The following is a 72,089-nucleotide window of genomic DNA, read 5'->3' as shown; positions in this document are numbered from 1 at the left end:
AAAATTCTCACCCATTTCCACGAAGCTTCTTTCTTCAGAAAAACCCAAACTTTCTTTTCAAATATCTTTAATCTTTTGCTTTTGTTTCATTTCATCTTCCTTATAGGAAACAAAAGGAAGTAAACAGATATACAGTGAGATTAAAACTGAAAGTTCAACGTACGAGGTTTGATTTCAGGGTTTTGGGTTGTTTCGATTATTTTTTATTTTTGCTTTTCTCGGAAGCCAAAGAGGTTGAGTTTGGAAATAATGCAAACGAGGTACGTGGAAGGGTCGAAAAGTATGGCGTCGAGAGAGAAGAGATGTTTGGATTCCCCGAGTTCTGGAGATGAAGGACCTGATAGGAAACGTCCAGCTCTTGCTAGGTGTATCTTTCTCTCTTTCTTTTACTCTCTACATTATATATATATACATGTTTGTGTATATGTCTGTGTGTGTATACATATCACTTCACCAACTATATTATGCCAACAAGATGAAATGTGGCATGGATGTTGGTGCAGTTGCATAGTCTTCGCTGAAAGAACCATACATACTCGTGTGGGGAAGACGATGAGTGTCACTTATAAAACTCTTTTTATTGGGTACTCAGATATCGACTACTGATATACTTGCATGATGTATATTTTTTTATACCCGAAAAAGTTTGTTTTTCTCGTGCTAACGTAAATGCTTTGATGTTGGTGTGCGTGTGCAGTGTGATTGTTGAAGCTTTAAAGGTGGATAGTCTGCAAAAACTGTGTTCATCATTGGAGCCTATTCTTCGTAGAGTTGTAAGATTGTGAATTTTATTTTTTATTTGAAGCTCTTTTACTTGGTTCTTCCTCTCATTTTAAGGGTATTATCGTTACTTATATTGTTCGAACTCTTTATTTTTCGTGAAATATTGATGTTTGACACTTGAATTTGAGTCGAATAACATAAGTTATTATAATCTCATAAACACTCTTCTGGTCTCTGCAATATGACACACAGGTCAGTGAAGAAGTGGAACGTGCTCTAGCAAAACTAGGCCCTCCCAAGCTTAATGCTAAGTATGAACTTTTCTTTGACCATTGCTTAAAAATCTTGTTTTTTTACTTAATAATGTGACTTATCATGACTAAATTTTAAATTTAAACATACAGAAGGGACTAAAACTATAATTGACCTTTGGATTTTTTTTCATCGTTGTTATTGTAACACTAACGCCAGGATGCAGGTCGTCTCTTCCCCTAAACGGATAAAAGGCCATGATGGGAGAAATCTGCAGCTGCAATTTAAATCAAGGTTGTCCCTCCCTCTATTTACAGGAGGGAAAGTGGAAGGAGAACAAGGTGGTGCTATCCACGTTGTCTTGATTGACGCAGACACCGGTCATGTTGTCACTCGTGGTCCAGAGTCCTCTGCCAAACTCGATGTCGTCGTCCTCGAGGGTGATTTCAACAACGAAGACGACGATAACTGGACTCAAGAAGAATTCGACAGCCATGCCGTGAAGGAGCGTGAAGGGAAAAGGCCGCTACTAACCGGTGATCTGCAGGTATGACGTTGGACTCTTGAGTTTTTCGTGTTTGATTTATTCTATTTGATCTTGTACTAATTATATTTTTACGATTACAAATTTCTAACAGGTGATTCTGAAGGATGGTACGGCAACATTGGGAGAGCTTACGTTCACCGATAACTCGAGCTGGATAAGGAGTAGGAAATTCAGACTCGGGTTGAAGGTTGCTTCGGATTCTTGCGATGGTGTCCGTATTCGCGAAGCGAAAACGGATGCCTTCACAGTCAAGGACCACCGAGGAGAATGTATGTTCTTTCAAGTTATTTGATGGTGATAATAGACTTAACTTTTTGGTTACTTGAGAGCCACTAAATCATTTGCCTTTTTCAGTGTACAAGAAACATTATCCACCAGCACTACATGATGAAGTGTGGAGATTGGAGAAGATTGGCAAAGATGGGTCATTTCACAAGAGGCTTAACAAAGCTGGGATTTTCACAGTTGAAGATTTTCTAAGACTTGTGGCTAGGGACTCACAGAGACTGAGAAATGTAAGAATTTTGGTTCTATCGGTAGTCCCTATACTATTCGTAAATTGTAGATTTAGTCATTGTACTCTAGCCAGAAGGGTCAAATGCTACTATTTGGATTAGGATTGAATCGGAATTATGTTTTGTTCTTTCAATGACATGTATATGTGTTTTTTTTACACATTTCTTCATTTCTTGTAGATTCTTGGGAGTGGAATGTCTAACAAGATGTGGGATGTTTTGTTGGAGCATGCAAGGACTTGTGTTCTAAGTGGGAAACTCTATGTTTATTACCCTGATAGTGTGAGGAGTGTTGGCATAGTGTTCAACAATATCCATGAGTTGAGTGGCCTAACTGCAAATGGACAATACTATGCAGCAGATTCACTTTCGGACAATCAGAAGGTCGAACTTCAACTCCACCTGATTAACCCGAACTCAAATCAGATCCATCCCCGATTCGGTTATAAAAAGTCGACAATCGAAATTCAGTTGACCCGAGCTTCCAATGGTTATGTTTTTGCAGGTTTATGTGGATGGCTTGGTAAAGAAGGCATATGAAAATTGGATGCATGTTATAGAGTATGATGGTAAATCTCTACAATACAGTAACGAAGATGATAATGGAGGTGCTTCACAATCTAATGTTTTGATGGATCCGCAAGGTTATCCAAGTTCAATAGACCAGCACCAGGTTCCCCCGAGCCTGTCAGTTCTGGGCCCTTCGGAGTATCCTCTAATGGATTCCGGTCTAAATGTCGGAGGTATGACTTGGTATGTCCAAATTGATAACATCGTTGATTAAAGTGATAATGTGTATTTCTTTTACTGTGTTTATCTCTTTAGATTATGAAGCTTCCATGGTCCATCTCAATGCTCAGACTCAGTTAAATGTTAATGAGCTAGCACGTGGTCCATCTCAGTCATCCATGCCTAGTTTCCATGGTGTCACCAGGCCTAACATTCCAACGTACAAGCCGCCGGCTCTCGATGATTTCTTGTCAGAGGAGGAGATCGGAATGAGAAGTAATGAGATAGTCGAGGAGACGCAGCATCTTCTACGTATCTTTAACATGGGAAACCATGGCCATGCTACATTCAATCCGTCTGAAGATGGTTATCCTTACGCATCGGCACACATGCCGAGCTCGTGTCCGAATTACGGTTTCAACAACGAAGCTTCGAGTTCATCGGGGAAAGCTGTGGTGGGGTGGCTGAAGCTCAAAGCAGCCCTTAGATGGGGAATCTTCACTCGGCAAAAGATGGCCGAAAGGCGGGCACACCTCGTTGAGTTGGATGATCCATAGGCAAGTTGTTTGGATATGGTGTTAGAATCATGTACATCTCGGGGCCTGGTACTAATCTAACCAGATTGAGAATGCACAAAAACTCATTCGGTCAAGCTCGATTCATTTACAGCGTTACGAGCCCTCATAACAACACTGCGACAACATTTCTCGGTACAGTATTCTTCTGCCGTAGCTAGTGTTTCTAGGTGGTGTCGTAACAAAGGAGACGTGAAAAGTAGTAATAGATGTATTTCTATTCCGTCGAGATGTAACATAAAAAAGGGTCGTATTCTGAAGAAAGTCCTTGTACTATGTATTTTCGTGGATTTAGTCCCATTATTGAAGCATTTATTTTCAATCATGAGACCAATTTTCTAACACATCATCGCTGTGTAATCGAATTATTTGATAAAATTAGCCCAAAAAGTCAAAAGATTAAATAATAATGAAGGAACTAAATCCTCTGAAAACACATAATGTAGAGAAGTTCATTACAATTTGCCCTTACAAAAGTTAAGGATAAAGTAATTTGTAGTCCTTAAATTTAGTATTTTTTCAATTTAATCTCTAAACTTAAATTTTTATTCATTTAAATGATATGGTATTCTGAATTGTGCCGTGTGTCAAAATGATTAAAGAAATGGGAACCACTACGAAGTTTAGGGACTAAAATGGACATAAAGTAATTCATGAACCAAATTACAAAGTATTGGATAAACATACTGGAAATGTGTTTTAATTTTAGCGTAGAACGTTTTCTTTGTGTTATAATAATGGCTCAGGGGGGTGAATATGATTGAATTGTCAGTTTCAGGGGCTTACAAGAGAAATAAAGCATTCATGTAGGTGCAATGCATATTATATATGCCGGATATCATATCACAGATAATATGGTACCTGCAGCATGAGGAATCTATTAGTTTCTCTGTTCCATTCCTCGCTCTCTGCTTTTTCCATGAAAAAACACGAGGAGATAATGACTCTCCTTGTCCTGTGGGTTGAAGCCTGAAATCCAACATGTGGATTACATAACTTGATGTTCTTGCCAAAATATCATATATTTTCTTTTAGATTGGAGGGAAAATCAACATAATATAGTTTAACAAAGAATACAACAGTTAGGGAGGGATCAGTCATTCAGTATCTGAAACATCATCTTCATCTTCATCCATTATGTAGACCAAGGCACGCTTCCTTGCAGCAAAAACACAAGCTACACCTCTTGATGCTGTTACAGTAAATCCGCATATAAACGACCAGAAGATATGAGCAGGATAAATATAATATAGGATGGTGGTAGGATGCGTTAATTCGAAAACTTACCGCTAACCGCCAGAGGAGCAACTACAGAGTGTGGGATATTCCGAACCTTTTCATTCTCCGGTTGTAGGTGCATAACCGAGTCCTATAAATGCAAATAGATTAAACTAAAATCAATATGCTCTCACATAAATGACAAGAATGATGGCTGTTATTGATGAAAGAGACGGCGATGAATATGAGGTAATGAAGAAGGTAAGTAAGGTAGTCTTTTAGTTCATAGAGTTAAGACTGAGGTTATCAAAACATGTAAAAGCTACAAATCTATCAGAGTTCGCAATGCAATTGAATAAATTCGTTTGAATAGTCGGGGTAACTACTAACCGGAGTTCACACACATGTAAAAATATGTACCAATTTTGTAGTGATATCGAGCAGCAGAAACAATCAAATTACAGGCCCAACAAAGTGTGGTACGATCTGTCAAAAATAAACAATTTACCTTTAGCTGATCTAGGTTCCAGGTGTTTACACAACTGGATCTTGGAATGGACAGAAATGGGAGTTCATTAGCTTGGACGATCATCATACAAGATTCTCCAGAGCTTTCAGAAGCATCAGTGGTTTCGTTCAATAGCAAAACAATTTGACCATCCTGTATTTGGAAATTTTAAGTAAAAAAAAGGGGGGAAGCGAGATAGAAAACATCCCAAAAGACTTGTTCTAACAAACCCAAAGGTTGAATCACTGAAAAAGATAGTTTAACAGGAAAAACAAATTTCAGTGACATAGAGGTTATAAACTAAAAAGGTAATTTTTCACCTTATATAACGATAGATCTACACAGTGATAACCATCAGGAACTGACAGTAAGATAGCTTCCAAAGATGCAGATTCCTCAATACGATTGCTCAAACTATGCATGAATCCTCTTGATATGCCTATACAATTAGCGATATTTGAGGAAGAGTCACCAGGGATTTGGAAAGAAATATAATCAATAAACCCATGTTCAGGAGTCTGATATGACGAGATAGCAGCGGAGGCATCCTACAGAGAAAAAGAGAAAACATCACAATTCGGACGAATAAGTATTCCAAAAGATAAGAAAACCAGACTTGTACCAATATTAGGGATAACGATATGAAATGTATAGAATTTGCAACATATATAGAAAAAAATAAATGTATGACCACATTTAGAGATTTTAAGAGGACAAAAGGGCAGGCAGGAATTACCTTGTAGTAGGTTACAGACATAGGGACCGTGAAAGATACAGATGCAGGTGAATATGGAAGAGCGAACAGTGGTAGCACATCCTTGCAAAGCATCTTCCTCGAAATTGTAGTAAAAGGCATCAGGAAAGCCTCCTTGAAACTGAAATTGCACAACCATTGATAATGCAAATTACAGTTTGAAGTATAACCGAAAGGCGATACATATGGAATGAAGATGGAAGGACAAACTAATGAAGATGGAAGGACAAACTAATGCATGCCTTTAACAATGATAAAATCTCTGAAAATATAATTTCGCAATTGAAGACAGAGACCGTGGAAAGCAAAAGGAAAGGATACCTAATCTCCATCTGTTTAAATTCTTCAGCTAATGTCCTCCTCAGATATTCACAATCAGAAAATCCTCCAAAATGAACCAATTCTCTAACTCTTTGCACTGTTTCCCTGGAGGATAGAGAGCAGCAGAATCTTTTTAGGATAAACAATGACACTGATGCACACAAAAAAATCTATCAGATAAATAGTACATTTTCATGCATGCCACATATAGATACAATTAAATTCACACTAACACTCATTGAAGGAGAATTATTCCCTGTATGCAACTTGAAGAGTACAAAATTGAAGTTATTTATTTCCATGTTAAAGCCTAAATCAGCAGATTCAGCATCATTACAATTTAACCGATAAAAAGTCTTTTTTTCCCTGTAGGTAAAGATGTGTTCTGACACTATAATTCGTGAACAGATAGATGTATGATATATGAATAGTCACGCTGTGTGACACACTATGTGTATGCTTAATTAAAAAGCAATATGCATTAATCTTGTTTGATGACATACTAAAGCAACATAAACTGAAATGCACCATTAGACCCAATGACGGTTGACAGGATAACTTACATTTCAGTTTCGATATCAGCTTCAGACAGCTCCAGAAAGGGCCTGACAGGATCTTGATCATATAAGAACTTCAAGAATATAACAAGTTCGCTGTCAAAAGAAAAAAATGTGAGACTACAAAATTAAAGATAATCAAGAGAGGCAAATAGAAAGATATTGGAGAAACAAACCTGATATAAGGTAGAAGTTGATCACTTGGCTCTTGCATAAGTAGCTTTATGCACTTCAGCAACCAGTTAAAGAAGTTTGAAAACTGAAAGTATGGACTGATATAAGAACTCAAACAGAAGAAAAACACAATTCTAGGAGACGGAAGAAAATAGACCATTTTCATTCCATTCAGTGTGAGACATGTGGGGGGATTAAGAATGAAGGAAGAAGGACCAAAAGAACTTCAAATATTAAGGTTTACCACCTGCTGTACCACAGAGGAAAGCACCCTCATAAATCTCTCAAGTTGTGATAATAATATTCCAGATTTTTCTGTTGCATTATTGATAAGAGTCTCGTCCAGGCCAATACCCTGAAATCGAGTGCGCCATCTAGAAAGACCTCTAAGTTCTCCCATCCTGAAGCAAATAATTTCTGCAGCAGGCTGGAAAATGTATATTTATTTTCAGCTGGATCACATCAGGACAAGCACTCACAATACAACATTTATTAGCAAGTAAATGAAAAGCAGTACCTAAATCGAGATTCCATTTGTAAAAATGAAACATAGTATATACGCGGTAAAATAAAATGCTACACTCTGGTTTAGTAAAGGAGTACAACAAGGAGCCATCATGTTTAGCGATATATATATTTTAACATATCCTTGCCCTAAAGGAAATCACTAAGCTAATAGTTATTCAACAAAATCACAATTATTCATTAGATTAGGAATGTAGGTAGCAAAACCCCTGAATTAAGCATTTAACCAGAAGGGCTATAAACAAATAGCTTGTGCAACAAAAATGGGAGCTAGAAATAAGAATTCATATGCAAATTACAAATGCCACAGCCTTTGTTGAAAGTCGACTTTCATTTATGCACCCCATGAAATCCACCTAATAACAATAATATGTTCCATGATATGATATTAAATCAGCAAGCAAAAGATTCTTCTGCAAAGTAAATATTGTGTGAATCGCACAGAAAAGTTTAACCAAGCACCTGAAGATGATCAAGGACAACATGCTGCAGCTCTTTTCCAGCACCACAAATGACCATTGACACACGCTTAACTCCCTATTTAGTAAGAAACCCCTTGTATAAATTATGCAAACTAATTTCCTTAGGAAAAGGAGTGAAATGATTAGATAATGCATAGTTACCAATTCACCCAGAGAGTTAACTAGAAACTGATGAACTGGCGGGCTAGTCCGGGCACCACCTAGGAGGCTCAGAAACTCCTCTTGGGGTGATGAATCAAGCCCTATATGCATGTGATAGAAATCAACAAATGGATATGCAGAAAAAATGGAAAATAAAATTATAGTGCTCCAATTAGAAAGTTACCATGGTCCATTATTAACCTAGATAGAGAATCAAACTTCTCATGGAAAGTGAGCATGGCATCTTTCCACTGCTTAGACATTACTGATAATGATGTGCGAATAACTTCAATTAAATCCTCAATGTTAGAAGCTTGTTGGGCAATTTGACGGAGTTCACTTTTCCTTCAATAAGAAAGCAGGTCATGAAAAGGATCAAGGAATAAAGAATATTCATGGTTTATAGATACGAGACCAGTTAAAACTGTGAGCAAATACTACTAAATACCATTGAAAATAGCTTAACTGAAGATAAATATATCACTGCAAAATGTGATACCTAAAAATATACAAACAAACTGCAGGTATTCTAGGTTCTCCAGAAAAATTACCTCTTCCAAAAGATGGAACTATCGAGCAGTAAGCAATGAAAACCATGCATACCCAGCTGTCTCTCGGCTGATTCAACCCCATCATGATTAAGTTCTCCAGAACACATTACTATCAGATGACGAAGGTCTTTTGACAATGCAACCTAACAAAAAAATAGGAACGCCAGATAAGTCTACTACATCTTGACCTGTAAACAAAGCACTAAGCACTGAAATAAACTAAATAGATTTTACTTTCGTATGGGAAATATTCTTTTAATATAAGTTAGCATGAATTACCCAGTTGCATGACCTTTAAACCAGAAAAGCACTACCTTACAAGCTTGTCTAGTTTATAGGCATAAAAGAATAATAAAAAAGGAATGAAGTCTCGGATGTGCATACCTTGGAAATTGAAGCATGTGAAAGTCTGTATGTAGTTGGCTCAGTTGCGAAGGAAATAGGAATAGACAAATTGTGTATGTTCTGGCAAATAATTTCAAGTGCAAAATCATAATCAAAATATAGATTGTGCATGAAATAATATGGCTATCTCTGAACCATGAATAACAATCCAGGATGTCTAATATTTTAGGAGAGAAATATAAGTGATTTTGCAATGTCCATGAAAATATAAGTAAAATAACATAAGGGTATTAATTTGATATATCAAAGCCATAAAATTAACTTTCTGTCAATAATGTAAATCAGTTAATCAATACAATCCATAAAGTAACTTTCAAGATAGAAAAGTAGCTTCCTATTTTCCCTATATGAAATATTCCAAATATACTAAAGCATATGCTTCCATCTTTGTCACCGCTACATAAAATGTTAAACCGTTGGTATGAGGAATTTGAAAGCTCACGAAATGAATCTTCACTATCATCCATGAAGCCGGTATCTCCAGGTGCCAATCCAGGCATCCGAGGAACTCTTGGAGCAGGAGGGAAGAAACAAGATGTGCGGTCCTCATATGATGAACTGTTAACAGAATCATCCTATAACAAAAGCAATTTGTGACTTATCAGGAAGTTAAAATGTCAAATATTTATATGAACCCAAAGAAGGATAACAAACTTGACAGATGTTGAAGAAAAGTTTATCTTGTGCAAGATATTTACAGGTCAAAGTTTTAAAATAGATTTAGATATTTCAACCCAGAAGACAAAGGCATACTTTAATCGCTTGTCCGTCCTCCTCCCAATTAAGGGACACGACAGCAACATTATGAGACTTTAAGCTTCTCAACAACTTTCCATTCTGCAAGAGATGCAAAATATCAGTTAGATGAACAAATTTTGTTGTATAATCATGTGCAACAACAATCTAACCTCAAGAAGATACTAAACATAGATCAGAATTAAGAACAAAATCGATGATTATGATTATCCCCAAGGAAGAGGGAGAAACCAAAACAAGCAAGGGAGCCTAAAATTTAACTAAATAATAAAAAGGCAAACTCACTTCAACATCATGCAATGAAATTGTGCCATCCTCGAGCCCGACTGCTATTGCTTTACCATCCGGACGCCAACATAAGGATGTAATGCACCTTCCTGTAAAGCAACAAATCAATAAATATAATTATTGAAACAATGGAATCACTTGAATCAAATCCAACAGATTATAAAAAATAATTTCCACGAATTACCAGGAAAAATTGTCCAGAGTCTTTGCCAGTTGAAGCGATGCAGCAAAATCTTGGAGTCCTCAGTAACCATAGCCAGTAAATCTTTCTCCGGATTCCATTCCGCAAATTTAATCTAATCAACAAAAAATTGGAAAAGAAAAAGGACACGCGTAATCATGGATATTTAGATAAGATCGAATTAAAGAAAAAGAGACGAAAATGAAATAGTAAAGAGTGATGGAAATAAACCTGAGAGGCAACTGGTTTGTCGAATTGAAGTTGAAAGGGAAGCACGCGCGGCGTTTCATCGGTTTCCATCGCTTAAAATGAATCTTAAGACAGCTTTTCCCACTAAATTTTCTCCAGTGGGCTTAAAATCGCTACGAGGAAGTCACTAACACTGAGAGGCGAGCATGGGGTTTAAGGGTTTTTAGTTGAGGGAAAAAGGGATACAGACAGAAGAAAGCGCAAAACAATTTAAAAATATAAAGCAACGTTACCGAGAATCGAACCCGGGCACCGTGTTCTTACATTAAAATCTAACCATTATACTCCAATGAAGTACATTCGATTAAGTTTTAGTTTTAACTAAATTAATCTATCAAACTAAATTAGTTCGAGAAAATGGTCGATCATCGAATTATATTGATAAAAAAATAGTTAATTTTTTTAATATATTATTAACGATTAATTTAATTTTAAATTAATTAATTTATTTGTTATATATATTAAACATATTTTAAGTTAAAATCCATTAAAATTAAGACTCAATTATTTTTTAATCATATTAAATTCATTAAATTATGAAGACCTAATTAAATTTAAACTCAAATAAAAACAATGTCTCTATCCAACTCAAGTAGGTAAAGAAATTAGGTCTCATATTTGAGCATCAAAAATATCATGGATGTAATGTTTATTGTCAAATGGTTGAGAGCACTGGATGAACATCATGGGGCTAAGAGGAGCCTTGACCCTCGATAATTATTTTTTTAATATTAATTAATATTAAAAAATATGTATTTTTAAAATTAAATAAATAAAATTTTACTAGGCCTCCTTAATTTTAATAAATTAAAATAAATTTAACTTCTCATCAAATCAAATGGTGTTATGTGTCACTAGTATCAAATGTAATGACATGTGTCACTATCTGATTGGATGATTAAATTTATTTTTAATTTAATATATTTTTCTCACCAATAAGAGGATGACAAGTAGCAGGAAAGAAATTTGAACACTTAGGTGGCATTTGGTTCGCAGGAATCCCTTGGAATTAGGGGGAATTGGAATCCAATTCTACTACTTTCCCATATTTGGTTCAAGTTTTCCAAGAGAATTGGAATCCCTCATGACTTCAACTTTCCATCAAATGAGGGAAAATGAATTTCATCCATTCTACGATGGAATTCAATTCCCTTGTTGGATGGAATTGAAATTTGATCATACTACCCTCATCAATCTTTTAGTAACTTATTCATATATTGAATAAAAATATTTTTTATTATTTCGGGTCGGGTTTCTAATTCATATATTCGGGTCAGGTTGGGTGAAACTTTATTTTGGTCGGGTCGGGTCAGTTTTTTTAAGTGTGATATTTGGGTCGAGTTCGGGTTTAGGGTGAAAAATACCCGACCCGACCCAAAAATATATATAATTTTACCTTATATATTTAGGAATAATTACAATAATACCCCTCTATATATAATTTTTTTCAATTATATTGAATAAAAATAATTTTTTTATTATTTTGGGTCGGGTCGGGTTTCTAATTTATATATTCGGGTCGGGTGAAACTTTATTTTGGTCGGGTCGATTTTTTTTAAGTGTGATATTCAGGTCGGGTCGGGTTCGGGTTTAGGGTGAAAAATACCCAACCTGACCCAACCCAAGAAAATATAATTTTACCTTATATATTTAGGAATAATTACAATAATACCTCTCTATATATAATTTTTTTCAATTAAGTCACTGTTTTTATTGAATAAAAATATTTTTTTATTTCGGGTCGGGTTTCTAATTCATATATTCGGGTCGGGTCGGGTGAAACTTTATTTTGGACGGGTCGAGTCTCGGATGGAGGTTCTTTTGTTCTCAGGTCGTGTCGGGTAGACCAAAAATCCAACTCAACCCGACCTATGGCCATCCCTAATTGGGATGATTTTAACTTATGGTTTTATTAGCATGATTTTTTATAATTTATTGAATTGAATAATCAATCAATAAAATTAAAATTTAATATTTTTTAAATTTTTATAATATATTGCTACATGTAATTTATAAAACAAACTAAAATTAAGAAGAAAAAAAACAAGAAGGACAATCATGTCATTTTACATTACTGAAATCAAATTCATCTGACATGTCTGCGAACCAAACAAAATATGAAATTAGATTCCAATTCAATTTTCTGCCAACCAAACAGAATATGAAATTGGATTTCAATTCCTGACATATTCCAATTCTTTCACAGATTCCAATTTCCTCATAAACATTTTACCGAACCAAACATCACCTTAATGATACCCCATGAGAATTGAACCTAGGTTAAAGAAGCAAGGCTCAACCATTTAGCCAAATTGATTAATTCGTTCTGTTTATAGATTTTCCCCCTTTCTGGATCCCTTTCCGGAAAACTACACTTTTTAAGTCCCCTTTACCCCGAGTTTGATTCGGATTATTAAAAAACTTTCGGACTTTTCCGGTTATGGAAAGCAGTTCGTACAGAGTATGCCGTAATTCGTCATTGAAGTTGGACCACGTAAGTGTGAACGAAGAAGAAGATTTAGGGTTTGGGTTCGTTAGATACTCACACGGATTTGGGCGGAAAAGGGTTGGATCTTTGCCTCTCGTTTTTTCGACCAATTCTTCGTTATTAAAAAGGCAATGCAGTGAGAGACGATGACGATCGATGATTATAATCGAAAAGCAGCCATTGAATCACTTCCACAAGATGTTCTCGTAAGCACTGAAAACCCCCAAAGTTTCTGTTTATGGAATCTGGGTTGGTGATTGGAATGAAATTTTAACCTTTTTTTTTGGTTGCAAATTAGGGTTATTTATGGTGTGGATCATGATGATTTGAAGCAACTGTTTAATATCTCTAAATCAATCAGAGAAGCTGTGAGTACATTAATGCATAGTTTAATTCGGATTATACACAATTTTTTGCTTGATTTTGATTTTTGACAATGTTTTGCAGACTGTGATTGCAAAGAAGTTGCATTTCGCCTATAGGACACCAACAAAGGTGAAGCCTTTTAGAACATCGCTCTATTCGGAATTCGACGGCTTGAGTACCGTGGCTTGGTGGGTATTTATACCCACCACTGATGCTATCTGTTCCGCCCTCCACGGGCTATTTCTGGTGATGACGGGGTCGTTCCCGTACCCTTCGGGCCTATCATTGCTTCACGTGGCCGGGAATCCAGGGATGGTGCAGTCCCGGTTTTCCCGGCCGGCCGGTTCTCCTCTTTGACTGGGTAACTCCCCATGCGGCACCTGTTGCTTGAATGTGTAAACCCTAATTTGTAGGGTTTGGGCTGGTTCAGGCCTCAAACATATTGGACCCAAACAGTGGACTTCTCTTAGACCCAATCTTTGGACCTGAACCATAAAACAGAATAAATGAAATTAAATGAATAAAGTGAATAAAATGAAAAGAAATAATAAAAATACTAATAATAATATAGACTATATAATATATATATATCTCAAAAAATATTTTTTAAACTATATATTATATTTAAAAATGTTTTCAAAACTATATACCATATAGTTTTCAAAAATGATTTTAAAAATATTATATGAGTTTTCCAAAATATTTTTAAAACTATATATTATATAAAATTTTCAAAAATGTTTTTTTAAACTATACATTATATTTTCAAAATGATTTCAAAAATATATGTTATATAATTTTCAAAATGTTTTAAAACTTATATATTGTATATAAGTTTTCAAAAACGTTTTTAAAAAAACTATATTATATATATATATTCAGAAACCATTTTTTTGTAAACTATATGTTATATTTTTCAAAAACACTTTCAAAAATTATACTATATTATCGTATATATGCCTATAATAAATAAAAATAAAAAACTCAAATTCGGGTGAAAATGAGTGTCTACAGCTGCTCCTCTTTGTCCTTTTTCGTGGAACGAAAAATAGGACAAAGATAAAAAGACACAAATTTTCGCTCGGTAGAGTTGAAGAATAACTCCCTGTCGAATTGGGTTGCAGATGGCTCCTTCGTCGTGAAGTCGAGTCCACCTTGAAATGATATAGAATTGAAGCCGCAGTTCGGGATTTGAATCGGGATGTGGCTTCTCGTTGTAGTCCGCCTCGGTCTTTTCCTCGGTTTAAAGACTCTGGTTGGAAATTCGACTGGAAAGTAGTTCATTGACTCTATCATGTGGTTGATAGACCCTCAAGCTGAACGAACTCGAACTCGAAAGGTCTTTGTTGACAGATAGCTTTTCTCGACTTAAGCTATACTGCAAATGATGTGCCTTGGAGTTAAGCGTAGTCGAACTCGAAGGTCTTTGGTTGGCAGACAACCCTTCTAGATTCAAGTTGTGCTGCAAATGATATGCCTTGGAGCTGAGCGTAGTCGAACTCGAAGATCTTTTGGTCACATATAACCCTTCTAGCCTTGAGTTATGCTGTAAATGATGTGCCCTCGAAGCTGAGTGTAATCGAACTCGGGGGTCTTTGGCAGATAGCCCTTCTCGACCTAAGCTATACTGCAAATGATGTGCCGTTGAGCTGAGCGTAGTCGAACTCAAAGGTCTTTTGTTGGCAGACAACCCTTCTTTGAGTTGGATATCCTTCGACGCGAGGTTGAAATCCAATCTAAATATGGATGATGCTTGTGTGCACGATTCCCTTCGTCGTGAGATTGAAACCGCGGGTGGCCCCTTCATCGTGAAGTTGAGCCTGGAATTGGATATCCTTCCAAATAAGTAGCATTGTTCCGAGTCCAATTTTCTTCTGTCGTGAAGTTGAAATTAGCTATGGAACCCGGAAATTGTTTGTTGACAATCAGTCGTCCCTTCGTTGTGAAGTTGAACATGCATTGTCTGGAGTCCCATATCCTTCGCTGTGAAGTTGAAATTGGCTCTGAAATTGAGAAGTTGTTTGTTGACAACCAGCGGTCCCTTCGTCGTGAAGTTGAACATGCGTTGTCTGGAGTCCAATACCCTTCGCTGTGAAGTTGAAATTGGCTCTGAAATTGGGAAGTTGTTTATTGACAACCAGCGGTCCCTTCGTCGTGAAGTTGAACTTGCGTTGTCTGGAGTCCAATATCCTTCGTTGTGAAGTTGAAATTGGCTCTAAAATTGAGAAGTTGTTTGTTGACAACCAGCGGTCCCTTCGTCGTGAAGTTGAACATGCGTTGTCTGGAGTCCAATATCCTTCGTTGTGAAGTTGAAATTGGCTCTGAAATTGAGAAGTTGGTTATTGACAACCAACGGTCCCTTCGTCGTGAAGTTGAACTTGCGTTGTATGGAGTCCAATATCCTTCGTTGTGAAGTTGAAATTGGCTCTGAAATTGAGAAGTTGGTTATTGACAACCAGCGGTCCCTTCTTCGTGAAGTTGAACTTGCGTTGTCTGGAGTCCAATATCCTTCGTTGTGAAGTTGAAATTGGCTCTGAAATTGAGAAGTTGTTTATTGACAACCAGCGGTCCCTTCGTCGTGAAGTTGAACTTACGTTGTCTAGAGTCCAATATCCTTCGTTGTGAAGTTGAAATTGGCTCTGAAATTGAGAAGTTGGTTATTGACAACCAGCGGTCCCTTCGTCGTGAAGTTGAACTTGCGTTGTCTGGAGTCCAATATCCTTCGTTGTGAAGTTAAAATTGGCTCTGAAATTGAGAAGTTGGTTATTGACAACCAGCGGTCCCTTCGTCGTGAAGTTGAACTTGCGTTGTCTGGAGTCCAATATCCTTCGTTGTGAAGTTGAAATTGGCTCTGAAATTGAGAAGTTGTTTATTGAAAACCAGCGGTCCCTTCGTCGTGAAGTTGAACTTACGTTGTCTGGAGTCCAATATCCTTCGTTGTGAAGTTGAAATTGGCTCTGAAATTGAGAAGTTGGTTATTGAGAACCAGCGGTCCCTTCGTCGTGAAGTTGAACTTGCGTTGTCTGGAGTCCAATATCCTTCGTTGTGAAGTTAAAATTGGCTCTGAAATTGAGAAGTTGGTTATTGACAACCAGCGGTCCCTTCGTCGTGAAGTTGAACTTGTGTTGTCTGGAGTCCAATATCCTTCGTTGTGAAGTTGAAATTGGCTCTAAAGGCTGTAACAAATCATGTATGCTGAAAATGATGGATGTGATGCACCTAGGTATGTCTAAGATGCATGCAATCATGAATAAATTATGATTTATTTCTTGGATTGAAGTCTCGCGTCTTGCCTGTTAATCTGGTTCATGGAATTGATCGTGCCCCGTTATCTTCTCGAGCTTTGGCTTTACAGACCTTTCAAATCTGAGACTACTCTGTTTGAAAAATGTTTTTCTCTTTTTTCTTGTTTTTAGGAGAAAAAACGTTGTAAAATATTGTTGGCAATTGACTCAAATTGTAAACGTGAGTTCAAAGAATATCAAAGGAATCAAGAGCTTTTTTAATGCTTTTAGAGTCACAGCTCTTTGAAAAATGTTCAAATGGATGAGTTGGCCTTAGGTTGGCCTCCTTTCTAAGGTTTTGGTAACCCAAAATGTCATTTTTTTAAAATATCGAAATATGCTTTGGCATTTCATTTGGGTGCGGACATAATGACGCAACTAGAATGACCAATTACTAGACTTTTTATTTCGGTCCTCTGAAATCTTCCATTTGTTCAAGCTTTGTAGGCTCCTCCAACAAAGGCAGTGCGAAAAAATATCGGTCTAAAAATGAAATTCTTGAGTGCTCGTGTGTAGTCGACTATAACAGGTGTTCCTTAACTCCCTTAGTCCAACATTACCGAAAATTTCTTGCTCAGATAAATTTGATTTAATTTTCCATTGTCTGGCTAGCTGAATCCATAAAGTCGGGGCGTTTAACCAATTACTTTAGAGGGACAGCTTAACATTATAATCACTTTTATCAGGTTTAACTGAAGGGTTCATCTCATCACAAAGTCTTCGGCCTGACAAAAGCAGTGGAGCAAACACCGAATTGCCAAGTGTCCGAGCAATGTCATGGTTTGAATACAATCTATTCATAAAGCCAGGGCTTTCGAGTTTCCTCTGTAACTGATTGCCTTAGTGGAATAGCTCAGTTTTACGGATTTAATTTCTTAAGATTGTCAAGAAGAACCAGTTATAGTCTAGGTGTTTGTCGAAAGTAAAAAATTTCATCTTTAGAGTTCAATTTTCAAGCAACTGACCTAAACTAGATTCACTTACTCGACTATTCCATCTGTGAAGATCATTATCATCACTGAACGTCTTAAATAAAAAGTATAATAATGTCATATGCAAAAGGATGCCCCATGTTGTCCGCACCTTATGAAAGGAAAATGTTATATTGGTTAATTGCAAGGGCAGTGTATGGTGTTTGAGTGTATATTCTGGGTAAGGTCAAAGTCCTTGTTTTAAATCATGTTACTTCGTCAAAGATATGTAACTTTGAACCATTTTAGAGTTTCTTAATTCATATGATATTCAAAGAATTGCAAGTTTGCAAATGTGATTCATTGTTTAACATCTTTAAAGTAACATAAATTTATTTAAAAGTCCTTACAAAAACTTTAGAAAAAAAATGAAAAAACAAATTCAAACAAAATGTCTCAAATGATGAAATGGTCTTCCTCACTTGGATGCCCCCAAGTTGTTGAAGTCGATCCGATTCTTGTTACGTATTTTATGTATGATTCTCTTGATTGTGGAGTAATTCTCGATAGTGCACCCTAGGACTCCGCTATGATTTTCGCAATGAGCGTTCTCATCATACTACCTGGGGTACGAGGCTTCATGGATTTCTCTGGATATGGTGACACCACGTGTGCGTCAAACAACTGTTGGTAAAGCTCCTTATATGTCATAGGATCAAAATGTTCTCCTTTTTTATGAGACATGTGAATGTAAAAAAAGGAAAAAAATACGAATGTAAAGAAAAATAACAAAATGCACAATATGTCTGAATGCATGATGCATGAAATGTTCGAGGCATTGATCCAAAAAATGTACATGCTATTATAAATAATCCTTATTGGGACAAAAATATTATGTCTTAAGAGACAAAAATATTTTAAAGGCATAGACCCCGAACAACTTCTGATAGGTTGATCAGTCTTCTCCCTTCGTCTGTCACTGGTTGAATACCCTGTCAAACCGTTCCAGCTCCTTTGGCTAAAATGTGCAAATAATGAGCTGCTTGCCCCAAAAAAAAGGTCTTGAAGGACTGCATCTCCGACTTTCACTCTCTACCGAGCTTGTTTCTAACAAAAGTGTCATTGGAGCCCTCCATCGAGAGAAACTATCCGAAACTTGCTTCTTGAATTCGCCAGCAATGGCATCCAGCTCAGCTAGGGTTTCACCATCTTGTTCTTGTAGTTTTCGAAAGGAGCGACCGGGTCAGTGACCTTTTCCTCGTATTGCTCCTGCAACTTTACCTTTGAGTATTCTTTGACCATGGTTGTATTTCTGAGTTTTTTATCTCTTTGTATTATAACCCCTTTGTCCGTTAATGCAGATTATTTACGTTTAACAAACACATTTTTTTGGTGGATCAACACCTCTTTTGAATGATGCATATGATGGAAATAAAATAAAAGAGAGGAAAGAAAAAAAATAAAAAGAGTTAGTAAGGTAAAGATAATAATCAAAGCAATCATGAAAATAAAAGTCCTACCCCACATGATATCTACCCCACATGCTTATTATTCCTACCCGGACATGATCTCTATCCCGCAAGTTGATTTTGAACAAGTCCTAACCGCATAAATTTCTAGTTCACATGTTTTGAACAGAAAGTAAAGCAGAAAATAATTTAGGCATCCTAGAGTTTAAAACGAGGTTTTGGGGTGGGCCCTAACTCCTTGTAGTCTCCGGGTTTAGGTTTTAAAAAAGGTACTCGAGTTCTCCTTACCGGTGCCCCCTTGGGCTTACCAGACCCTTAGTCCTAAACCCATCACAGGCTTGTGTGGACTAAGTTAAACTCGAGAGGAAACATTCCCTTATGCCCATACGGAGAATAAATTCACACGAAGGCATAAGGTATATGAATCCCGAAGGTTACTTGCTAGGCCCATACGATGAATAAATTCACACGAAGGCGTCGCTTTCACCCCCACTTAAAACGGGTTCGGAGCTCGGGTATAGAGCCTTTGGATGAAAAATCCTTAAGGGCTAAAATCATTAAAAAAACGGTCAGTACAACTATTTATTTGAAAAATAATCAAAGATAAATAATTAGAATCGAATAAATAAATTAAAATTTAAACTTGTAATTTTCGCTAAAAAATACAACCAGAAATTAATTTCGGCCTGACTCACTTACCTGTCCCCAGCAAAGTCGCCAAGCTGTCGCAGCCATCTTTTGAGTGGGGCCCCGGAATTGGGCTTCGACTTGAATGAATTGGGTTAGAGTCGCCACCGACCATTTTAAAACAAATTTAGGTAGGTCGGACACCATCTTACCTGATCTGCGTTTTACCATAAGTGAATCGGGTTCGGGAGTCGGTTACGGTCAAGGAAGGATTAGCACCCTTGAACCGCCTTTTCGGTACCAATTAATTTGCCGGTTGTCTTTATTTGCGAAAATTTAAATTTAAATTTAAAACATTCGATTCGAGTTATCTACCTTTGATCAATTGGAATTACTCCTAAAAAAGTCAAAAACGTTAGATTATAAAAAATAAAAATAAAAATATAAAAAAGGAATAATAATAAAAATCATTAATATAATAGTAATAAAACAAATGAAAAATAAATAAATAAAAGTAAATGTACATAATAAAATGACAAAAATGAAACATAAACGCACATGTGCTTGCTTTTCATTTTGAATTGTAAAAGCAGTCCGCGCAAATAAATAAAAGTGAGTTGAAATGATATAATGATAAAAAAGATAAAATAAAAAATGAAACATAAATGCCCAGTGGGTTAAATTTCTGCTTGCCTTTCACTTTGAATTAAAATAACAGTCTCGAGCCGCGCTCTTCTGCCACTCTTCTGCCAAGCGTAAGGAAGACCAAGGACGAAAGAGTAGTCGTACGGCTTAATATAAACAACACAGCTGGATCCCACGCGATAGTGTACTTTCTCTACGTGAATAATGTTCAGACTAAGGACGATAACTCCGTTTTCACCTCATTTCCCTTTTATTTTTTTATCTCTTTCGTTTCGCACAGAGAGAATAACAAAAGTGAAACTTTCAGGAGCTTCAACCGAAATGAGTTCCACCATGTCGGCCGTCACAGCCGGTTGCCGAAGGAGAGAGAAAAAAACACGCTTTGACGCGTTTTTTCACACTGATCATGGATATGGGTTCTTCGATCGGTGTTTTTTGTTCCTTTCCGAGCCAACTCTCAAGCCACAACCAACATACAAAGGGTAAACTAACAAACGAAAAGGTAAAAATATACCTTTCTTTTATTTTTTTTTTCCGAAAAGCTCTTACAAAATGCCTCGAATGCTTTGTGTATTTTCGTAGTATATCTCGGATACAATATTGAGCGTATTTGCTTCTGTATTTGCTCGTAATTTCGTGTGTGCCTAATCTCTGGTAAAATCCCCCTTTTAGAAAAAATACAAATGTTTCTTTCTATTTTTCTGAAATTTTCGTGTGATCCCCCCCTCCTTCCTTGAGTACCGTGGCTTGGTGGGTATTTATACCCACCACTGATGCTATCTGTTCCGCCCTCCACGGGCTATTTCTGGTGATGACGAGGTCGTTCCCGTACCCTTCGGGCCTATCATTGCTTCACGTGGCCGGGAATCCAGGGATGGTGCAGTCCCGGTTTTCCCAGCCGGCCGGTTCTCCTCTTTGACTGGGTAACTCCCCATGCGGCACCTGTTGCTTGAATGTGTAAACCCTAATTTGTAGGGTTTGGACTGGTTCAGGCCTCAAACATATTGGACCCGAACAGTGGACTTCTCTTAGACCCAATCTTTGGACCTGGACCATAAAACAGAATAAATGAAATTAAATGAATAAAGTGAATAAAATGAAAAGAAATAATAAAAATACTAATAATAATATAGACTATATAATAATATATATATCTCAAAAAATATTTTTTAAACTATATATTATATTTAAAAATGTTTTCAAAACTATATACCATATAGTTTTCAAAAATAATTTTAAAAATATTATATGAGTTTTCCAAAATATTTTTAAAACTATATATTATATAAAATTTTCAAAAATGTTTTTTTAAACTATACATTATATTTTCAAAATGATTTCAAAAATATATGTTATATAATTTTCAAAATGTTTTAAAACTTATATATTGTATATAAGTTTTCAAAAACGTTTTTAAAAAAACTATATTATATATATATTTTCAGAAACCATTTTTTTGTAAACTATATGTTATATTTTTCAAAAACACTTTCAAAAAATTATACTATATTATCGTATATATGCCTATAATAAATAAAAATAAAAAACTCAAATTCGGGTGAAAATGAGTGTCTACACACCGCATTTATGTTCTGCAAGCTTGGAAAAGATAAAGAGAAGAGAATCCACGCATGGAGAAGATAATTTGTTTTCTCCTAAGTTTTTGGGTCCGTCTTCTTGTTTAGCTTCCAATTCAGTCTCAGCCACACGAACCAATGTCAACCATGTCAGAACCCACAGAGTCGACGAAGAACATAAGCCTAGTCTAAACGAACCAACATTAGCCCAAGCCTACACGTACGCTGGTTTTCCGGCTTTAAGACCACCTATCAATATAATCGTGAATATAAATCGCACTCAAGTGATTTTGTCTTCCGATGCAATTATAAAATGGATATCACCTAAAGTTGATACATCATTTCTAGATTCGTTGATTCGAATAAAGAAGATGAATTTCAATTGATAAATATAAAAAGGCAAGAATGAGTAAAAATTGGTCAATTCTCGTCCAGTGTGGTGAAATGGTGCTAAACAATCCAGTTTATCGTCACCTATGTTAACGGTCATTAAGAATGAGTGATCGATTTTTTATAAATCGATAACGTTGGTGATTAAATCGTCACTTTTAAAGTTTCAGTGAGAAAAATGAAGACTTAAACTTCAGTGACCAGTTATAATAAATATCAACACAAACGTTGATCAAACAATCAACACTAACAACACACATGTATGAACATCACAAATACATAAATGTGTCTTGTATGGATGCTTGCATTGATCACAGCAATTAATTATAAAAAATCCCTTTATCATCAACTTTATTTTGACGTTATCAAGAACGGGATATTCCACTAATGAGAAGAGAAAGTACCTCAAGGCTGCAAATTCATTGCTTGTTCTTCCACATTCAATCATAACCCTGCATTATTTTTTTCTTGGAAGTCAAGCTAGGTAGACCCAAAACTATAGTAAGAGATAAGAGTTAGGTTCCTGAGATTTGAAATTGAAAAGAAAGTAGTTATGAATGATAAATTAATAATATTTTATCGAAATGGATATTTTACACTTAAATGAACTTTTAATCACTAAGAACACAAAATTATCGATATCAATCGAACTAACACTCAATCAATTTAGATAGATAACAATTTTAAGATAATAACATGAAAAATGTTTGATCAAAATCAAAGGGTTGGTTGGATAACTATTTCCCACCAAGTGACTTTTTTTAAGGCAATGCTTTTGGGGATACCTTACTTTTTTAACACATACCACGTGCATGGTAAGCAAAAGAAATGGATGGGGTATTTATCAGTACAGACAGACATCCACGCCTGGTGGTGCTGGTCCAGGTCCAGTTAACTAATGCTTAAAGGGTTAGGTTCTTTTTCAGTTTATAGATATGCAAGGCAAGGGGAAGAAAAAGCCTTGGCTTTTGGTAGATGCTGAAAGCAACAGCTTGGACCATCCCACTCCTTTGTGGTCGCTCAGTCTCATTCTCAATCTTTGGTATAAGCACTATAGTGCAAAGTGTATTCTTATTTTCCGCATAAATATACGTATTTTGATTGTTTTGCAATCATTTTCTTACCATTATCCGTAATATAATTTAATTTCCTTTTCAAATAAAAGAAAAGAAGATTAAGAAAAACAAACATGATGGGAAATGAAAAGCAAAGATGACCAAGAAGGTGAATGAATGAGGGAGAAAAGGAAGAAATAATTGTGGGAACGTATCATAGTCCCCACAAAACCAATATGTTCAACAATTGTTCATATCAGATATATTGTTTTAACTTCTATTAATTTTCTTTCACTACTCATATTTTTAATGTCTCAAAAGAAAATATGCTATGTAGGCATATGAAATATGTCATCAAAATAAAATTATAAAAAAATGAATATATACTAGAAAAAAATACAAATAATTGGTGACTGGCACTAAAACTATGTTGTTTGTAAAATAAAGATAACAATTCGATAGTCTACAACTCAAAACAACTTCCTAAAAGCAGCAACAACTAAAACCTTCCGTTGTACAAACAAATTATCCTAAACAAACACCAACAACAAATGCCTATACAACACCAATACATCAATTATATTTGAGATTGCTATTAAAAAGTGATTTTAAAAAGAAAATATGTCCATTTAATATTGTAATTTAAAATAAAACATTTAAATTATATTTACACTTAGTAATACAATGATATATAAAAAACTATAATAAAAGTATAAAAAATATTTTAAGATAACTCGTTAATAATATTTAAATATAAAAAAATATACTATCAATAATTTTTAACATTTGAATTTTGAAATAATAGTTTAATTATTCCGATTTAATCACAATCACTCATTTAAAATTTAAAATAAATTATTATTATATATGAAATATATTTATTTTTTAACCATTCAAAAATACATTTATTCTATTAACAATTAAAAAATAAAAAAGATTTGTATTATAAATAAATTTTTATATATATGAAATATATCAATTCAAACTATAATAAAAATTTTAAAAATATAAATATATTTTATAATAACTCACTATTAATATTTTAATAAATAAACCATAAATTTTATTTACTTTTAAGTAATTAAAATAAATAATTATGTAATAAATTATTTTCTTAAAGATGTTAATATTAAATTATTTAAATAAAATGTAAATAAATAATTAATAAAATAAATTGAATTTCAAAGTTTTTTCTGATAGCAAATAAGTGGAGACCATATATTACTATATTAGGTAGGGTAAAAATATAGATTTGTTTCTAAAGACAAAATTGGAAATGAAAAAGCTAGAAATCTCAATTTTTGTGGTTGGTTTGAAGCCACGTTTCGCATAACATTTTATTTAATTTTTACCCGTTTACCATTGATTTTACAGTTAAATGAACTTTTTAACTAAAAATACTTTTATACAGCATTATCAAACACACCCTAATCACTCGCGAGAAATCTTACTTAAACACTAAAGATGCAAAGGCCTCGACTAAATCATTAACACCAACAAATATTGGGTAAAATGTACAAATGCTCCCTTGACTATATAGTATTATTTTATTAAGTCCCTCGACTATTAAAAGTTACAAAATGGTCACCGACCATTCATTGTGTTCCAAACTAGTCCTTCTTCGTTAAAAAATTGATAACAATTTGAGTTGGATGTTAATCTATTGACTGAGATATGATAGTCGTTTGAGATTTTGAGATCAAGTTTTGTCGTATCTCAGTCAGCAGATTAAAGTTCAACTCAAACTATCATAATTTTTTTAACAAAAAGGATGAGTTTGAAACATAATGAATAGTTAGGTGATCATTTTGTAACTTTTAATGGTTGGGGACTAAAAAAGAAACATTCTATGGTTATGGACCATTTTATAACTTTTAATAGTTAAAGAACTTAATAAAGCAATATTCTATAGTCTGGGGACCATTTGTGTACTTTACCCAAAAATATTCTACCAAATGTTTCAAATTTAATACTTGTTTATACATGGGAAGACTAAGAGGACTTGGTATTTTACTCATGTTTAATATCTTATTTCACTAATTAAGACCATTAATCATCTTTTAAGATTGATATTAACAAAAACCCATTTATTCAATTATTACAAAATGATCGCTATAATATTATTATTAAGCATGGTCATCTCGGTAATTGCACATTCCCATGAGGATGGTTATGGGTCGGTCGGGTTTGGTCATCCTGATCCAACCCAATATATATATATATATATATCTTCTATCTAAATTTTGATCCGACCTAAATTTACAGATGACTTCATCTGATTCAAACTCAATCTAATTTTTTTGAGATAAAACTAAAACTTGACCTTATCTGAAATAAATATATTAATAAAAATATTATTTTTATTTAATAAAAATAAAATTTTAATTGAAAATTATTATATAAAAAATTATTATTATAATTATTTTTAAATATATAAGTTAAATTTACATTATTTTTCAGGTTGAATTGAATATTTTTCACCCTCAATTCATATCTAACTTAATTTAAACTAAAATTATCTTAAAAATTTAACCCTATCAAATCAAATCAATTAAAACTGGTCGGATTTGGTCTCGCGTCTATTCCTCTTCCCATCAATACTTTCCTCATATTCCAATTCCATGCCTAATTTTCACGCACTCTTCACAAAATAAAAATTGCCCTTTTAAAACCTCCTCTCCATTGAATTTTCTGCAGAAATTTTCATTTTTTTGGAAGAATTTGAGAATGTGAATCCTTGGAGTTGTTTGAAATCCATTGAAATCGTCACAACAATGGTTTATCCAACGAAAACAATCACCAACGATCCACTTTTCTCTTGCATCATCACTCTTTCCATGTTGATTCTTCTTTATTTTCCCCATAGATTCTCCCTCCTTTTCTCTCCGGTCCTCGTCTTGTCAGCTTCTCTCTTGCTTTCCCTACTTCGTTTCGGTGCATCACAGAGAATCCAAACGGAAAAAATAATAAAAGGAAGCGTGGCGAGAGTTGCAGAGCTTGAAGAAGAAGAAGAAGAGTCTGCACCGGTAGAGCTCAAATGGACAACATGCAAAAACGAGCCAAACCTTATAGTGCAGAGCTTCGAAGAAAGGTTCGTCGAATGGGACGTAAGAGCTCCGTTAGAGGTTATATACGAAGAATTCGAAGAAGGAGACGAAGAGGCGAAGGATCCGAATTTGAATTTGGATCCGACGCGTGGCATCGAGAGGTACCCGTCGTTAGCTCTTTACTACCCGGAATCGGATTCGGATAGTTCATCGGGAGAGGAAATGGACTTTCCGGCGATCGGTAAATGGGTTCCGTCGGTGAAGATGGGTTATCGATGGGAAGAGGAAGATAGAGAAGGGTTGATTGAGTTAGAACTCGACGAGAGAGAGGTTGATTTTCGTGGAGAAGATGATAATTTGATAGAGATTGATATTTCTTGAAGGGTTTTAGCTAATGCTAACGTTGCATTAATCAAATTAATCAAAAGGATTAAGCTTCTTTTATTGGAGTTTGGTGTACGATAATCACATAGAGCTTGAAAATATGTGAAATCGAAGCGGTTATTAAACGACGTTGGAGTGTTTAGATGATTACCGTTTTGTGTAATATCGGTGTTAAAGTACAATTAGTCCCTAAACCCGAGAGTTTTGATTGGGTGACATCAAGAGATTATTTATGTGCTCTTATTTTTCCTGTCTTTTCTTTTACAAGTCTTGAAAGTGTACCCAAGGAAATCATGGACATTGAGATGATCAAAAGAAGTAACATGGATTAAGAAAAACATGATGTGAAAACTACCTCTTAGTGTTTATTTAAATAATTAATTTAATTTTCAATATTTTATTTTAAGATAAAATAATTTATATTTAAATAAAATTCATTAATTGATCAATAATGTTAGTAGAGTTTTCTCTAGGTGCATGTTAGTAGAGCTAATTGTCGCCATGAGCTTTGACCTTGTTCGCTTGGATTTTGAGTTGCTGATGGACTGGGTTTTGTTTTGTTGGTGTTTGGGTAGTGTTTTTTTTCTTCTTCTTCTTTTTCTCATGTCTAATTCTTCTTCTAGTGAGCTTGATTGGAGGACGCTTTTCAAGGGCGTGGGGGATAATTTGCTGGATTACTTCCCGTTTGTGCCTTGCGATGGGTCTGTTAAAGTTCATCCCCTATCTGACGTGTTTGAGGAAGATGTTCGGGAATGGGAGCTTTCATTCGTTGGACAGTTGTCATGACAATCTTTTTCGCTCGACGAGGATTTGAGGAGTTTCTTGTTTGACGGAAATTAAAAATGTTTGAAAAAGATTAAACTCGTCATCGACTTTTGGAATTAGATAGGTTGAAAACCCAAGAAATCGCCCTTTTTAAATAATTTTAATAAAAAAATTAAAAAGACGTGAGTTCTGGGTTCGGGAGTCAATTACGTTCGGAAAAGATTAGCACCCCTATAACACTCCAAATCGGTACCGTCAATTATATTGTTGTCCTTATTATTAGAAATTTAAGAATTTGAATTAAATTCCTTTTATTCTTAAAATATTTTAAAAGAATTTTAGCGAAGAAAAAATATTATTATTATTATTATTATTATTTCTAATTAAAGAAGAAAGTAACTCTCTAGTTGTGTTAAGGAAATTATTTCATATTTTCAATCAAAATATTAGAAAAAATTCAGTTTTAAAAGAAGAAGAAAAAAACAAAATGTCTATTATTATTTTTAATTAATGAAGAAATTAACTCCCTAGTTGTGTTAAGGAAATTATTTCTTATGTTCTAATTGAAATAATGTTAGCATTTTTTATATTTTCAAAAATTAAGAAAAATATGAAATAATTTGTTTATTTTTAATTAACGAAGAAAGTAACTCCTAGTTGTGTTAAGGAAATTATTTCTTATGTTCTAATTGAAATAATGTTAGCATTTTCTGTATTTCCAAAAATTAAGAAAAATATGAAACGATTTGTTTATTTTTAATTAACGAAGAAAGTAACTCCCTAGTTGTGTTTAGGGAATCATTTCCCATCATTTTAATTACAAATGTTAAGAAAATGTCATTAAAGTTTTGATAAAAAAATAATAATTTTAGAAAAAAACTAAGAACTAAAAGCTTAATCGAATCACTGAGGAAAAAAGAATTAATAATTATTTTTAATTAATAAGACCTAATTTAACTTTCAGTAACCACTTGAAAAATATTTATTTGTTTACTAATATTAAAATTGAACGTCCATTTATGTTAGGAGCACTCATTTCAATATTAGAAAACAAACAAATATTTTTAATTAATCTCAATTATGCGTTAAAAATGAGTTTCTAATTTTTTAAAAGAAACTAAAAATGTTTAATTATAATCTAACTAGTCTAATTAACTAGATAAAAATAATCTAAATCCTAATGACTCTAATTAAATCTAATAAGTGACTAAAACTAAAGAACCTAAAATCTAAAGGCTTTAGCATATAATTAAACAAATGATCAAAATAGGAATTAAAAAAATAATGTATACATGCAATAAATAAACACATGGAACAATTTGAGGACGGAATTGCACTGAAAGAAAATTTAAAGTACACAAGTTGCAATTTGACGGTGACCGAAATAAAAGAAATGAAATGCCACATATCCAAACCAAAACATGGGTACAATAGGGGATTTATGAAGCAATTTTCCCAAAATTTATTTCTAATATAAAAGCCCAAATTTTAGGACAACACCTCATTTTCACCTAAAATTTTTTCTTCCTCTCCATATTCTCTCAACCGTTCCTCTCTCCTCTCTTCCATGTCATCTTTGTTCATCCTACATTCATACCAAAACTCATCTTATAACCTTGTTTGATCCAATACAAACACTAAGACTACCCCAAAACTTGTTCTTTCAAGACCAAACTCATATTTTTTCAAGAACAACATCCTTGTTCGTCCCCTTTTTCTTTATTTGATCCAAAATCAACATCAAAAAAGAACTCAAACTTGTTTTTTTTAAAAATCTACAACCCAAAATCCCAAAAACACCTCCACAAATCCTAAAGTGTTATTCCTTTATCCTAACACTAAACCATGTTGCAAGAGAAACCACTCATCTTCAACCTCCTAACTACCCGAAACCACCACCAAAATCCAATGTCCACCGACCGTCGACCTTCGACCGACCACCATACCGCCGCCGGCAACCACCAAGCACGACGGTGTTATCTTCAAAATCCTCCTTTTTTTCGAAATAAATAAAAGACCAAAGCAACAAACAAAGCTCACATTCGGTGCAAGCCTTCAAGCAAATCCCGAAGTTTCGACGATACTCCGACAAGGGTATACTTCTTACCCTTCACTTATTTTCCTCTTTTGCTTGAGTGTAGTTTATGCTTTGTTAATCCCTCTTGATTATGGTGTGATTAGTGTTCATTTATACTACCAAATGACCTTGGTTTGTTACTAAACCCACTCAAAGTTTGTTACAACCGTTTCTTCCAACAAACTTCATTTTTGAGATGCTATAAACTTCATTCTCACTTTATCTATTTTTATGATTTTTTGATGATTTTTCCAGTGTGAAATGACAACGACCGGAGCATGGAGGATGGTGAGGTGGCGTGTGATCATTATGAGAAGCTATCGACCACACACCAACAATGTTCCAGCGACGATGAAAGCTTTCTGATGATGATGTGGCACTCCAGTAGCCCTTGGATGTAGTCTTTATCAATGGTTCCAACTTTTTTGTGTTTCTTTCACTTGGATGAATGACATGTCATTTCTAGAAACTTGCACCCCCATAAGTACAATGGGCCCCTCTATTTAATGCATTGTCCTCATTTAAATTGAAAGTAAAAAATTTTCTCCCCTATTTCACACCAAGAAAATTAGGGTTTCTATCATTTTCACACAAAGTGGGCTTAAAACATGGGCTTTTAAATTTTTGTAAACAGGGTACTTGTAAATGGGCAACATATGCAATGTAATGGTTTTCTTTATTTACAAAATTGAGTCTATCATTCTATAAAATGAAAATGGACTAGCCTAGTAAACTTTATTATAGTAGTATATTATATTCTACCATGCAAAGTATATTGTAATTAATATGGATACTACATGCACATAAAAACATATTAACTAATATGTACATCAATATTATATAATATGAAAACCTTATATTTAATATGTAGTTAATGAAACAACTATACACTTAACACAAAAACTATATATCACTATTATATTCACAAAATCTATATACTAAAATTAAAACTATATTTATTCTACGAAAATTATATTAATACTCTATTTGATCAAAAAACTAAAACTATTTTTTTAAAACTATATACTAAATGTATATTTATAAAATCATAAAGCCCCTTAAAAATACCACCACTAACCAGATAAAATGGGTGATGACAACAGTTTATTGGACCTCCACTGAACTTTAGTGCTCTCCAAAAGATTGTAGGTATTATGTGGAGCAAATCGTCGATGACTAAGGTAAGCTTAGCTGGTTCACATTTATACATTTTTTTCTTTTGTTGGTGTTGGGTATTCTGTGGAGAAAATGGTCCCTGACATGTGCATAATAAACCTTTGATTCTTAAGAAATGGGTGTCAAATCTAGCAAAGCTTGATTTTAATCTTTTGAAGCTTCTGATTTGGATTTACCTCTTTAATGTTCCTTTAGAGTTGTTTTCTAGGCGTGGGCTTAATTATATTTCTAATGCTATTAGAGTGCCTCTTTGTATGGATTCTATCACTGAATTTAGACAGATATTAGAGTTTATGAAAGTTTACACAGAGGTGAGTGTTGATACAATGATCCCTAAATTTGTGAAAATGATTCTTTCAGATGGATATTTGGTGAAAAATAAGGTGGATGGAACTTGAAGACCTCCTTGTTGCCTAAGATGTGGGGGTTTTGGCCACTCTAATAGATTATACCCTGCCGCTCCTAAAGTTGATGATAAAGTGAAGTAGGTTTGGTAGGCTAAGGATATTTAGGAGAAGGCGATGGTTAACGAGGGTGTGTCCTCAGTAAACTTTCTTGCTGTGAAGGAAGTTATTCCTGATAGGAGTTTAACTATATTGGATTATGTGGTTATTGGGGATTTGGTGTCGATTGAAAGCGCTTCAGATGGAATTATCGTGGAAAAATCAGCTTTACAGGAGCTTCATTCTACACTAGGGGATGAAATTATTTTAAATTCTAGATCTGTTGTGGTTGATCATTTTATGAACTTGGTGGGTGCTACTGACTTGGGTGATGACTTTTACCCTTGATAGTTTTTGGTTCAATTGTGATATGTAAGCAGAAAATAAACAAGGGTGCAAAGAAGTTTGGTACTTCATCTCCTCTTTGTTCTAAACGATAGTTAATTTTTGGAACGTGGAGGGGTCAAACTATCCTTATAAGTAAAAGAATATGGTTCAAAGACTTACTTCTTTGAGAGTTGATGTTGTTTGTTTGTTTGAAACTAGTGTTAAAGTTCATAAAAGTCATGTTATTATTTCTAAGATGTTTGTTGATTTTGGTTTCTGTAGTAACCATGCTTATGCTGAGAATGGTATGATTTAGGTTTTGGGGAATAATCCCTTTTCTTTCACTATTTTGTTTTCTTCAACTCAAGTTTTCATTTAAAGGTTCCTTCTTGAACCTCAGTTTTGTGATTACTGTGATTTATGTTGATATAAGAGATTTGTGGGATAATTTAAGGAGTGTGGGGTAGGTTGGTAGTGCAATTCCTTGGTTGCTTGGAGAGGATTTAAATGTGATTGCTCACCTTTACAAGACCTCTTATTATGTTGTTAATGGCACTGAATTATAACTGCCATGAGAGCTAGCGGATTAAATGTAGGCTTTGTCTTTGTTTGATCATCTGTTTTTTGGTCATTTGGCTACTTGGTCTAACAAGCAGTCTGCTAATTTTTTGGCGCAAAATTTGGATAAGCATTAATTAATTCTTGTTGGTGTTCTCACTTTGCTGACTCATTTGTGAAGTTTCAAGTACTTGATGACTTGGATCACAATCTTACTACTGTGTGATTGAGGAATGACTCTATAGCTGTTATGACAAAGCCATTTAAATCCTTTAACTTTTGGACCCTGCAACCAAACTTTCTTGAAGTTGTGAAGAAATCTTGGGATCTTTCAATGCATGAAGATCCTAAGTAAATCTTTTTTTTAAACTAAAGAGATTTAAGTGTTGTTTGAAGTAGTTAAATAGTGACGTTTACTCTGATATATCACATAGAGTTTTTATGAAACAAAGGGAGTTAAAGGTGATTAATATTTTAAACCTCTCCCTTGGTGATAATTCTGGTTTTATGTTAAAGGAATGGTTGATTTGGGACTAGTTGGCAGATTTGGAGAAAGTCGAGGCTTTGTTTCTTTAATAGAAGGCCAAGATTAAATGGATTCAGGAGGGGATGTTGTTTCAAAAATTTTCCATTCTTTTGTGGTTGCTAAAAGGAAGAAAAATACTATTAGTACTCTTTTAGATGACCAGGGTATGACGTATGATACGTTTGATGGGATCTCTAGGGTGGTGATTGATTTTTATAGAAGGTCAAGATATATTTGCTGTTGGGGTTGAGGTTGATCGGAGTGTTGTATTGACAACATGAATTTTGTCTGAAATACGTGTTGTAGGTGTTGTTGTTCCTTGGCATAGGCTTATCTAGTTTCCTCTTCATATTCCTCGACATGCTAGCATGACTTGTTATCTTGGGTATGATTTTTACGAGGGATCATTTGTTGCGTTGGGGTATGGTGGTGGATAATGAGTGTGTTTTCTGTGGTTTCCCTGAGTCTCGTGATCATCTGCTTTTCTCTTGTATTTTCTCCTAGAGGATATGGGAGGGGGTGTTGGGGTTGTACAACATCCATCAACAGGTTGGGGATTGGAACTTTGTGTTGGGTTGGACATGCTCGATGTTGAAAGGTAAATCGTTGTTTTCTTACATATTAAAGATAACCTGAAGTACTCACTTATATTTTGTTTAGGTGGAAAGGAACTGCAGGATTTTTCAAGGGTGTGATTGTAACATCCTCACTACCGGGTTAGTGATCAAATTGTAAAGTTTCAGAATTTGGTGACTAGAGTAGAACCATGGATTAGTTCAATGATTTATTTGGAAATAAATCATAAAAGTTATTGGTAATTATTAAATGAAGTAAAGGGTAAAATAGTCAATTGACAAGGAAAGATATTTTCTCCCCTTTATTAGGAGATTAACACGTGGGGGAGAAGAAGATGAAAACTCTCTTCTTCTTCACTTGCTTTCTTCTTCTCCAACGTGCTCAAGCTAGGCAAAGGTGAGTTTCTTTATTTGTTGATTATTAGCTGAAATTTAAGGTTGAGTTTTGATTATTAGGTGATAATTAAGCATAAGAAGAGCTTAAATTATCTTGAAATAATAAGATGAAGAGAATAGATGGGATTAAAGAAAAGAGAGGAATAAGTGAAATCTTGAAAGAGGGTTCTTTAATGAGGTTTTTGAGTGAATTTGACTTGTCATCAATCTAATTAACATGTATGAAGTATTAGAATTGGATTTGTAACATGTTAAAATTTGGGTATGATTCTTGAATTTCTTAAGAAGAATAGGATATGGAGGTTAAAGAAGTGATTATTGAGTAGAAATGAGGGCAAAAATGTATATGTAAGTAAGGAATATGAAAGGGGATGAAATGTGAAGCATTTGAGTTGAATTAAATGGATTTTCGGGCTTAAAATGCAAATTCTGGGCAAAGTGTATTGATGCACATTGAATGTGCATCGATGCACTCTTTAAAGAAGAAACATCGAATGCAAATGGTGCATCGATGCATAAGGAGTGCATCGATGCATCCCTTTAAAATGAAAACATCGAAGGTAATTTGTGTATCGATGTATGGGTAGTGCATCGATGCACATGTTAAAGAATGCATCGATGCACTGTAGAATGCATCGATGCACTTCAAGGGGAAATTGAAATAGACATTTCTTCTGGTCTAAGAAATGATAGATTAGATTATAACAATGGGATACTGATATGTATCAATGTATAATTATGTAGATATCGAACAGGAACAAGTTCCAGGTTGTGTATCAAGTTAAGATTCGATCGGAAGAGAGGAAATCATAAAGTGGATTGAAACTTAGTGAGGCCAAGGTGAGTGCACATTATTTAGTATATGATGTTAAATGAAAAATAAGACTTATGATAAGTCTATTTCCAATAGTAAAATGCATGAATTCATAGAGGTATGTGTTTGTTATGATTTATATGTGAGCATGAGTATATGTGTTATTGATATGATTCTATGATCATAGGATGTAAATTATGTGATAAGTGATAAGTGACTATATGGAATTATATGAGAACAAGAGATGACAATGATTTACATGTCATATGAAAACCAGAGAAGTGTTATAAGCAAAGTGACATATATGTGATAAATGAATGATATGAAAAGTGAGATAAACAAAGTATGGTTGATATAGGGTAATATAAGAATAGCTCATAGGTTATATGATAAAGATGGAACCATATAGGAACATTAATTGAGTACTTGAATGTGACTAAGTGTGAATTGATATAAGTATGTGATATGAAGTTATGGGTATATGTGTTATATGTTACATGATATGACATGCGAGTTACATGAACAAATGAGAAAAGATATAAGTCATATGAAACGATCTACATGAATACATGCACTTGTGATACATGTGATATGATATGAGATATATGGTTACACATACATGTGGTATGTGACAGAAGAGAAATAACAAGTGATATGAAATGTTATAAATGATAATGCCCATGTTATGTGATATGAGAGCTAGGGGTATAGTTGGCATGCCAAGAGTCGAGGGTTTACCTATGTCTTTCGAGACATATGGACAGTTTACCTAGGTTCTTCGGGACCTATGAACAATTTACCTAGGTTCATCGGGACCTATGGACAGTTGCCGAGGTTCTTTATGACCTCTGGATAGTTACCGGGGTCTTTGTGACCTCTGGATAGTTCCTTCGGGACATTTATACGAGCTGTGGTGACATCATAGTGGTGCACAACCTCAATAGACTCACGTATCTACAGTTCCCACATGTGTACCATGGGCTAATAAAGAGATAATATTAATAAACTGGATATGATGATATGTTTATTTCCTTATGAAAGGTTATGTGTGATATATGATGGTACAAATGGTAATTATAAGATTATACGATAAAAGGAATCAATGATAGTGATAAGAATGAAGATGATGATATAATTGCTTGTGTGTTTGATTTACGATAGGATATATGTTTTACATGACATGATATATATATATATATATATATATATATGTTATATGGTATACGTGAGTACCTGTTAAGGTATATGTGAATGAGTATAATTGATTGACATGATGATATAATAACAAGTCTATCAGATATATAATATGGACATAAAAGATCATAGGAACAGGAGATAAGAGATATGAATGATAATAACAGTATATGAGTTGTAAGAAATGATTACTAGTAAATGTTTACATTATATGTTTATTGCCTCACTAAGTCATAAACTTAGCGTGTGATTGTTTCACACGTAGGTTACAGAAGTGAGAAGAGTAAAGAGTAATGTGGAGCAAGACAAGTCAGTTCCTCTTACCGAAGGTCAGATCAGAAGAAAGATGAATAATATGTATGTTAACAACTAAAGTTTTAGTTGGCATGTATTCAAAATAATGTATTGTATAAGCTCTGAATAGTTTTATAAACGTTTTGAATAAGTTATATGTTATAAAAAGTTTTAAATTATTCACTAATTTTGTACAAGCAAAAGTTTTGAAAAGTCAATGTGATACCTCAGACTCGGATTCGGGTCGGATATGAGTTGGGGGTGTTACAATGATAGATCCGTTGAGGTGGTTTTGAGTCAAATTAAAGAAGTGGTTAGTGTTAAGTTTAGTAAGAAGAGCATTGATAATGCTCAATTGTGTGCTGACTGGGGTATTTTGGCTTAGTTTGTAGGGTGAGACTGTCTTGTTATTGAAATCTGGTTGCGTTTTGTTGATTTGTAACAGTCTTAACTACTTTCTTTTGGGTAAAACAAGAAAAATTTATCCAAAAAATAATAATAATGTGATATGTTATATTAATAAAAAAGTTTACAAAAAAAATAATGATGTGGTATGACATATCAAATTAATATATTTATTTAATATTATATAAAAAATATAATATTTATGCTAAAATATAAATTAGGGGTTTTAAATTTTTAAACTATTTTTAAATCTCATCTTTAAAATTTATAACCTTAAACTTTAATATTGGTAAACTTTCTCATTATTGATGACCTTTATCATTGATGTTATTCATGTTGTTCGTTTTTACCCCTCCCTCTGACCTTCAATCAGTGTCAGGGGCATTAATGAAGGCAGGTGAGAGTGTGATTTTGCATACGACGGTGAAATGACAATTGAGAAGTAGAAGGCTACTCAGATTTTAGTTGGTGTCAGAGGTATCAATGGGGCATGCAATGGCACGATGTTGTAGACGACGTTGAAAGCGTTGTCAAGACGAGGCTCAATAGATGGCAACGAGGTTGCTAAGGTTTTTGAACTGATTTTAAGGGGGTGTTTGGATTGGGGGATGTGGGATTTCCATGGGAATGAAATCCACATTCCTCCGTTTGGTTAGCCCGGGAATCCCATTCCCGGTAATATAAGATTATCAATAGTGGATTTTTTGGGGTATATTACCGGGAGTGTCATTACCTCCTTTTTCTTAGGTATTGTTGGATTACAGGTGTTTTGGACTAAAATGTCCTTAATTTTTTTTTCTTTCAAAAATATCATTCTTCTGTCATTGAATAATAAAAATTATATGAAGGTTAAATTATAAATTTATTCTTAAACTATTTTAGATTTACAAAAAAGTCTATAATTAAAATTTTATATGAAGTTCAGGGGTTAAAAAAATTTACCCTTTCATTAAACCTTTTTATATTTTTAATTTTGTAAAAAAATTATATAAATTTTATGAATTTAATTTTTTTAAAGAAAATATATAAATATTTTCCAACTTGTTAAAAAAACAAATATATAATAAGGACAATTTGGTTAAATATACATTCCAATAATCTTTTATTCTTTTAACCAAACATGGTAATCTTACATTGGTGCTTAACCAACCAAACACAAAATACAACATTCCCAATAATCTTATTCCCTGATAATCTTACATTCTCACTGGTAATCTTACATTCCGTGAACCAAACGCACCCTAAGAGTTCGACGACGAGACTGCTTAGATTTTTATCGACAACAAACAATTTACCCTCAATATATATTTTAATATAAGTATTATATTTTGTCATAGAATACTAAATCAGTCGGTTGATAATTCCTAACTTAGATTCGGATTCGATTAATTTTATTTAATTTAATTTATTTCATTCACAATATTAATATTTAAATTCATAGATTTTCTTAAATAATTTAACATCTCATCTTATTATTATTGATATATATATTAAATAAAATATTCATTGCGAATAATAATAATTAATCTCATTATTTCGAGTACTCCTTCAATATACAAACGACTAACCACATAATACAACATATGGCCCAATTCAAATAGTATGATCAACGGGCCTAATAAAAGTACGGCCCAGTGTTGACTAATTCTCTTAACTAAGCCGTGGTCAAAACCAAAATCTCGTCACACGTGTGTCCTTTAGCCTGCTTCCCAAGTTATTGCATGGCAAATAGTAACTGCCAAACAGAAACGATTCCCATTTTCTCTCCTTCGCCAACTCTTCGTTTCCATTGCTGCTGCTGATCTAAGGAACTAAGAAAATGAGAAGCTTCAATTTCTTCGGTAGATTTTATAGCGCTTTCCATGACTATCCTTCTCTTTCCAAAATCATAGCCGTCTCTACAGTCAGGTGCTATGCTGTGCTCAAATCATTTTTACGAATCTGTTGTTTTATTTTATTTTATTTAGTTCTCCGTGTTATTTCTTCGAAGCGCATGCAGCATGCACTCCTTTTTTTGTTTTATTTGAGATTTCTGGAATCCAGTAAGCATTGATTTATTCGTGTTCTCATTGCTTTCATTGTGAGTAAATTCACTCTGCAATTTTCTAACTGGTCTATTATCGGTGAGTAGATTTGATATATTCGTGATTTAAATGCGTGAAAGTTTGGATTTCTTTAAATGCTTCTGTCAAAACTCGTAAAATTGAGCAACTCTACTTGGAGTACTAGGAAATGTCGTTTCTAAATCGTCGTCGTTTGTAGAGTCAGGTCCTCTGCGCTATTCAATCACAATTTCTATATATAATTGTATTTTATGAATATACGTTTTTATTTTATTTGAATTACTTTGTTTTGTTCGTCTTTTTTAAAGATCGTGCAAAGTGCACGTCTTTTCTCTTATTTTGGTTGCAATTCCTTGTATCGTTAAAGCATTGATTTCTTCATGTTCTCATTGCTTTCACTGTGAGTAAATTATCTCATGCATTTTTCTCGGATCTATCTTGATTGCCAGTGAGTTGATTTGATATTCAAGATGAAAATGCATAAAAGTTTGGATTTCCTTAAATGCTCAGTCAAAATAGTTTTAATGATTTGTCGAGAGAGAATTTGTAGTGATTAGTGAATAACATGAACTGAGATCTAAGCTCTTCATTTTTTGCTGAGACTAGTGCTATCGTAATAATCTAAATTAGCAAAATGTAGGTGAGTAGAAAGATGATCTTCATGGTTCTCGTTTTGTCTTTGAGCTAAGCCTGTGTTTCTTGCGTAGTGGCGGGAGCCTTATAGCTTATGCCGAGGCAAACACAAACAATGGCAATAGAGGCCATGTTGCTCATGCTGATGCAATCACATCAAATAGTATTGCCCATGCTGATGCAAACACGTCCAAGAAGAAAAAAGTGGTGGTGCTCGGAACTGGTTGGGCAGGAATAAGTTTCTTGAAGAATCTCAATAACCCTACTTACGAGGTGAAAGTTGTATCTCCTCGTAATTTCTTCGTCTTTACCCCATTGCTACCTAGTGTTACTTGCGGTAAGGTAGAACCTCGAAGCATTGTTGAGCCAATTCGCAACATCATCAGAAAGGTAACACATTGGACTGAAAATAAGATGACCTATAATGTGACATCCATTATAAAATAATGCTGAAGATTGTTTTCTTCTCATGATTGAGCAGAAAAATCTTGACTTCAGTTATTGTGAAGCTGAATGTACTAGGATAGACCCAGCAAATAAGAAAATTTACTGTCGTGCATCTCGTACCTCTATAAATACCAATTCAAAGCAGGGAGAAGAGTTTGCAGTAAGCTACGACTACCTTATTATAGGTGTGGGAGCTCAGGTTAACACCTTCAATACTCCAGGTGTCGAGGGAAATTGTCATTTCTTAAAGGTGAACATTTTTTTTATTGAATTGTATTATGTTCAACTACTCACTCCTGGAGTTTTGTTTTTTTTCCTTCTAAAAATTTTACATCCCACTAGATGCCCCGTCTCTGTATACTTTGGGAAATTGATGCCTGCTTTTGGCAATGGTAAAACATGTCAATACGAACCATTTCCAGTCCCTTATACCCATATTTTTTTCTCTTTTCCTTTCATTGTTGAGCATCATGATTCGTCGAACAGGAAATTGAGGATGCTCAGAAGATTCGAAGGAATGTCATCGAGTCATTTGAGAAGGCAAGCCTACCAAACTTAACTGAGGAGGAGAGAAAGAAAATCCTTCACTTTGTAGTTGTTGGTGGTGGTCCTACAGGTGTGGAATTTTCTGGTGAACTTCATGATTTTGTCAATCAGGATGTGGTCAAACTATATCCAATGGTCCAACACTTGGTGAAAATAACAGTTATTGAGGCCACAGATCATGTTTTGAACATGTAAGAATGCGGATGTTTAAATTCCTCAGTTACGAATAACTAGTACTAAGTTGAGAAGCTTTAGGTTCTGGATTCTTTACATTCAAAGTTTGAGACATTATTGTTTTCAAATTTCAGGTTTGACAAAAGAATCACAAAGTTTGCTGAAAGCAAATTTCTAAGAGATGACATTGATGTGAAACTAGGCTCAATGGTTACAAAAATAAGTGAGAATGAAATTTCTACAAGAGCAAAAGGTAGTGACAAAACAACTTCTATGCCATATGGAATGGTTCTCTGGTCAACTGGAATTGGGCAACGTCCTCTCATAAGGGAATTTATGAAGCAAATTGGTCAGGTGAATTACCTTTGGACCTAGGAACTCATCTCATTAACTGTCTTTTCATTCATGCATGCAAATTAGTTTTCACCCTTCCAATTATATTCATTGAATGGGAACAGGGTAATAGGCGTGCTCTAGCGACTGACGAATGGCTGCGAGTCGAGGGGTGTGATAACATTTATGCACTTGGTGACTGTGCAACTATTAACCAACGGAAAGTCGTGGTAACTATTTGCTAAACTCTGCTATTCATTGTGAACTTTTGTTTACTGCAATTACTTAAACTTCTTCTTTTCCTTCTACAATCCAACACATTTAGGAAGATATAGCTGAAATAATTAAAAGGGCAGACAAAGACAACTCGGGAACACTAAAGGTGAAAGAATTTCGAGATATCATGAAGGATATTATTGCAAGATATCCTCAAGTGAAGCTCTATATGGAGAGCAAACGAGTGCGGGACTTTGTTGATATTTTGACCGAAGCCAAAGGAAATGCTGCAAAAGAAACCATTGAGCTGAGTATAGAAGAATTTAAATCTGCTCTTTCTGTAGCTGATTCTAAGATGAAGAATCTTCCTGCAACTGCGCAGGTAATCATTCTACTTTATTTACAGCGGAGTAGAGCTAATAAGTTATTTTTGTGACCACAACTAATTACACAACAACCCTTTGCCAATGATTCAGGTTGCAAATCAACAAGGTGCCTATCTTGCTAAGTGCTTCAACCGTATGGAAGAGTGTGAAAAGAATCCCGAAGGTCCGCCTAGGTTCAGGGGAACAGGTCGCCATCGTTTCCAGCCCTTTAGGTACAAACTGAACTTCTATCGCTGCTTCTTTCTTTCTTGGTGTTATCAAATTTATGGCTTTAATAATACATTTTCACATTTAATGCTTGTAATTTGATTCAAAAGCATACTATTAGCTTGTTCAGGAACATTTCTAGTGATGAGATCATTCAATCTTCCGTTCGACATACCTAGTGAATAGGGATGTGCATTTTTCGGTTAAAACCGAACTACTCTTACCATAAACACTGGTGGTCTTACAGGTACAGGCACTTGGGACAATTTGCTCCTTTGGGAGGAGAGAAAACAGCTGCACAACTTCCTGGTGATTGGGTCTCTATTGGACACAGCTCTCAGTGGCTCTGGTACTCTATCTATGCGAGGTACTAATCAGTTTCTACACCAACCATTTTCGCTTCCATAGGCCTGAAATTCATTTCTTGCTTAGAAATTGAATTGGTTAGCCAGAACGTATCATAAAAACTTAATTTTAGAGGCTATAAAAAGTCTAAATTTACTTCTTTCCTTTAAATCCAGCAAGCAAGTAAGCTGGCGCACAAGAGCATTGGTGGTCTCGGACTGGATCCGGCGTTTTATTTTTGGGAGAGATGCCAGTGGCATTTAAGGTAACTAACGGGTCTGTCGGTTTAGTATTTGGCGGTGTTGCTACATAAAACATAGTGGAATGAAGCAGAAAACATCGTTTTCTTCCTCACCCTTCCACCAGTTGATTTAATAATCATTGTTCCACTCCAGGGCTCTGGTCCCTTGGCAGTGTTTTTCCAAAACTTGGGAATTAATTGACTCAATCTTTACCTAGGGAAATAATGCAAGTTCTCTCTCGATCGTTTTACTAAGTAATGTACTTATCTGAATTTTTAGATATATCTTTTCCGAGCTTAGTCATTGTGTGTGCATGTTTTAGAATTTCTTAGCCGTTGAAGTAATGGGTATTAGAAAATCCGTGGAACCATCTGACATGTCATCTAAAATAATTCTTTTCAATGTTTATGAATCTTTTTAAAAAAAATTCTATCTTAAATATACCTTTACAAAACACACATCTTCGCACAAACTTTGAGTGCAACTTATAGTGACAAAAATTCAAACCTTAAGGACTTTTCAGTCTAGATTATGTATCATGGTTTGATTGGTCCGGATGTGAGATTATTGATGTACCATCAACTTTTGATCTCAAATATTGTCTCTCAGTTCCAAAGTGGTATTAGATTTAATGGCGGGGTTGAGATTATGAGATTTTGAGGTCTCAAAGTTTAAGATTTGTTGTGTGTATATATTTGTGCGTGTGTGGGTTCAGGACGATCTATATTATTCTAAGATTTAATCCGATTATATTTTAATGATTATTTTTTTGTTATGTATAAATTTGATTCTTATTTAGTATGTTGGAATGATATACTAAATTTTTTAAATAAGATTATATATTCGAATTTTGACGTTATGAATGGAGTAAATTGGATTGAGAGGATTACCCTCATAATGAGTCTCTGTGATGGATGAGTCTATCACATCCGACAAACACCGATAAACATCATTAACGATAAATATTACTAATTTAATTTATAAAATTTTAAAATTATAAAGTATTCAATGTATAATTATAAAATAGTTAAAAATTTAAACGTAAATTATTTAAAATAAAATATTAATTACATTATTTTAAATAATAATTAGATCAATATAAACCCCTTAACTAAAAAATTCTTTTTTTTTTTACTTTGAAATCGTCGCTGCTGCCCCTTTTCTCTGTCTGGTTCTGACATGGCCACACTTTCTTTTTGTTTTTCCTTTGGTTTATTGTTGTTGATGAACTTCTTTGCATGTTGTTGCCACTGTCGTGATTCCTGATTTGTTCTTTTCCTAGACATCATAAAATACCACCACTCTTCATGTTTCGTACGCATTTCTAGAAGTTGTTGCATACCTCGGTCTCTCGTCTGCTACAATCACTTTATCCTTTAAAGTTTACAGACCATAATTAGTTCAAAATTAAGTGAAAGAAGTTTTCCTTTAATTAAGTTAATCATGTAATTAATCCATGGTGGGAAACTCTGAACGTCAGATGCTGAGATGTAAAAGAAAATGGATCCTCTCTCCCACTGATGAAAATGACGAAAACAAAACAACTTTTAGGATTTTTTAATTTAAGGGTTAATATTTCACATCTGCTAACTCAGCAAGAAAGAGAGACAACATAGGAATGATCGATTCTCAAGAACCTAACTCCGTAAAAAACCATTGTATTCAAATCCTAACGAAAACATATCTAAATCTGTTGTTGCATCGAAGTTTGAAGCAATTAATAACCAAAACTATCCATAACAAATAAAAGCTAAAGAAAGAATTGGAATCATCATCATCAAAAGTCCTACAATCACGTTAAAATGTCGATAATTTTCCGGTTATTTTGTCCACCCAAAAACTGCCACGTGTATTCTCCCCACTCAAGTTGGCCTTTGCCATGTTTTTTCCTAGAGTACTAGTAAGTAGCAAGTCTTGCTACGAGAGGGAGAGGGAGAGGGAGAGGGAGAGGGAGAGGGAGAGAAGGTATAAAGATTGGACAATGATGTGATCCGTTTGAAGGAACAAAGGATGGCCTGCAAGAACGTGGGTTTTCTTAATCTTTGGGGGACATAAACGACTCACTGTCTTAATCCCATTCAAAATACATAATAGAAATATTGTAATTTTACGAATTTTTTAATTTATTTATATTAAATTTATTAACCAATTTATTTAAATAAGATATTATAAAATTTATTACGAGAACAGATCTTTTCTAACTTAGTTTACTATATTTCTTTTCTAACTTAGTTTACTATATTTATAGTATCATAATTTAAATCTGTAACTAATTAGACTAATTGATTATTAATAGCAGAAATGACTTATAAATCGGTATTAATATTTCGCACCTATATAAAAAGTTAGCGTTGAAATAAGTGACTTAAAATGTAAATTATCCACTAAATTAATACTGTAAATGAATATTATTTTTAATTTAAGATTTGAACCGTTTATGTGTGTATATTGTTAATAATTAAAAATGATTTTGAATAAATATTATTTTGTAATCATATTAAATTATTAAAAAAAGTGTTCAATATTTTTTTAATAATTAATACAATTAAATTAGTTTGCAAGAAAAAATAAAAACAAAATTATTAATACAAGTTTATTACAGAAACAAAATGACCTCAAACTCCAAAATAAAATAAAAGGGAAAATAGGAGGGGCACTTTGAGTCCAGCTAAACTTGGGTAAGCTAAGACAGAGTATTGAAGTCCAGCTAGCAGCTTAACACAAATTATTAAAATAATAAATGTTTTAATTATTTGGTGATTATCTTTAATCATTGAGATTCGTTTAACAATTAATTACTTCTCACGGATTTGATGCTTTAATTTCTATTAGCACAGCCGCCCACACCCATCGCCTCGTGCGATTCTAGAGGGCGTCACGTGCTCAATCACATGACTACCAGTTGTATTCTTTATTTGCGACTAATTAACCATTTTATTAATTTAATCATTCCATTCATTTCTTTTTTAAACTAGTTTGCTCCAATTATCATGAACCGGGGTAAAACCAAACCCGGTTCGACAATCAGGGTCATTAAAAAAAGAACCTTATTTTCCTTTTAGTATTACGAAAATACCATCCAATCGATACAAGCCTAGAACAAGTTGAGTGCATTTTTAAAATCTATGGTCTCAAACCGGTTCACAGTTCATCATATTTGCTGAACCGACTTACATCTTAAAGGCAAAAAAATTGAAAGCCAAACCGCAAAAGGCCCGGGAGTTTGTGTATTTTATATATTTGTTTTCCCATGTCCCCACTATTACCCTCACTTTTAAGGTCTAGTAGCGGTCACTTAGGGGGCTAATTTGGTAATTAATAACACCAGACGACGCTCTTCGAAGACAAAAGTGACAAGACCTGGAAAATGGTTAATGTCCTTTAGATGAGATGTATCTTCACAATAATACTACTAAAAATTTAGAAATTATTTAATAAAAACTTTTCATTACAAACTTATAGCACATTTTTATTTACGAACCCGATATCAAGCGTAAACTCTCTGGATGTCAAGCGGGGCAAGATCTATCGTATTTCCCCCAAAATCAATTGAGAAAATCCCTATTGTTCAACCCCCTCATGAAGTTTTGGAGGCTGGCTCAGCTGAATGGAAATCTTCCCTCATTGGTCAGATACTAGGTGATGCTCCAAACTTCAACCGTCTCCAAGGTATCATCGAGAACCTTTGGAACCAGCCTTCGAAAGGGGTTAGGGTTCAAGTAAGTCTCGCCGGAAATAACCTGTACGTTTTCAATTTCAACTCTGTTAATGCTCATGACTGGGTTCTGGAAAATGGCCCATGGCATGTTCTTAATGAGCCTTTAATTCTTAGAAAATGGGAACCAAACTTGCAGAAACTTGAGTTTGATTTATCTCGTCTGCCTATTTGGGTCAACTTGTTTAATGTTCCTTTAAAACTTTTCTCTAGAGAAGATTTGAGCTACATTGCTAGTGCCTTAGGAATACCATTGACTATTGACTCTTTTACAGCTAATAAAACTAGACTAAATTTTGCTAAAGTCTGTATAAAGGTTGGTGAAAAGGAATAAATTCCAGAAATAGTAGAAGTTATGCTTGCTAATGGCCTTTTCACTACTATTTACTTTGAAGTATCTTGGTACCCTCCTAGATGTGCTAAATGTAAAACCTTTGGACATTCAGAAAAAGGATGTAAAGCCAATCCTTCACTTGTTCCTCAAACCTCAAAAATATGAAGAAGAAAGATTATCTCAAATGAAATCTCTGTTTCTAAAACTACTATAGCATTAGAAGAACCGCCTAACACGCTTGAACCTTCCTCTTCTAGTGCTAATAATATTACTAATAAACTGGAAACAATAAAAGATTTAAACCCAATCCCTCCTTCCAATTTAGATCTGTCAAATAAGGGTGAGTCTTCTGAGTTTCAAACATCTGTTGGAAATACCAATGATCAAAATTCACCTCCCCGTGATGTTCCTGCTAAAGGTGAAAAACCAACCCTATCTCACATAGCAAATAACGAAGAAAATGGAACTCCTGCTCCTCCTAAACGAGGCAGAGGTAGACCGATTAAAATTAATGCTAAAACTGTATCGAGAGGCACAACAAACATATTTGATATCCTAAACACTATTGATGAGAGCTCTTCCTTAAACGAGGTTCAAATAAAAAAACAAAGACTTGCTGCTGCTGGAGTTGCAAAACTGATCAAGGAATTAAAATAAAAAAAGAAAGAGCAAATCTCCAAGTTCTCTAGTACCTCAGATTTAGTTTTAGAGGACCAAACCGTCCCCCTTCCACAATGATTATCTGCTTTTAGAATATCAGAGGATTTAACAATCCTCAAAAATAAAAAAAAGTCCTCAACAGAGATAGTGTAACATCCGCAATACCGGGTTAGTGATCAAATTGTAAAGTTTCAGAATTTGGTGACTAAAGTATAAGAATGAAATAGTTCAATGATTATTGGATATATATGATGAAGGTTATTTAGTAATTATTAAAGAAAATAAAGGGCAAAAGGGTCAATTGACCAAGAAATGAATTAAAAATGGGATTGGTAAGGATAAATGCACGTGGAAAGGGAGAGAATTCTCCAGAGTTCTCTTCTCCTTTCTTCTTCTTCTTCACGTGGAGGCCAAGAGCCAAAGGTAAGTTTCTTTGTTTATAATTGAATTGTTGATTTTAAGATTGGGTTTTAATTATTAGATGATAACTAAGCTTAAGGAAAGCTTAAATCATCTTAAAAGAAAAGGATGGTGGAGTTAGGAGAGATTAAAGATTTAGAGTTTACAAATGAAATCTTGGAATAAAGTTCATTTCTTAAATTGGAAGTTAAATTTGACTTGTCAATGGTTAAATTAAGAAGTATGAAGTGTTAGAATTGGAATTAGAACACATTGAAAATTTAGTGTGATTCTTGAATGCCATGTAAATGATGGAATTTTGGGTTTAAAGAAGTGATTATGGAATAGAAATGAGTTTAAATATGTGTATGTAAGTTAGGAATATTAAAGGAAGTAAAATATGAAGGTTTAAGCTGAAATGAAGTGAATTTCGAGCTCAAAATAAGATTTCTGGGCTAGGGGAATCGATACCCATTCAAGGGGAATCGATACTCCCTCAAACGAACATGGAATTCCAGAATGCCAGAGGGGAACCGATACCCCCACAGGAGGGAACCGATTCCCCCTAAAGGAAAAATATGAATATTGGTTTAATAAGTTTGTTTAAGTTGCTAGTATCCAATTACAAGGTGTAGGTATCTAATGATTGCCTCAAAATGTACATTTATGTAGATTCTACGCGTAAAGCAATTCCGGAACATTTGACAAGTAAGATCGATCAAGGGAAAGATAAGAGATTGGAATTGACTAGTGAGACCAATGTGAGTGCATACTAGTGATATGTAGTGTTTAATGGAAATAAGACTTGCGATGAGTCTATTTCCTAGAGTAATATGCATGAAGACATGGACATGATGATGTGTTGTTATAATTATATGTGATTATCTGTATTACATTGATTGTATGTATGCATGACTAAAGATAATTATATGCTTTGTATATGTTATGTGAGATATGAATATAAAATCATATGAGAAGTGAAAAGAATTACATGAAAATAGACTAAGTGATTATATGTATATGTGAAAGAAGCTATATGATACGATCTATGTGATTATGAGATCAATGATTACACGTACATGTGATACGTGACTGAAATGAACATATGTGTTTATAAGAGAAAGAATATGAATAAATAATGTGAACTGTTATAAATGATAATGCCCATGTTATGTGATATGAGAGCTAGGGGTATAGTTGGCATGCCAAGGGTCGAGGGTTTACCTATGTTCTTCGGGACATATGAACTGTTTACCTATGTTCTTCGGGACATATGGAATGATTACCTAGGTTCTTTGGAATCTATGGACTGGTCCTTCGGGACATTGATCGAGCTGTGGTGACAGCATATGTGTGCACAACCTCAATGTACTCACATACCTTAAGTTCTCACTAGTGTACATGGGTTAATAAAGTGATTAAACAAGCATACTGAATGTGATATGTACACGATGGGTTTATAAATGGTTATCAAAGGTAAGTGGTTTGAAATGTGTTACATGAACCATTTGATGTTATGTGTGTTTCTTAATGATAATGATGGTATATATTTATGTATGATTTATGTTATATGAAATATTATATGTTTTATATGCCTCACTAAGTCAATGACTTAGCGTGTGATTGTTTCACACGTAGGTTTCGAGAAGATTAAAGAGTAATGCGGAGCAAGACAGGTCAGTTCTCCTTACTAAATGTCAGATCAGAAAATATATGTACTGTATATAGAGTGTAGTTGGCATGTAGTCTAAATATATAAATTGTATGAACTCTGATATATTTTGTAAACGTTTTGAATAAGTTAAATGTTATCAAAGTTTTTAAATTACTCACTATTTTATACGAATAAATGTTTGAAAAGTCAATGTGACACTTCGAACTCGTATCCGGGTCGGATACAGGTTGGGGGTGTTACATTTAATGGTATCAGAGCTACGGTTTAGCCGATTATAGGCTAAAAACGAAGTCGAAAGTGTTTTAAAAAGTGTACATGCCAGCACAAAGTGAAAAAAAAAATTCTGATATGATAGGGTAAGGAGTGTGCTGTCTTGTTAATAGAGTTAAATTTTTATGTTATATAAGATAAGTGAATACTGAGAATGAGTTATGAGATATATATATATGTTTATATAATATGATAAATGATATGTGAACATATACAGATGACATACGTTATATGATATGAATTGGATGATCATATGCACACGTGATATGTGATAAAAGTAAGGATATGAGTACATGAATATATGAGAGCTTCCAAAGTGAAGCACAAGGCGATAGACCTGAAGGTAATAGCATTCACCTGCCCTGGCCAGGCAGGGAGAAGAGCGAAAACCTCAGGGAATGCCTGTATAAGATTAAAGAATGATTCATGATGTTGAATGATATTCCGATGTGTTTTAAATTGTATACTTTGTTAACTCATAGAATGAATGTATCGAATAGAGTTAAGTACACCCGAGTTCAAGGGTGAATTTGAGAAAGGTTCTGTTGCTACATACCTTTGGATAAATGATATGAAGATAATGCTAGAAGGTGTTCATTTCTCCAAAGATGAGAAATTAAATTGAGAAGTTTCGTTACTACGTAGATAAGATAAAATATGGTGAATGAAAGTGTCACCATAAGAAAGTTAAAAGATCTAAGTATGTGGCTAGAATTGTAGAAGAGTTCAAGAATAAGTGAATCAGTGACCAGTTTATAAGATAAATGCAATTAGTGTGATGAATTTGAAATAAAGAGATAGTACTGGGTATAAGCAAAATGTGGATATTATAAGGGTTTGCAGTCTAGATGAAAAGAGTTAGCGTTGGCTAACCAGTTTATGTGACGAAAAGTGTATTGAAATTAAAGGATTTGAAGATATTATTAGGATAAGTTAACCAAATATGAAACGGATATGGATATAGTTGTGTATCTCGACCATGTAAATGTGATGTAGTGAAGGAGATAAGGATTCATATGGTTAAGGAAAGTTATAAAGTAATAGAAAAGTTTAAGCATCAATATATATCAGCAATCAGTTTATAAGACAGAGAAAGTTAGAATGCTTAAGTTTGAAAACAGAGGAATCGTAACGTGTAGGAATATGAATGTAGTTTGATAAGTCAAAGAAATTATTGTTAAGTTATTTGAAGGAAAAAATGATGTATGTAAGTGAGGTATGGAGGGTTTGTGCCTAGACGAAAAGAATATTATTGATGTTAAAATTGTTCTTTTCAAGAAGTGATGAATTGTATTAAAGATCTAAAGAGATCTCAGAAGAATTAAGAGAATTAGTATCTCATAAAAATCGACATTATCGAAGAGAGACATAGATTATGATTGTCAATTACAGACTCGGTTTGAATTAGTTGTATTCCATAGAAAAGGATCAAAACTTGATGAAAGACAGATATGCTTGAATAGTAGAGTCTGGTACTGGAAGATTAAATAAGGAGTTAAGAATGAATATGAAGTTAAGTCAGAAGGGAAAGTAATGGATTGGATTAAAAGTTCTGCTAGAAAATAGGTAAATTAGAATTATTTAAAAAGGATCAAGTGATATAGGTGCATTGATGATTAATTTATAAGATAAAGGAAATTGTAATGCCTGAGTTTGAACCTAGGAATTGTATTGTGAATGAGTAAGAATGTGAGTTGAATGAGTCAAATAAATTAATGCTGAGTTAGTTCGACTGGAAAGAGTAAAGGATTAATATGTTTGAAGGAAGTCAAGTATGTGTGTATTATGATTTGAATAAGAACTTCATGAAGAATAAGGTATGTGCAAGGAGTGTTGATTATCAAAGTTATGAAGAGATGATAAAGATTAGTAATCAGAGATGAGCATAAGTGAGAAGAAAAGAGTATGTGAGCATGAAAGAAAATATATATAATTTGTGTATAAGGAGATTTTGATTTTTGAATGAATAAAGGAATAATGGAATAAGGAAATGAAAGGAAAAAGTTTAAAGAATCAGATGTAATAAAGGTTATGTTTCTTGGTCAAGGAGATTTAGTCAGAGGAATAAAGAATAATTTATATGTATTAAGGAAATTTAAGAAGTAATTAAGCGTTGATGGAATAAAAGTTCGTTATTACTGCAAGGTAATTAAAGATTGATAAGGAATTTGATTGATTGATGATTTTGAGTGATAAGAACTGATGATATTAGTTATATGATAAGTGACATGATAAGGGATGTAAAAAAAATAGTTGAAGAACTAAGGGAAAGAAAGATTAAGTAAAGGAAACAACATGAGAACATTAGCAGACATGTTCTTATCAAGATGTCCAGTGAAAATTCGAGGACGAATTTTCTTAAAAAGAGGGGAGAATTGTAACATCCGCAATACCGGGTTAGTGATCAAATTGTAAAGTTTCAGAATTTGGTGACTAAAGTATAAGAATGAAATAGTTCAATGATTATTGGATATATATGATGAAGGTTATTTAGTAATTATTAAAGAAAATAAAGGGCAAAAGGGTCAATTGACCAAGAAATGAATTAAAAATGGGATTGGTAAGGATAAATGCACGTGGAAAGGGAGAGAATTCTCCAGAGTTCTTGTAACATCCTCAATACCGGGTTAGTGACCAAATTGTAAAGTTTTAGAATTTGGTGACTAAAGTATAAGAATGAAATAGTTCAATGATTATTGGATATATATGATGAAGGTTAATTAGTAATTATTAAAGGAAATTAAGGGTTAAATGGTCATTTGACCAGAAAGATTTTTATATTTCTTTCTAAGGTAATATAAACGTGGGAAATTTGAGAAACATCCAGAGTTCTCTTCTCCTTTCTTCTTCTTCATACGTGGGAGAGCAAGGCAAAGGTAAGTTTAATTTCAGTTGGTTAATTCTTGAGTTTTAAGCTTAGTTTTGATTCTTTGGGTATTAAATAAGCTTAAGGAAAGCTTATATGGGATTTAAACAATAAGATAAAGGAATTATGAAGGAAATTGCAATATGAGTTTTAAGATGAAATTTTGATATGGTATGGTTATTGAAGTTTTATGGATGAATTTGACTTGTCATCAATCTAATTAAGAAGTATGAAGTGTTAGAATTGGAATTAGAACACATTGAAAATTTGGTATGATTCTTGAATCTCATATGGAAGATAGGATTTTGAGGTTTAAGATGAAATAAATGAATATATATTGGTTTAAGTATGTGTACTAGAGTTAAGAATGAAAAGGGGATGATATATGAAGTGTTTGAGAGGAAATGAAGTAATTTTCGGGTTGAAAATATGATTTCTGGGCAAGGGGAATCGGTACCCATTGAAGGGGAACCAATACCCCTTCAAACGAACAAAATTTCCAGAATGTCATGAGGGAATCGATACCCCCTTAGTAGGGAACCGATTCCCCTAAAGGAAAAATGGGAATATTGGTTTAATAAGTTCGTTTAAGTTGCTAGTATCTAATTACAAGGTGTGGGTATCTAATGATTGCCTCAAAATGTACATTTATGTAGATTCTGCGCATAAAGCAATTCCGGAACATTTGGCAAGTAAGATCGATCAAGGGAAAGATAAGAGATTGGAATTGACTAGTGAGGCCAAGGTGAGTGCATACTAGTGATATGTAGTGTTTAATGGAAATAAGACTTGCGATGAGTCTATTTCCTAGAGTAATATGCATGAAGTCATGGACATGATTATGTGTGGTTATAATTATATGTGATTATCTGTATTACATTGATTGTATGTATGCATGACTAAAGATAATGATATGCTTTGTATATGCTATATGATGTATGTAAGACTTTAATATGTAATAATAGAAGAACATGAAATAAGTTATATGATAGAGTCATAAGAAATGAAATGAACATGAGAGAATAAGATAATCAAGTATAAGTTATATGATATGGTATAAGTGATTATACGAGAAATGTTAGGAGACTCTAAGAGAATAGTATGAATTCGAGGGCATAAATAAGGATACATAAGTTATATAGAGAAGATTGATAAATTAAAGGAAACTATGGTTTATGTATTAAAGTGAAGAGCTACAAAGTTTTATTAAAGAGTATTGTGGAAGTCATGAGAAATTGAACTAAATAAATAGATGGTTTATGTGAATAAAAAGGGAAAATGATATAAAATAAGTTATGAAATTATAGGAATATAGAAGATAAGTCGAGAGATGTAGGGAAATAGAAATATATGTTTATTAAGGGTCATATGAGAACAAGTATATGTAATATGATAATGAAATATAAGACTATGTGGATACATGGTTATGAGATAAAATATGTAATAATAGGAAAATATGATGAAAGTGAGTTTATAAGAAGTGATATGAACTAGGTAAACATGGGTAACAGTATATGCATAATGGAACCATGAGTTGGACAAGTACCTAGTGGTATGATTTATTATGAGAATTAGTATAATGGAGCTATATGAAAAGATTATAATGGATATATGAAATTGAATTAAGTAAAGAGATTAAAGTAGTACCTAAATAAAAATACTATTAAATAATATATGTTTAGAAATACATCATAATTTATAATCTATGAGAATACAAAGAAATAGAGCATAAGGTAGATAATATGATATCCGTTATTATATATCTATATGATATATGTCATCAGGTAATATGAAAGAACTCTGAAAATTGATATAAGCTAGGAGAAAGTGTTCTATGTGTTATATGAAGCATATATGATCATATGTGAACAAGATATGATATGTATGTTTATATGAATATCTGAGAAATGATCTAAGCTATATGATATGATATGTGTGATTATGTGCACTTTATGATATATGTTATATGATATGGATCTATGTAACTACGTGAGAAAGTATATAAGCTATGTGACATGTAAATGTGACTCATATGAAAATGTTCTATGAGTAATGGAACTATGTGTTATGTGAAATGATAAGTATAAAAGAAAATACCCATGTTATGTGTCTTGAGAGCTAGGGGTATAATTGGCATGCCAAGAGTAGAGGGTCTACGCGGTCCTTCGGGATAATATTCTACGCGGTCCTTCGGGATATATATATATTCTTTGGAACATGTGTGAAGTCTGGTGAGACACATATATGATCCCTAGCATATGTATATGATTCTTAAGGAATTCTATGTGGTCCTTATGGACATCATTATATGGCACTACGGTGCAATTCTACGCGGCACTTCGGTGCATTTATACGAGCTGTGGTGACAGCATAGTGCACAACCTCACAATACTCAGATATCTTAGGTTCTCAATATGATATCATGGGCCAAAAAACTCATTAATACAAATTCATGAATGTTAAAGTAATATGCTTACAGGTATGGATATTGATGATATGAGAACAATGTATGTGATATATGTATATAATTTGTGACATGATGTGTGCATGATATGATATATCTGTGATAGGGGTAATGGTATCTGTTACATAATATGCACGAATATATATTGATGTATATGTAAATGAGTTATATAATTTGATAGCATAAAACAATCATGCATGATTAGTGGGTATGAATTCCATTAGATGCGTTTTCTTTATGCCTCACTAAGTCTTCGACTTAGCGTGTGATTGTTTCACACGTAGGTTCCGAGAAGAGTAAAGAGTAATGCGGAGCAAGACAGGTCAGTTTTCCTTACCAAATGTCAGATCAGAAAATATATGTACTGTTTATAGAGTGTAGTTGGCATGTAGTCTAAAGATATAAATTGTATGAACTCTGATATATTTTGTAAACGTTTTGAATAAGTTAAATGTTATCAAAGTTTTTAAATTACTCACTATTTTATACGAATAAATGTTTGAAAAGTCAATGTGACACTTCGGACTCTTATCCAGGTCGGATACGAGTTGGGGGTGTTACATTTAATGGTATCAGAGCTATGGTTTAGCCGATTCTCGGCATAAACCGAAGTCCAAAGTTTCATAAAAGGTGTACATGCCAACATAGATTGAAAAATTTCTGATCTGATAGTGTAAGGAATATGTTGTCTTGCTAATAGAATAAGAATAATTTAATACAGTAGAAATCCGATCGTGATAATTTCGAAGTAAGTGAAAGGTGATATTCCTGATTGTGATAGCTATTCACCTGCCCTGGCCAGGCAGGATGAAGAGCGGACACCTCAGGAAATGCCTAGTAAGATCAAAAGTTGATTTCAAAAAGCTGAAATCATATCTGAATAATGATTGAAAGTTTTCATCGTTTGGAATCGGAAAAACGATATAGAGTATTTTTGTCATTATGTGGATAAGATAGAATATTGTGAACAGGTGTCACCATAAGAAGGTTAAAAAGATCTAAGGACGTGATGAGTACGTATAGAAGAACTCAAGGATAAGTGCATCAGTGACAAGTGTATAAGATGTATAAAGTCAAGCTTATGAGTTTGAAACGAAGTGATAGTATTGCGCATAACCAAGAGTATGTTTATGATAAGGGTTTGCAGTTAAGATGGAAAGAGTTAGCATTGGCTAACTAGAGTATGTGATAAAAATGTACTGGAATTATAAGATTATAAGATATTGTCAGGATATGATAACCAGATCTGCAATGGATCTGGATATAGTTGCATATTTGGATCATAGTAATGTGGTATAGTAAAGGAAAAGGAAGTAAGAATTTGTATATTTAAGTAAAGCTGAGGATTGATAAGAAGAGTTTGAGAATGTGTATATCGATGATCAGATTATAGGACATAGGAAGTCAGAATGTTGAGTTTGAGCAACAGAAATTTCAGGATGTATGAGAATAGAGGTGAAATTGATAAGTTGAGTAAGCGAATTTTGAGATAATTTAGATTGGAAAGGATGTATATGATTGGTATAATAGGGCTTGTGCCCTAGATTGAACAAAAGTTATTATCTAGCTGTCAGAGTAAAGGTGCTAGAGTTATAAGATTGTAGGAAAGATATAGTGGAGTTAATTGATTATGATGTGAATTTGAATATAGTTGTATATTCTGAGCAGATAACTATGATGTAGAAACAGAGATAAATATTTGCATGGAACCTTCAGGAAGGAAAATACAAGTATAAGAAATGATAAAGAATGAAGTTATGTATAAGAAATGGGTTATCAGAGTAATGAGGATGCAATGAAGATTGGTACATAAAGATGAGTATAAGTGATAAGACAAGAGTATGTGAACATGAAAGGAAATATATGATTTATGTATAAGGAATAAGGAATAAAGAAATGAAAGGGATTGATTTAAAAGAATCAGATACGATAAATATGGAAGTACAGAGGACAATTTTGATATTGAAATAAGACAAGTGTGCAAGGTGATGTGAAAATATTGTTTGACTCCTTAAAGTATATGTTTAATCACATTGAAGAAGATTTAAAGTTGTGTTTTGGTCAAATGATGACGAAATACAAGTTTGGTATGGTTATAAGGTAATTAGAGAGTTATGAAGAAATAGATGGATTTATGATATAGAGATGGATGTTACTGTCAACGTGATGAGTGACATTATATGAATTTTAGAAAGGTCAAAGGAAAATGCATAATCGAATGAGAAAAAAAAACAACAATGGATTGGTATTATTGGTTATTGTTTATATGATAAGCAACAGAGAATGAATGTATAAACGAAAAAGATAGTTGGAAAACTAAAGGATTAAAAAGTAAGTTTCTGATGATGACAAGAAAGAATAAGTCAGGGAAGCAACATAAGAACATTAGAAGATATGTTCTTATTAAGATGTGCAGTGAAAATTCGAGGACGAATTTTCTTATAAGGAGGGGAGATTTGTAACATCCTCAATACCGGGTTAGTGACCAAATTGTAAAGTTTTAGAATTTGGTGACTAAAGTATAAGAATGAAATAGTTCAATGATTATTGGATATATATGATGAAGGTTAATTAGTAATTATTAAAGGAAATTAAGGGTTAAATGGTCATTTGACCAGAAAATTTTTTATATTTCTTTCTAAGGTAATATAAACGTGGGAAATTTGAGAAACATCCAGAGTTCTCTTCTCCTTTCTTCTTCTTCATACGTGGCAGAGCAAGGCAAAGGTAAGTTTAATTGCAGTTGGTTAATTCTTGAGTTTTAAGCTTAGTTTTGATTCTTTGGGTATTAAATAAGCTTAAGGAAAGCTTATATGGATTTAAACAATAAGATAAAGGAATTATGAAGGAAATTGCAATATGAGTTTTAAGATGAAATTTTGATATGGTATGGTTGTTGAAGTTTTATGGATGAATTTGACTTGTCATCAATCTAATTAAGAAGTATGAAGTGTTAGAATTGGAATTAGAACACATTGAAAATTTGGTATGATTCTTGAATCTCATATGGAAGATAGGATTTTGAGGTTTAAGATGAAATAAATGAATATAGATTGGTTTAAGTATGTGTACTAGAGTTAAGAATGAAAAGGGATGATATATGAAGTGTTTGAGAGGAAATGAAGTAATTTTTGGGTTGAAAATATGATTTCTGGGCAAGGGGAATCGGTACCCATTCAAGGGGAACCGATACCCCTTCAAACGAACAAAATTTCCAGAATGTCATGAGGGAATCGATACCCCTTTAGTAGGGAACCGATTCCCCCTAAAGGAAAAATGGGAATATTGGTTTAATAAGTTCGTTTAAGTTGCTAGTATCTAATTACAAGGTGTGGGTATCTAATGATTGCCTCAAAATGTACATTTATGTAGATTCTGCGCATAAAGCAATTCCGGAACATTTGGCAAGTAAGATCGATCAAGGGAAAGATAAGAGATTGGAATTGACTAGTGAGGCCAAGGTGAGTGCATACTAGTGATATGTAGTGTTTAATGGAAATAAGACTTGCGATGAGTCTATTTCCTAGAGTAATATGCATGAAGTCATGGACATGATTATGTGTGGTTATAATTATATGTGATTATCTGTATTACATTGATTGTATGTATGCATGACTAAAGATAATGATATGCTTTGTATATGCTATATGATGTATGTAAGACTTTAATATGTAATAATGGAAGAACATGAAATAAGTTATATGATAGAGTCATAAGAAATGAAATGAACATGAGAGAATAAGATAATCAAGTATAAGTTATATGATATGGTATAAGTGATTATACGAGAAATGTTAGGAGACTCTAAGAGAATAGTATGAATTCGAGGGCATAAATAAGGATACATAAATTATATAGAGAAGATTGATAAATTAAAGGAAACTATGGTTTATGTATTAAAGTGAAGAGCTACAAAGTTTTATTAAAGAGTATTGTGGAAGTCATGAGAAATTGAACTAAATAAATAGATGGTTTATATGAATAAAAAGGGAAAATGATATAAAATAAGTTATGAAATTATATGAATATAGAAGATAAGTCGAGAGATGTAGGGAAATAGAAATATATGTTTATTAAGGGTCATAGGAGAACAAGTATATGTAATATGATAATGAAATATAAGACTATGTGGATACATGGTTATGAGATAAAATATGTAATAATAGGAAAATATGATGAAAGTGAGTTTATAAGAAGTGATATGAACTAGGTAAACATGGGTAACAGTATATGCATAATGGAACCATGAGTTGGACAAGTACCTAGTGGTATGATTTATTATGAGAATTAGTATAATGGAGCTATATGAAAAGATTATAATGGATATATGAAATTGAATTAAGTAAAGAGATTAAAGTAGTACCTAAATAAAAATACTATTAAATGATATATGTTTAAAAATACATCATAATTTATAATCTATGAGAATACAAAGAAATAGAGCATAAGGTAGATAATATGATATCCGTTATTATATATCTATATGATATATGTCATCAGGTAATATGAAAGAACTCTGAAAATTGATATAAGCTAGGAGAAAGTGTTCTATGTGTTATATGAAGCATATATGATCATATGTGAACAAGATATGATATGTATGTTTATATGAATATCTGAGAAATGATCTAAGCTATATGATATGATATGTGTGATTATGTGCACTTTGTGATATATGTTATATGATATGGATCTATGTAACTACGTGAGAAAGTATATAAGCTATGTGACATGTAAATGTGACTCATATGAAAATGTTCTATGAGTAATGGAACTATGTGTTATGTGAAATGATAAGTATAAAAGAAAATGCCCATGTTATGTGTCTTGAGAGCTAGGGGTATAATTGGCATGCCATGAGTAGAGGGTCTACGCGGTCATTCAGGACAATATTCTACGCGGTCCTTCGGGACAATATTCTACGCGGTCCTTCGGGATATATATATATTCTTTGGAACATGTGTGAAGTCTGGTGAGACACATATATGATCCCTAGCATATGTATATGATTCTTAAGGAATTCTATGTGGTCCTTATGGATATCATTATATGGCACTACGATGCAATTCTACGCGACACTTCGGTGCATTTATACGAGCTGTGGTGACAGCATAGTGCACAACCTCACAATACTCAGATACCTTAGGTTCTCAATATGATATCATGGGCCAATAAACTCATTAATACAAATTCATGAATGTTAAAGTAATATGCTTACAGGTATGTATATTGGTGATATGAGAACAATGTATGTGATATATGTATATGATTTGTGACATGATGTGTGCATGATATGATATATCTGTGATAGGGGTAATGGTATCTGTTACATAATATGCACGAATATATATTGATGTATATGTAAATGAGTTGTATAATTTGATAGCATAAAACAGTCATGCATGATTAGTGGGTATGAATTCCATTAGATGTGTTTTCTTTATGCCTCACTAAGTCTTCGACTTAGCGTGTGATTGTTTCACAAGTAGGTTCCGAGAAGAGTAAAGAGTAATGCGGAGCAAGACAGGTCAGTTTTCCTTACCAAATGTCAGATCAGAAAATATATGTACTGTTTATAGAGTGTAGTTGGCATGTAGTCTAAAGATATAAATTGTATGAACTCTGATATATTTTGTAAACGTTTTGAATAAGTTAAATGTTATCAAAGTTTTTAAATTACTCACTATTTTATACGAATAAATGTTTGAAAAGTCAATGTGACACTTCGGACTCGTATCCAGGTCGGATACGAGTTGGGGGTGTTACAGTTCTCTTCTCCTTTCTTCTTCTTCTTCACGTGGAGGCCAAGAGCCAAAGGTAAGTTTCTTTGTTTATAATTGAATTGTTGATTTTAAGATTGGGTTTTAATTATTAGATAATAACTAAGCTTAAGGAAAGCTTAAATCATCTTAAAAGCAAAGGATGGTGGAGTTAGGAGAGATTAAAGATTTAGAGTTTACAAATGAAATCTTGGAATAAAGTTCATTTCTTAAATTGGAAGTTAAATTTGACTTGTCAATGGTTAAATTAAGAAGTATGAAGTGTTAGAATTGGAATTAGAACACATTGAAAATTTAGTGTGATTCTTGAATGCCATGTAAATGATGGAATTTTGGGTTTAAAGAAGTGATTATGGAATAGAAATGAGTTTAAATATGTGTATGGAAGTTAGGAATATTAAAGGAAGTAAAATATGAAGGTTTAAGCTGAAATGAAGTGAATTTCGAGCTCAAAATAAGATTTCTGGGCTAGGGGAATCGATACCATTCAAGGGGAATCGATACCCCCTCAAACGAACATGGAATTCCAGAATGCCAGAGGGGAACCGATACCCCCACAGGAGGGAACCGATTCCCCCTAAAGGAAAAATGTGAATATTGGTTTAATAAGTTTGTTTAAGTTACTAGTATCTAATTACAAGGTGTAGGTATCTAATGATTGCCTCAAAATGTACATTTATGTAGATTCTGCGCGTAAAGCAATTCCGGAACATTTGACAAGTAAGATCGATCAAGGGAAAGATAAGAGATTGGAATTGACTAGTGAAACCAAGGTGAGTGCATACTAGTGATATGTAGTGTTTAATGGAAATAAGACTTGCGATGAGTCTATTTCCTAGAGTAATTTGCATGAAGACATGGACATGATGATGTGTTGTTATAATTATATGTGATTATCTGTATTACATTGATTGTATGTATGCATGACTAAAGATAATGATATGCTTTGTATATGTTATGTGAGATATGAATATAAAATCATATGAGAAGTGAAAAGAATTACATGAAAATAGACTAAGTGATTATATGTATATGTGAAAGAAGCTATATGATACGATCTATGTGATTACATGCAACATATGATATTAGATATATGTTTACACATACATGTGGTATGTGACAGAAGAGAAGGAACATGTGATTATGAGATCAATGATTACACGTACATGTGATACGTGACTGAATGAAAAGATGTGTTTATAAGAGAAAGAATATGAATAAATAATGTGAACTGTTATAAATGATAATGCTAATGTTATGTGATATGAGAGCTAGGGGTATAGTTGGCATGCCAAGGGTCGAGGGTTTACCTATGTTCTTCGGGACATATGGACTGTTTACCTATGTTCTTCGGGACATATGGACTGATTACCTAGGTTCTTCGGGAATCTATGGACTGGTCTTTCGGGACATTGATCGAGCTGTGGTGACAGCATATGTGTGCACAACCTCAATGTACTAACATACCTTAAGTTCTCACTAGTGTACATGGGCTAATAAAGTGATTAAACAAGCATACTGAATGTGATATGTATACGATGGGTTTATAAATGGTTATCAAAGGTAAGTGGTTTGAAATGTGTTACATGAACCATATGATGTTATGTGTGTTTCTTAATGATAATGATGGTATATGTTTATGTATGATTTATGTTATATGAAATATTATATGTTTTATATGCCTCACTAAGTCAATGACTTAGCGTGTGATTGTTTCACACGTAGGTTTCGAGAAGAGTAAAGAGTAATGCGGAGCAAGACAGATCAGTTCTCCTTACTAAATGTCAGATCAGAAAATATATGTATTGTATATAGAGTGTAGTTGGCATGTAGTCTAAAGATATAAATTGTATGAACTCTGATATATTTTGTAAACGTTTTGAATAAGTTAAATGTTATCAAAGTTTTTAAATTACTCACTATTTTATACGAATAAATGTTTGAAAAGTCAATGTGACACTTCGGACTCGTATCCGGGTTGGATACGGGTTGGGGGTGTTACAGATAATATTTTCAATGTTGATGTCTTATGCCTGTTAGAAACCCGTGTTAAAGCTGAAAACTCTGATAAAATTCTAAAATCTACTTTTGCGAGCTGGAATGCCTTTACTAACTACGAGTTCTCTCCAAACGGAAGAATTTGGTTCCTTTGGAAGAAAGGAATTGATATTTCTTTCTGTCACTCTTCTACCCAAAAGTATCACTGTTAATTGCTCTTATATTGACTCTCATTTCATCATCACTGCTATCTATGGCAACAACTGTGGTCCTACCCGTAGAATTCTTTGGCAAACCCTTAAAGACATTGATCATAGGTTTGGCTCCCTTCCTTGGATCCTAGGAGGGGATTTCAATAATTTTCTTGACTCCAAAGAAAGTTCAGACTCTGATCTCCTAGGTCCTTACATTTCTCCTGATATGGTTGATTTTCAAAATGTTACTCAAGATCTTTCCTTACAAGATCATCCGTTTTTTGGTCCAACCTTCACTTGGAGCAACATACAAAGAGAATCTTACATAGCAATGAAACTTTATAGAGTTCTCATCAATTCTCTTTGGGCTACCACTTTTCAGAACTCTTTTGTTGAATTCACTACCCCTGGGCCTTCAGATCACTGTATGGGTCTTGCATGGGTAACAAACATATTCATATTAACAAAACCAAACCTTTTAAATTTTTCAACTTCTAGTCTACACACTCAAGCTTCCTTGATGTTCGACGGTCTTGGCTTCAGCCTTCCCATGGTAACCATATGCAGAAATTATTTACTAAGCTCAAACGTCTTAAACCTTGTTTACATAATCTAAACCATGATCATTTCAGTAACATTTCTGCTAAGGTTAAACAAAAGAAGGCTAAGCTGAATCATATTCAAATTGAAACTCTTAAAGGCACCTCCTCTATTGATAAAGAACTGATTGCTCAAAAGGAGCTGAAGGATTTAGAGGACTCTGAGCATATGTTCCTTAAGCATAAATCCAAAATACAGTGGATTAAAGATGGTGATAAATGCACTAAACTTTTCCACTCTTCCATTGCTTCAAAAAATAAGAGAGATACCATCAGAGTTCTTTTTAACAATGATGGTAAAAGGCTTGATTCTTATGATGCTATAACATCTGAAATCATTGATTTTTTCAAACACCATTTAGGTACTACAGATCCTAAAGTTCAAAATATTGATCCTTCCTATTTGAAAAAACTGCTCCATGTTAACTTACCCAGTGACACTGCATCTGATCTTATAAAAAATGTCACTACATGAGATTAAAGAGGCTTTATTCAGTCAAGGAAACAACAAAGCTCCTGGCCCTAACGTTTACACCCTTTTATTTTTTTAAAGATCCTGGAATGTGGTAGGAGAGGATGTTATCAATGCTATTAAATATTTCTTTAAAGAGGCTCACATAAGCCCTGCTTTAAACTCCACAAAAATAGCTTTGATTCCAAAAATTCCAAACCCTAGTAAAATCAAAGACTATAGACATATTTCCTGTTGTTCTGTGGTGTATAAAACTGTCACTAAAATTCTTGTCAAAAGACTGAATCTTCTACTACCTGATCTTATATCACTAAATCAAACAGCTTTTGTGAAAGGTATATCTATAATTGACAACACTCTCATCGCTCAAGAATTGGTGAAAGGTTATGGTAGAAATAATATTTCCCCTAGATGTGCCCTAAAAATTGACCTAAAAAAAGCCTTTGATTCCTTTCACTGAGACTTTCTTTCTTCTGTTTTTCATGCAATAGGGCTGCCCTCACATTTATTAAGTGAATTGAAGCTTGTTTCAGGGAAGCTAGGTATTCCATCTCCTTTAATGGGAGTTTGATAGGCTATTTTAAGGGTCAAAGAGGCAAAAGACAAGATGACCCCTTATCACCAATCATATTTGTACTTGCAATGAATATTCTTTCAAATTTACTTAACATTTCTGCTACCAAAGGAATATTCGGATACCACCCTAAGTGCAAAAAAATTGACATTACTCACTTATCTTTTGCAGATGATCTCTTAATTTTTTCAAAGGAAATCTTGAGTCAATTGTTGGTGTCATGATTGTCCTTAATCACTTCTATGATCTGTCTGGTTTAAAGCTAAACGTTTGCAAGACATAATTGTTTTCTGCTGGTATCTTATCTCGAAATCTGGAAAACATCAAATCTGCTACAGGATTCAACCCAGGTTTCCTTCCTGTTAGATACCTTGGTGTTCCTCTTGTTACTAGAAAGTTAACTGCTAAATATTGTCTGCCTCTTATTGAAAATATCAAACAAAGGCTTCATCATTGGTCTGGGAAATTATTAAGTTATGCAGGTAGACATGAGCTTATTAAAACTGTCCTACACAGTGTCGTTAACTACTGGAGTAGGCAGTTTTTACTTCTGCAGAAAATCCTTAATCAATTGGACCAACTCTATTCTAGATTCCTTTGGAAATGATTAGATATGGCTGCTACAGGAGCTAGAATCAGTTGGGAGAATTTATGCTGCCCCAAATCCGAAGGCGGTATTGGCTTAAAAAATCTCAAAACTTGGAATAAAACGTGCATGGTTCATTTCATTCGAAATATTCTTGCAGGAACAAGATCTTTGTGGGTTGCCTGGATTCATTCCTATGTGATTAAATGCAATAATTTCAATGATATAAATGAAAGCTCTTCTTATAGTTGGTGCTCCATGAAACTTATTAAACTTCGAAGCGAAGCACTTCATATTCTAAGCAATGGAATTTCGAAGACAAGAGATCTATGGGAGGAAATCAGAGTCCATAAAGCAAAGGTACCGTGGCACAAAGTTATATGGTTTCCACTTCACATTCCAAAATTGAGTATTATTTCTTGGATGGTTATTCTGGATCGTCTTCCTACTAGGGACATACTATCTAGAATTGGTATTGTTTTAAATGATTCATGTATACTATGTCATGAATCGCCTGAAACAAGAAACCACTTGTTCGTTGATTGCTCTTTTGCTACTTCTCTATGGAACTCTATCATGAGCCTCACTAATATGTACAACACCCATAACACTTGGGATTCAAGGATTCGTTGGGCCTCGTAACAATGGAAATGTAAATCTCTTCTATCCACCATTCTGAAACTTTCTTGGACAGCTTACATATACTCGATCTGGGATGAAAGGAATTGTTGAATCTTTAGAAGAGAAACAAGATCAACTGATCAAGTTCTCAAGACCATCAATGACTATGTTTGAATCAAACTCAGTGATAGAATCATCAATAGAACTGACTTTGCTAATGTAAATTTATGTAATCATTGGGGTATAGAATGATCTTTTTGTTGTAAGTAGATTTTTAAACCCAATTGAGACGTTTTGATGTATCTTTCTACTTTGGATATTAATAAAATTTGCTTATCAAAAAAAAATTATTTTATGAAATATGACATTTATTACAATATATTATAAATTTTTTCTGCTCACATTACGAATTTATCCAAATATTATATTTTAATAGACATAAGTTTGTGAATCTCATGAGATCTAATTGTTTAATATATTTTTTGAAATTTAACATGATCACATGAAAAGTTCTATTAAAATATAGAGAAAATAACCTCAGTGACAAAAAATCCTAGATAATATACGATTTTTACTAACTTTTTTTGGATTTGCAAAAATGACCAACAAAATCGCAATGCGATCTCTAATTTGCATTGTGATCTCCACTATCGCAAATTCGCGTTGCATTTCGCGTTGCGATAGTTGAAAATCGCAACGCGATTTTCCATTTCGCGTTGCGATAATCTACAGTTGTTGTTGCGATAGTCTACAGTTGTCGTTGCGATTTTCCAAATTCGTTGCGATAGTTAAAAAAAAGATTTTGTTTCTTAAGAATTTTCTCTAAAAAGATAGTATCCGCACGGACGTGTCGAAGACACGTATTACCATGACCACGACCACGACCCGACCTGACCCGAGACGGACGGCGGCGACGACGGCATGCGAGAGTCCCCCTTGTTCTCTATCACTCAACAAGGAAGTGAGAAAGTCAAGCCTTAAATACCATTCCCAATAGTGTTTCCAATACTATGTGGGATTGAGCATTACCAACACTTGTTTCCAATACAATGTGATTATTCAGGAAACAATTAATAATCATGCACCTTAAAACAACTGAATTAGCAACCAATTGCATTAGTATTATACGATTAAATATGTCATAATTAAAAGTCAATCTACAATCAATCGCGATTATTGCAATTTTAAGCAAAACATTCAAAAATAATATCACTATTTAAGGCTCAATCCCACATATTATTGGGAACAAGTGTTGGAAATGCTCAAATCCCACATAGTATTGGAAATACTATTGGGAATAGTATTTAAGGCTTGGCTTTCTCACTTCCTTGTTGAGTGATAGAGAACAAGGGGGACTCTCGCGGCCGCCGCCGCCGCCGTCGTCTCGTCTCGGGTCGTGGTCGTGGTAATACATGTCTTCGACACGTCTGCGCGGATACTATCTTTTTAGAGAAAAAATATTTTTTTTTAACTATCACAACGAATTTGGAAAATCGCAATGACAACTGTAGACTATCGCAACGACAACTGTAGACTATCGCAACGCGAAATGGAAAATCGCAACGCGAAATGAAAAATCGCAATGCGACTTTCAACTATCGCAACGTTATTTTCAACTATTGTAACGCGAAATGGAAAATCGCAACGCGATTTTCAACTATCGCAACGCGAAATGAAAAATCGCAACGCGAAATGCAACGCGAATTTGCGATAGTGGAGATCGCAATGCGAATTAGAGATCGTATTGCGATTTTGTTGGTCATTTTCGCAAATCCAAAAAAATTGGTCAAAATCGTATATTATCTGGGATTTTTGGTCACTGATGTTATTTTCTCTATAATATATTATTTTTTGTGATTTAAAATAAAATAAAATAATTATTAATTTGTATTTTTTAAATAATATAATTCGTCATATGGGTGTGACGAATTATGTTTGGATTTGAAAATTGTATTCGTTAAGTGAACTTACATCCAAAAACTTACATTCATAAAGCAGGGGAAGAGATATTACCTTCAACAACATCATCAGTTCTTCTATATTTGTGTGACTAATCATTCTTTTTGGACTTCATTTCTTATAGGATATTGACCACCCCTGAGAATCTAGGCTTGTCTTCCTACCCATTCCTTCCACCTCTTGAATAATAGTCCAAATTTGAGGAACTAGTAAATGTGATCTTACCCTTGTCACACTTTTTCCACGACTTTTTTTATATGAGAAGAAGGGTCCAATGGAGAAAATTCACTAAACTTAGCATCACCAATCATGACTTTCTTATTACACACTGTTTCTCATGTTTCTCAGTAGCAGACACAACCACTTCATGACTACCATACACCTCCTCAACATCCTCTATATTAACCTAATTAGCAACCTCATCCTTATTACCACATTCCACCTGCTCATTTTGAGTATCTTTCTGTCCATGAACCTCATGTGCAGTCTTCAAATTAGAATCAAGTGAAACCTTAACCCTCTACTCATTCTATTATTTATTAATTCCCCTAGTGCATTTTTCCTCCGAATGACCAAACCTCTTACACTTGGCACAATAAGATGACAATCATAGAATAACAACTTTTACCATTCCAGTGGTGTTATCACACATCTTTATAGCTATTGTCTTAGCCAATCGAGCATCAGCCTCCACTTCAACACACAATTTGGCAAACTCCAATCTCTCCTCAGAGGTCGTAATAGAGTCCATATAAAAAGGAACTCCCAAGGTACTTGTTATACAATTAAGTCCCTTCTTAGAGTATAACTCCAAATGAACGTTAAACGGTTAAACCCAGTGGCATCCTTGCTAAGTCAAAATTATGCCTATTCAAATTGGGTTTGCATTTTCTAAGCACTATTAGTTTATGTTGAATGTGCCATGAACCATTTTCTATAACTCAATCTCTACTAGTTTCATTAGCAAAAGTGAACACATATAGGTTAAACCCAGCGAGACTAACCATGACCATCGAAGACTTCCCCATATTATCTTCATAATCTTCTGCATTGATCCAAAATTGAGAGTTGACCAAATAAACTGTCCAACCAACGATTGCTTCCACTCAGAGATACCCTCTTCAATCACTGTAGACATCATATTGATCGTCGTCAAACCCTCGCAAATCTCCGATGGGAGAAAATCCAAAGACTATTATGTCGCACCAGAGAATAGGCTCTTCCAATCCATATCCCTCCACGATCAATAAGAATCCATTGTGACCTAATCAAAAATCAAACCAATAAGAATCTCTAAGAAATCCCAAATCTCTAAGAACAATAATCCAACTATCTAAAGAGAAAACGATTATTTTCTATGATTGTTTTCCACAAAAATTTCTAAACATGTTAATTAATAATATAAATTTACTCAAATATAAATTTAAGAAATTACCTTATAACGAGTGAAAACAAGACTAGAGTATTATAATTGGCGTAAAAAACAAAAAGTAGTATCATACCCACAATTGCAATAAGACTAGACAACTAGTTACATCCGCTCTTTAACACTTTTCCACTATTGTAGCATTACAAAGTCTACGGTATAAAAATGCCAATATCGCATAACCCCAACTATATTGAAGTCATTCACCAAAAATTTTCATTAACGAAAAATATTGAGCGTGCACCAAATTCTCGAATTTATCCGATAACAATATCCCTCCAATCAGTTGGAGAAGATATGTTCAGGCTACATACATGACCTCTTCCTCGACAGAACGCTTATCTACTTGAAATTCACTCTCCAAACATGTCATCAATATTCAATACCCATCTACGACATTTGACGATAGCGTATTTCTCAATGTTGCACCATTTATCAGAACACCAAGTTGGTAAGTTACATCTTCCAAAGTAATTGTCGCTTCACCACAAGGAAAATTAAACGTATGAGTTTCAGGTCTCCAACGTTCAGTCAACACTGAAATTAGTGCAGGCACCACCCTTAAACCACGAAGAAATGGTAGGATACAATCCAGATTGTTGTAGATAAATAACAGTTCACTTATGTGACGGTGCATTTTTCATTCCTCGATGAAGACGTCTCGTTTTTCTTCATACACTTTCAAATTAAAACATTTAATACAATTTTCAAAACAACAACATTAATATTATAATTTGAACTTTAAAAATATAAGAAATAAATCTTACCGAAGTCAGTTCAATCGATGAAATATAGACATTATCAAGATGTAATATTTGTTCTCGTGTAGAAATTTTACCGTAAAATCTTCAAAAAACATAAACTTTTTTCTCAATAAACTATTTTTCTTCTCAATAAATCATAATACATACCTTAAATTCTCAAACCCTATTTATAAGTCAAATTCCAACAGCCATAAACGGCTAGTTCATGCAACTCGTCACACTGACTTGACGAGTTCTATGGACTAGTTGTTTATGGCCGTTAGAATCTATATGTTGTCCAACGTTTACTTAACGACTACAATTTTTAAATCCAAACAGAACTCGTTACGCCCACATTATGAGTCTCGTGAATTTTAAAAAATAAATTTATAATTATTTTATATTATTGTAAATTTAAAAAGAGAAAATAACCTCAGTGACCAAAAATCCCAGATAATATACGATTTTGACCAACTTTTTTGGATTTGCGAAAATGACCAACAAAATCGCAATGCGATCTCCACTATCGCAAATTCGCGTTGCATTTCGCGTTGCGATAGTCTACAGTTGTTGTTGCGATAGTCTACAGTTGTCGTTGCGATTTTCCAAATTCGTTGCGATAGTTAAAAAAAAGATTTTGTTTCTTAAGAATTTCTCTAAAAAGATAGTATCCGCGGACGTGTCGAAGACACGTATTACCACGACCGACACGACCACGACCACGACCCGACCCGACCCGACCTGAGACGAACCGGCGGCGCGCGAGAGTCCCTTGTTCTCTATCACTCAACAAGGAAGTGGGAAAGCCAAGCCTTAATACATTCCCAATAGTGTTTCCAATACTATGTGGGATTGAGCATTACCAACACTTGTTTCCAATACAATGTGATTATTCAGGAAACAATTAACAATCATGCACCTTAAAACAACTGAATTAGCAACCAATTGCATTAGTATTATACGATTAAATATGTCATAATTAAAAGTCAATATACAATCAATCGCGATTATTGTAATTTTAAGCAAAACATTCAAAAATAATATCACTATTTAAGGCTCCCACATAGTATTGGGAACAAGTGTTGGTAATGCTCAAATCCCACATAGTATTGGAAATACTATTGGGAATAGTATTTAAGGCTTGGCTTTCTCACTTCCTTGTTGAGTGATAGAGAACAAGGGGGACTCTCGCGCGCCGCCGCCGCCGCCGTCTCGTCTCGTCGTCGTCGTCGTGGTCGGGTCGTGGTCGTGGTCGTGGTCGTGTAATACGTCTTCGCGCGGTCCGCGATTTTACTATTTTAAAAATTTTTTAACGATCGCATTGCGATTTTGTTGGTCATTTGCGCAAATCCAAAAAAAATTGGTCAAAATCGTATATTATCTGAGATTTTTGGTCACTGAAGTTATTTTCTCATTTAAAAATAATATATTTTAATGAAACTTGTCATGTGAACATGACAACTTCCATGAAAAATATTAAATAATTAGGTCTCATAGGGACTATAGACCTTGATTCATTAAAATATAATATCATGCACTATAACAAATATTGTATTTCACAAATTAAAAATTGGATTGGTTTATTAGGCCAAATAGTTAATCTGCTCGGATTATTGGCATAATTCTACCTTCGAATGATGGTATTTAAATGAAAAATGTTAAAAAGGTATATTAAAATTTCTTTGAAATTATTTTTAGTACAAATTCATATTCTTTTGAAAAAGATCGATGATGACGATGATAATTAATAATGGAGCTTGCATAATTGCATTATAGAGTTGGACTTGCCTTGTGTTTTTTGTTTTTGTTGAGATTCTATCCTTTGACTTCTCCTCATGTGTTGAATACCAATTATGAATTTGTGATCATATATATATATTCTCAAATGAAATTTATTAAATAATTTTAATTATAAAAATAAATATATTTTTTCTATAAGTTTAAATAGCTATATTTAAAGAATATAGGTTGTCAATAATTAAAAATAATAATTTAAACTTGTATTTATCTTATAATTTTCTTAAATTATTTAGATATATTCAGTGGTGGCAAATAATTCATTCGGATTGGATTTGGGTCGGGTCATTTCAAGTCGGGTAATTTTAGGTCTAGATTAAATTCAGTTTAATTTTGCTCGGATCGAATCTGGTTCGGATCTAATTCGGGTGTACGGTGAATTAGATCGGGTCGGGTGATTATTGGATCAGTTTTTTTCCAGATCGGATTAATATTAAATCGGTTAATTTTTGGATCGGGTCAATATAGAGTAGGCTATTAAAATAGATTTAAAACTGGTCAAAAAAATAAATTTATTAAACTAGTTTAATATTTTTATAATATCAAGAGTTTTAATTTAATTTAAAACATGATTAAATTAATAAAAATATAAATATGAAAAATTAAATTTATATTATGATAATGAAGAAAAATATCAACTAACCATAGTAATTTCCCACTACGCCCACTGTAGCGCACAACGTCCCCTAAAACCCCAACGCGACTGGAATGTACATGGTTAAAGGCTTACAAGGCAAAAGATATTAGGCTGCGCGCGTAATGTACTTAGGCGTACGTTAGGAATGGCGGGCTAATATCTTGTCGAAGCCCATATCCACGTCCACTTCAGCTAAGGTGGAGTGAACAGATATTAAAAGAGTATAATAATAATTTCCATAATAATTAACACAACGTTATAATTTTATTCAGAAATTTGTATTATAAAAAGATATACAAACGATACTAGTAGTTAAAAGATTAAAATTATTTTAAAAAATCACCTTTATTAGTGTTCCGTAATAGTAGTTAATAATATTTTAAAAATCTTACAACTTACTTAAAAAATGAAATGATTACGGTTTTATTATGTAATATTTTCTAATTATTTAGATAATCACAATTTATCTCTGGAAAAAATACGT

At 33.7% G+C, this 72,089-nt stretch overlaps 4 protein-coding genes and 1 pseudogene across 4 annotated transcripts; 4 read left to right on the top strand and 1 right to left on the bottom strand.

Annotated features, from left to right (window-relative positions):
• Positions 1-188: 188 nt before the first annotated feature.
• LOC120137077 lies at positions 189-3,469 on the top strand (annotated as a pseudogene).
• A 924-nt stretch (positions 3,470-4,393) lies between these two features.
• On the bottom strand, positions 4,394-10,575 carry LOC120137067 (anaphase-promoting complex subunit 4-like). The gene is made up of 18 exons (XM_039152928.1): positions 10,434-10,575; positions 10,206-10,317; positions 10,019-10,110; positions 9,731-9,814; positions 9,289-9,552; positions 8,573-8,715; positions 8,202-8,366; positions 8,022-8,169; positions 7,861-7,935; positions 7,121-7,300; positions 6,876-6,958; positions 6,706-6,795; positions 6,143-6,247; positions 5,804-5,942; positions 5,388-5,615; positions 5,068-5,220; positions 4,629-4,710; positions 4,394-4,533 (listed from the first exon to the last, which is right to left on the bottom strand). Exons 1-18 carry the CDS (start codon positions 10,500-10,502, stop codon positions 4,439-4,441), a joined length of 2,307 nt encoding a protein of 768 aa, XP_039008859.1. The 5' UTR covers positions 10,503-10,575; the 3' UTR covers positions 4,394-4,438.
• A 15,462-nt stretch (positions 10,576-26,037) lies between these two features.
• LOC120137050 lies at positions 26,038-26,691 on the top strand. The gene has a single exon (XM_039152921.1). It carries the CDS (start codon positions 26,038-26,040, stop codon positions 26,689-26,691), a length of 654 nt encoding a protein of 217 aa, XP_039008852.1.
• An 11,303-nt stretch (positions 26,692-37,994) lies between these two features.
• On the top strand, positions 37,995-42,007 carry LOC120137059 (external alternative NAD(P)H-ubiquinone oxidoreductase B2, mitochondrial-like). The gene is made up of 10 exons (XM_039152924.1): positions 37,995-38,152; positions 39,015-39,330; positions 39,422-39,637; positions 39,874-40,124; positions 40,242-40,461; positions 40,566-40,670; positions 40,766-41,038; positions 41,133-41,254; positions 41,497-41,616; positions 41,771-42,007. The coding sequence occupies exons 1-10, from the start codon at positions 38,064-38,066 to the stop codon at positions 41,856-41,858; spliced, it is 1,800 nt and encodes a 599-aa protein (XP_039008855.1). The 5' UTR covers positions 37,995-38,063; the 3' UTR covers positions 41,859-42,007.
• A 20,092-nt stretch (positions 42,008-62,099) lies between these two features.
• On the top strand, positions 62,100-64,782 carry LOC120137040 (the record flags this gene model as incomplete). Its single annotated transcript, XM_039152913.1, has 7 exons — positions 62,100-62,633; positions 62,735-63,152; positions 63,361-63,645; positions 63,754-63,804; positions 64,175-64,318; positions 64,448-64,510; positions 64,583-64,782. Coding segments are annotated over exons 1-7 (1,695 nt in total), but the record flags the coding sequence as incomplete, so codon positions are not given.
• Positions 64,783-72,089: the final 7,307 nt, after the last annotated feature.

The sequence above is a fragment of the Hibiscus syriacus genome, unplaced genomic scaffold, assembly GCF_006381635.1.
Source record: "Hibiscus syriacus cultivar Baekdansim isolate YM2019G1 unplaced genomic scaffold, ASM638163v2 tig00001947_pilon, whole genome shotgun sequence".
NCBI classification, from domain to species: Eukaryota; Viridiplantae; Streptophyta; class Magnoliopsida; order Malvales; family Malvaceae; genus Hibiscus; species Hibiscus syriacus.
Note: the sequence above shows the minus strand (reverse complement) of the source record. Positions and strands in the feature narration are given on the sequence as shown.

What these genes read in the sequence shown, in the direction of transcription:
- LOC120137059 (XM_039152924.1), top strand. Translation starts at nt 38,064, where the DNA reads ATGAGAAGCTTCAATTTCTTCGGTAGATTTTATAGCGCTTTCCATGAC. An exon ending in ATAGCCGTCTCTACAGTCAG is followed by an intron (nt 38,153 to 39,014) that starts GTGCTATGCTGT and finishes TTTCTTGCGTAG; the next exon opens with TGGCGGGAGCCTTATAGCTT. An exon ending in ATCTTCCTGCAACTGCGCAG is followed by an intron (nt 41,039 to 41,132) that starts GTAATCATTCTA and finishes CCAATGATTCAG; the next exon opens with GTTGCAAATCAACAAGGTGC.
- LOC120137067 (XM_039152928.1), bottom strand. Translation starts at nt 10,502, where the DNA reads ATGGAAACCGATGAAACGCCGCGCGTGCTTCCCTTTCAACTTCAATTC. An exon ending in TTTCCTCTGTGGTACAGCAG is followed by an intron (nt 6,959 to 7,120) that starts GTGGTAAACCTT and finishes CCATACTTTCAG; the next exon opens with TTTTCAAACTTCTTTAACTG. An exon ending in CAACTTCTACCTTATATCAG is followed by an intron (nt 6,796 to 6,875) that starts GTTTGTTTCTCC and finishes TTCTTTTGACAG; the next exon opens with CGAACTTGTTATATTCTTGA.
- LOC120137050 (XM_039152921.1), top strand. Translation starts at nt 26,038, where the DNA reads ATGGTTTATCCAACGAAAACAATCACCAACGATCCACTTTTCTCTTGC.